The following is a 72,089-nucleotide window of genomic DNA, read 5'->3' on the forward strand; positions in this document are numbered from 1 at the left end:
TGATTAAATTCCTAAAAACATTAACAAATAGTAAGTGTGTAACAAGACTTTCCATACTATTACAGTTTACTTTTTTACCTAAAGAGAGACCCAGAGGGCTTAAACCTCTTAAACTTGTAATAAATTAAGAAATTTAAATGTTACAACATTACTTATATACAATATTTAAGAGTCTATTCTTAATTCACAGTAGTACAGGGATGACTCTTGGTTTGTACGTTCTAAATTGAGTATACCTAATATCTCTTCTAGTTACGTTGTCTTCACCTTTTTTTAACATTAAATGCTATAGTTTTTGCCGTGTTATTGTTATTTTTAAATAGGATTATTAATGTAGAATTATATCTGATGGTGGCTACTTTATCTTCATTGTGTTTGTTGTATTCTCCCATCCTGCTGGAGATTCATCCATTTTGACGCTATCCAGATATTTTTGAGTAAAGTATTAATTTGTAGCTTCCTGCAAACAGTTTTGACAAGAAACATTTCTATATTATAGCTGTCATTAGTTGTTAAAGTGGGTGAACGAAGTCGTTCCCCCCCCCACAAACAGACATAAACACACAATAACACCCAAGCATAAATATTTAAACAACAACGTTTTTAAAGATATTCATAATAATTTAACATTATTTAACATAATAATGACATTAAACATTGTTCTGAGAACAATTTAAATGGAAACTTTTTAAAGTTAGTTTCTACTTTCGATCGTTGGATAGTAAAATTAATTACTTTCTCTGTTACTAATGATAGAAACAGCTCTTATGTAAATGAATTTTAAGGTCATTTAAAATAGAGTAAGATTGAAAAGTTTAAATATAACTTGCCAAGAATTCATTCTAATAAAGTTTTAAACATTTTAAAAACTTCAGAGAGAAAAAGTAATTTTTAAAAATATTTTTAATTGGTAACTCGTCTTAAAAGTAAAAATAAAAGCATTAAGATAACAACAAGAATGACCTCAAGAAATAAAGAAAAAAGAAAGATTAAGTAACATATGAGCACCCTTATACGAAGTTGATACGAGGAAAATTCTCCTCAATAAAAGGTGCAAAATTCAGCTTAATTCCAAAAACAGTATGGAGACATATAAACACGTGTAAACACTAAGTATTGATATAAAATATATAAACGTTCCCTATGATCGTTCAGTAGTTAAAACATTGTAGTGCTGAATCATCACCAAATAAAGCTGCATCATTTGTACAATTACTTTCGACGAAGCTAAGTGTTAGAAAGACCGATTACCTCATGTGGAAGATGAAAACTTCCACTAAATCCACAGCATCATCCATCATGAATTCCTTCGAGTGTATGGAGTATTCATCATCTTCAAGATGATGAATACTCCATACAACTTGATGAATGTATGAATACTCCATACATTCTTGAAGTCCGTATTCCAAGCCAACAATCTTCATTTTTATGTTCAAGTCCACAATCATCCAAGAAAAAATAATCTTCTGCATTGGCGCAGGTTGTTATTTGCTAATTGAACCTTGCAATTTGACAGTATAATCAACGTTGAAAGGATTCTTCTAAGATTATCACACGGATAGGAAGAGGAAGATGAAGAAGAGTGTTAGGATAAGGCACGTGTAATCTGCCAAAGGAAAATACATCTCGGAAGGACATTTAATGGGAAAATGGCACCTATTTGGGTGCTAATTTATAGAGAATTATGACAGCATCAGTTTACAAAAATGAATTATTAATTAATTCTCTTAAAGTGCATTTTTTAATGGGTACGAGAATTAAATACACCTGCTACTTATCGACATCCTTCACTATAATGATCTAAAGTGTCAGAATTATCTAAAATATTACACTGTTTATTGATATAATTAAATATAATTGAATTACAAATTTTAATCATTTCTAATGTAAAAATAAAAACACTTATATCGTATTTAAACTTTTACAATTAACCTCCATATATAGTATTTTTCAGCATATAGGGCGTAGTTTTTTTTTAAAAATTCTTGTGAGAAATAAGGAGGCGCATTATACATGGGAAGTAACATAACTTTTTCTTTTGTGTATTTCACTTCAACTAAATAACTGAAACAATTCAAATTAAAATATTTTATTAAAATTTTATATCTAAATGATAATGGCAACAGTAAAAGAATGATCACTGTGTAATTATTATGCACTGATGTTTCATTTTGCCATAAGCAGTATAATTGGTATAATTTGATAGATTAGTTAATAAAATAAATTTCAGTGTTTTATATATCAACGTTTAACAGTACGATTATACGTTAATTCTATTACAAAAGCTACAATAGAAAATCCATATCCGGCCTCGAGAAGAATTAAACAACTTAAGACGTCGTCAATAGATAAAGGATGAAAATTGTCTTTAGCAATTTCTTTTGTAGACGGTGGAATAATCTCTGTCACCAACTTCTCGATAATACCGGTGTCTCTCATCCATCCAAATCTAAAAATAAGCAAGAAAAATATGTATATGTAACATATTACTTTTCATGTAAGAAATTAGGATCGTTAGAATTATAAGAAGAAGAAGAAGAAGGCATAGCTGATTTTATGGCTGAAATATGTAATGACACGTTGCATGAAAAACATTTGTCATGTATTGAAAGAAATTGTATAGTGTCAGTGTCTATAAGCAAACAACAAAATGTATCGACAAATCAAACTACATTTTGCGTTTCTTACACAATATAATTTTTTATTATTAAATAAACACGAAAAAAATATTCGTATGCTTTGAGCGTCATAACTACTCATAAAATTTCCTTAGAAATCGTAAAAAAAATAATAAAGATTAATAATACTTTTACGTTCCTGGCTGTTATACATAACAGAGGGCAAGTATAGCGATTGGTCAAAAAATGAGTTACAAGACCTTTACATTTTTGGATTTAGGACACCTTAAAACATCAAAAAATGCGAAAAAAGTTTATGTGCTTTTTCTATATCAGTGAACGTTAGTGTATGTGTGTGTGTTTGTGTGTGGGTGTGGGGGAAAAGAATCATTTGATTCACTGTTTCGAAGCCTAATAACTCATGTGCTTTTCGTCGAAAATTTATGAACATTTGTAGGGAGATATAACCATTAAAAAGTGGATGGTGGGGTGATGGATGTAGCCACCCCGCGGATATTATGTTGTTTTTTGTTATTTTCATATTTATGTTTTATAAATTTATTATTGTTTGAATACTCCATAATTTAATTATATCTAGCTTTTTTTATACGTTTTTTTCTACAACTGTAATTACTTAAATTATTAATAAACTAGCAGGTGGGCCCGGCGTTGCTCGGGCAAAAGTAACGATGAACAATGAACAGCTCAAGAAAAAGATTATGAAGAAGTAAAGGAAAAATATATTCAAGCACGATCCAAATTATCATCATTAATCGACGAAAAGGCTCCAATAACAGAGGCATCAACACAGGCATCACCGAGACAGTCGAATGCATCATTTGAAGGGCAGGCAATCTCCGCGTCGATAAAATTACCAAAAATTGAACTACCAACATTTGACGGAGATTATTTAGAATGGATCAAGTTCAAAGACTTATTTTCAGCAATAGTGCATAACAATGCAACTTTAACAAACGCACAAAAACTTCATTACCTTAAATCAGTTTTAAAGGGAGAAGCTGAACAACTCCTACACTCCATTGAAGTCAGTGATGGTAATTATACAGAAGCATGGAAGATACTGCAAGATAGATATGAAAATGAACGACAGATTATTAACAGTCATCTTAAGGCTCTTTTTCAACAGCCACGTGCAAGGACTGATTCGGCGAGTGAAATCAAACGACTGCTAGACACTACTGTAAAACATGTCAGAGCATTAGCAGTGTTAAAATTGCCGACAGATCATTGGGATCACATTTTGGTTTATACATTAAGCAACAAACTCGATGATGAAACAAGAAAACAGTGGGAATTAAAGGCTACAACGACTACATTTCCTACATTCAATGAGTTGAAGCAATTTCTGGAGCAGAGATATCGTGCTCTAGAGATTTCCGTGAGCAATATGTGGAAACAAAGAACACAACAAAACATAGGAAAACTATCAAATACACTCAAAGCTCATAGTGTGACCGTTTTAAGTTGCCCAGTTTGCAAGGAGGCACATCATGTTTTTTACTGTCCAGCGTTCCAGAAACAGAACGTGAAAACTCGTAAGGTCACTATCAAGAATGCTGGACTCTGTTTTAACTGTTTTAAGGGTAATCACTCAGTGAAAGACTGTAAATCTACATCTACATGCAAGCATTGTCGTAAGAAACATAACACCATGCTACATGAAGACGAATCTCCCGCTCAAGTTTCAGCATCAAACGCAGCATCTTCTTGTATAACAGCGAATTGCAACACTGGTAAAGTGATCATTACAAACCACGCATCTGAAACTCAACAAAAAACTGTCTTGTTAGCGACAGCAGTCATGTGATTGACTCGTTTGGAACCAAACATCAAGTTAGATTACTACTAGATAATGGATCGCAGTCATCATTTGTTAGTGAAGCGTTTGTACAAAGAACAAGATTGCCGCGAGAAACTGGAAAATTAAGAGTTATAGGTCTGGGTCAAACAGATTTTGGAGTTACGAAGGATATAGTGAAACTACAACATCAGTCGATATATGACCAGTTCTCTTCGCAAATTAACGCATTCGTATTGCCGAAATTTACAGGTATTCTCCCAGCAGTAAAGGTTAACATTTCAGACTGGAAGCATATTAAGAATATAGATCTAGCAGACTCAGCATTCAACAAGCCTCGTGAAATAGACATTCTATTAGGAGCAGATTATTATCATGATGTCTTAACATACACGCCAATAGTGAAGGAGTCAAACTGTCCTTATTTACAGCTTACAAAGTTTGGATGGGTAGTCTCTTGTCCTGTGGGTCAGCAACTTGAAGACAAGGTGATTTGCAACTTTGTTACGTGTAACACAGATAAAATACTAAAACAATTTTGGGAAATCGAAGAGGTAGAAGCTACACAAAAAATGTCGGCAGAAGAAACAAAATGTGAAGAACATTTTCAAAAAACTCATCGAAGACAAGAAACTGGACGCTATTCAGTCTCATTTCCCTTTAGGGAAGAAAGACCAACGTTAGGAGACTCCAAGCAAATGGCATTCGTCGGCTTCAGGCATTAGAAAGAAGACTAGAAAAAGATCCATATATTCGTACTCAAAACAATGATTTCATGAAGGAGTATGAAGATAAATACCACATGTCTGAAGTCTCAACTACTGAAGAGTGTTACCATATACCTCATCATTGCGTCCTACGAGAAAGCAGCGAAACCACGAAGCTCCGTGTAGTTTTTGACGCCTCAGCCAAGTCATCGAACAATAAATCACTAAATGAACAAATCTGTGTGGGACCTAAAATCCAAGATGATATATTTGAAATCTTGCTTCGTTTCCGTGCGTGGAAGATTGCTATATCGGCAGACATAGAAAAGATGTTCAGACAGATATCTATGAACAATGAAGACAGAAAATGACAACGCATTTTGTGGAGATCATCACCAGAATTGCCAGTGAAAGAATATGAACTGAACACAGTAACGTATGGTACCACATCTGGTCCATATTTAGCTACAAGGACCTTGAAACAACTGTTGATCGATGAAAGAGAACATTTTCCTGAAGCGTCGACCGTGGTTGAACGTGACTTCTACGTGGACGATTTAATGACAGGTAGAGACGAAGGCCAGGAGGCAGTTTATTTGTGTCAACAGCTTACAGAGATGCTAAATAAAGGACGATTTTATCTTCGCAGGTTGATTTCAAATGACAGGACAGTGATATCAGAGTTACAACAATCTGAGAGTACTGACAATCATCAAATTAAGATATCTGACATAACGAAGGCCTTAGGTCTTAATTGGAACACTAAAGAAGATATATTTTACTTCGTGTTGTGTAAATTTTCTAGTCAACCACCTATAAACGTACTGTAATTTCAGACATCGCACGACTATTTGATCCATTGGGTTGGTTAGCACCAGTCACAATCAAGGCCAAAATGATGCTCCAACGCCTTTGGACAATTGGAACAACATGGGATGAATTGCTACCTACAGTCATTGCAGAACAAAAATGAACTTCAAACATTAACAGAAATAAAAATACCACGTTGTGCTAGTGACGGAAAATGCAAATATCTTCAAATATATAAATAGACTGCAGAATGCAAATATCAGTTTTGATGCAAAACATCCACTACTGTTACCAGAGAAACACCACCTCACAAAAATCGTCGTACAATATTTTCACAAGTTGCTACTTCATCCGTGCATTAATCTTTTGATAGCTCAAATTCGACAACTATTCTGGATTCCGCATACTCGAACTTCAGTAAAAAGGTATACTAAAGACTGTATGGCTTGTTTTCGAGATCTAGCTTCGGAAGAAAGTCAACAAATGAGTGTCCTTTCACAATATCGTGTTCAACAACTGCGACCTTTTTCGAAGATTGGAATAGATTACGCAGGACCATTTCCTATTAAGGTGTCACATGGAAGAACAACAAAACACTGGAAATCATATTTAGCGTTATTTATCTGTATGGCTACAAAAGCAGTCCATCTTGAAGTCGTAAGTGANAAATGTGAATTCTTTTTCCTGGAAAAAATAAGACATTCCCTGAAAATAAGACCTAGCGCATTTTTCAGAGCAAAAATTAATATAAGACACTGTCTTATTTTCGGGGAAACACGGTAGGACAGTTAACTCCAACAGAAAGAAAACATTCAGGGATCTGCGTTGTACGATATGTACAGCAGGTTTGCTTTAGAGATGTTTTTGAAGCAATTAAAACAAATAACTCAAAGCACAGATTACGCGCACTCGCACCATTTGTTGATGAGCAGTGCTGTCTTCGAGTTGGAGGTAGACCACAGAATGCAAATATCAGTTTTGATGCAAAACATCCACTACTGTTACCAAAGAAACACCACCTCACAAAAATCATCGTGCACTATTTTCACAAGTTGCTGCTTCATCCGAGCGTTAATAGTTCAAATTTGATAGCTCAAATTTGACAACTGTTCTGGATTCCGCATACTCGAACTTCAGTAAAGAGGTATACTAAAGACTGTATGGCTTGTTTTCGAGATTCGAGAAGAAAATCAACGAATGGGTGTCCTTCCACAATATCGTGTTCAGCAATTGCGACCTTTTTCGAAAATTGGAATAGATTACGCAGGACCATTTCCTATTAAGGTGGCATATGGAAGAACAACAAAACAATGGAAATCATATTTAGCGTTATTTATCTGTATAGCTACAAAAGCAGTCCATCTTGAAGTCGCAACTTCAAGATCGCAACTTCAAGATGCGACTTCATTCGCGCTCATATACACCACTAATATCCAATAGAACTATTTTAAACAGGTCGCTGCACTATCGCGGAATTTCACTGCTTGTTCTGTGACAAAACTGAATTTTGGTCTTTTAAATTGAAATACCTAAATAAGGGGAGGCCGAAATTTTCCTCCGCCCCGGGCGGCTGATACCCACGGTACGCCACTGCATTTGGGGCTTATTATAATTAGAATATCTATGAAAATATCTTTTGACTACGACAGTAGACTATTACAAATCAACCTAGCAGTTTACAAACCAACATTATTAATATGTATGCATAAAAATGCCAGAAACAAGTATCTATTACAGGGTCTAACTGTACCCAGCGTTATACCCCGTTCGCACCGACCATTTCAAGCTAGATTGTGACGAAGGTTAGCGACTATGCCTTGGTGCGACCTCTCTCGATCGTTTCAATCTCGACTGAAACAAAATTCAATCGCGATCGACTCAAGAGAGTTCTCGAAACTAGATCCAGTCATAAGAAATATCCCATAATCCCACGCGCGCGAGAAAATGCGGAGAAACAAGATGGCTGCGGAACACGTGTCGGGCTATCAAAAAAGAAATAAAAAATATATTATATTTGGAGAAACGATAACATCTGTCTATTATTAGATATATGGCAAGAAAAAGTACTGTATTTATTTCTAACCAAAACTTCCATTTTGTTTGTTGGTGTTCTTGACTTGTCGCATAGTTATGTCAGTTTTATCATCGCGTGTAATAGCTGGGTTCTTCTAGGGCGGATGTCTGTGGGAACAGCACGACGTTCGACTGGTGATAGTCATAATCGAGATTGTAGGAAAATCGAGATCGAAGAGATCGAAGTGAGTCGTGAATTGTGTGTGAACGGGGTATTAGGGCCTCAAACATTTGTACAAAAAAGAAAATTGAAGTCAAATTTTGTAATAAACATTTTTTACAAACCAACAAAATATACGTTACTTTTTATTTTGTGTAGTATTTCATTAAAATTTTTTTCTAAGAATTAACATAAGATCTTTTTAAAAAATTGATAAAACCAATTTTAAAAAAGATTTTTAAGAGAACGGATATAAAAATTTAATTACAGTTATAAAACAGAAGACTAGTGAAACCTCGTGTCTTTTTCTTTCAATATCCATATTAAATCAGAGACAGTATGATTTAATTCTTTTCTTTTTATGATTGACTTCTAAAATTGTAAAGAGTTGGTAAGGGATCTTATAGAGTTCAGCTTAGGGCTTCTAAATGCTTAAATCCGACCCTGTGTCCCACTCAAATTTACTGGCATTTTAAACTTAAAATATGTTTTAAATTTGATAGCATAATTTGTTCGTGTAAAGCTGGACAATCGGGAAACTACCAATTCTTAAGTCTAATTCACTCTTTTGGAATTTGGAGAAGCTCATAAATATAACCGACCGATTTCCGAATAATCATCTGTTTTTCGTGTGGGAATAAACGAAAACTTATACAGTAGAGCCTCGAAAACTCGGCACTCGATAACCCGGCACTCCGGATAACTCGGTCACACCCTGGCAGGGCAAAAAAATCCTTAGTTAATTAATTTTCATTATAGACAGCTTTATGCCTCATAAAGTATTTTTCTGGAATCTGTTTTATCAGGTAAATTACTGTACACAGTAATTTACCTGATAATGACTTGTATTCATTGTGTATTCATTAATTTTCATTTTCATGTAGTAAAGGCTCTATGCCTTCATAAAGGTCGTACTTTTCCTTTGTTTAAGGGTATTTGGGCAGTTTATACTCTGTTGTATTCTCAAGTAAACAATACATACAAATACAGTACAGTATTTTCTGAGGAAACACTCATACTTAGTTTTTTAACCCCATTCCCGATAACCCGGCATTTTCACAAACTCGGCCTCCCTTCGGTCCACATTAGGCCGAGTTTTCGAGGCTCTACTGTATCAGACTCCGTAAGGCTTTGATATTGTAATTTGGAACGCAACAGAAAGCTTTACTTTTTCTATTGTTATTCATTTTTACTGTTGATAATAAACAAGAATGAATCAAATGACCCAGATAGAATAGTGTTGTCTTTAAACACCACAGGGCGAGCATCCGGTGAAAAATGCGAATTGCTAAAAATTACCTTCAGGTGTCCAGATTGGTTCAGGAGATTTTAAAGTGGTGAGAGCCATATCTCTCGAACCAATGGTCCAATTTACCGGGAAAATTCTGGAAACATTCATCTCTCATATGTAAACCACTCTGCAAAACCTCAGAAATTTTTGACAAAAAACACAGGAGTTATTAAGCTTAAAATTGAATAAACAAAATAGTGTTCCCATACACTAACATATGAATACAAGAAAAAAACAACTTTTTTGCATTTCTAACTGTTTTAAGGTCCACTGAATTAAAACATGAAAAATTCCTGTAGGTCAGCCTAGTATATTGTGCAACACGAAATTTCTTACCATATTATGATATATGAGATTAGCCTTAGAGAATTAGAAATCACTTTAGTATAAAGTGATTTTCTAAGTCCATTTTGGTGTCTTATGGTGGTTTAATAGGTATAGCAATAAAGAAAGCAATTTAGTGCTCACAAGTAAATACAATGAATAAACAAGAAGAGTGTCATAATAGAAAGTCTTCCAGTGAAGAATCCTCCTTGGCACATCGTCCAACAGTTTCATGGAGTATCCAATCAATCCTAACCAAATCATTAAAAACGACTTCTGTCAAACTTTGAAACTTGAAAGAATTTACTAGGAATTTTTTGAAAACATCTACAAAATTCCATTCAGTAATACAGGTTTAAAAAATTCTATATGAAATTTTACGAGTATTTTGAATTTGAAATCACGTGGCACGTATGCAGCTTATGAAACAACAAGTTATGTCATTGGTCTTGTTAATGTTTATTTCTTTTCCGTAGCGTTTTAATGTAAATTACCAAATATATGGGAAATTTTCTGCTATTTCAATGATAATCGATAAATTTCTTTTTTAACAAACAAAACCAGAGTAGAATGAATGATAAATACTTAAATGCACTTGCAAGGATATTCTAAATTTAGAATTAAAGATCGAGGAGTATTGTGTTCATCGTGCAATTCGATCCGTATTGATTCATGTTGTTATGTAAGGTACTGCGTGTAATAGCATATATAATAGCATTATTACAACAGTATTCATAGCTGTATAGCATCATCTACTTTGATCTTACAGTAGTCGTCGGTTTAATTAACAATTTATACAATTATTAATAAATAATTATGAATAACAAACCGGTGCAAATTTACTGCTTAAAATTCTTCTTGAAGCCATGCTTGGATGCAGCATTCATTTTTGCAGTCGACCCGTTTTCTACTTGTCAATGCGAAAGTCACAAAAACAGAAACACATTCCGTAATTTTATGAAATTTGCTTATTTATGGTTAATTGAAATAGTACTATGGGAGCATTTTATAATTTTGTGGATGAACCTAATTCCATACGTGAAAGATTTTGCTTTATGCACAGGATGGTTTAAATTTCTCAAAACTGGTGCCACGCTGTTTAAATTTGCAGTTGCACTTCTTGCGATTTCTTGCAATTTTCTTATTCGGTATTTTAGAAGTAGAAAGCTGGACCCAGTAATACATTCTGAACAAGTTCTGTGTTTTCAGAAAAGTGAAATTAAAGAAATTCATTCTTTCATTCACAATTTTCACACGAAATTAATCTGTGCTATTTCATTGTTCATCGTTTGCTTTCAGTTACTAAACGTCTTCTACATGTTCCCTAATTTGAGATCAAGAGAATTGTTTTATGGTGAAGCTCTGTTTTGCAGTATAGAAGGCGGATTGCTGACAATCATTTGTTGTGGATTTTTTGCGTATGTACTCTATTTAGGAGGAATGTTCCTGTGGATTACAAAGAGAGGCTTCTTGAGTATCTCAGAAGAATTGTCTTCGATAAAAATGAACGATTATAACTTAAAACCTAAACTGAAAGGCCTGATTAATAAACATGCCGCTCTGTGGGAAATTGTTGAACAACTGAACAGTAAAATAAATTACCCATTTGTAGCATTATACATTACTCTTACATCAGGAACAAGTTTTTGTTATTACACTTTTCTATTCTTGCATATGAATGACGAATTTCGATATATGATGTTAGGAGTTGTCGTTTTAGTTACAGTTGCATGTATATTGTATGGTTTTCTGCTGTGCTCATTTACTTTTTCCGTAAGTTTTAGAATATAAATTTAAACTCTTCATTTAATAAAGTTGGATAAAGTTTGTTTTTAAAGTTTAAATGTGTACCATAAAAATTTAAACAAGATAAATTTTTATGGTACACATTTTTATGTTTGTAAATGCATGTCGACCATGCGTGAATATCATCCCTAATTAAGATAAACGAGCAACGAGTTTCTCAAAATCCTGGCAACATTTATAATTCTGGAGGTATCATCTGTTAAATATTTTATTAAAAACATTTTATATTTTTAAAACGACAAAAAGCTTTCTTTAGGGAATGGATGAGTTTTACAAAAAAAAGGTTCTAAATGCTAATAACAAATAAAATCGTTATCATTAATAAATCCGACCCTACTGGAGATAATCACGACCTTCATTATCTTCCCACTCCCTCGACCTTTAACTACCAAAATTTAACAGCATCAATCCCCTAATCGCCCTGAAAGATTTCTAAAATTTTTCACAAAAAGCACAGGAATTATTAAAATTCAAACAGGATGAACAAAATCCTTACACCCACACACAGAAATTACCCCCAATTTTTTTTCGACGTTTGAAGGTGACCTAAGTTCAAGAATATAAAAATTTTGGGGTTGTCATTTTTTGACTGATCGCCATACTTTCCCTCTGTTATATATAACAGCTGAAAAAAAAAAACAATCATTTAAATGCAAGTAATGGAGTTAATTCATTAGCCTAGTGTCCAGGGGCAAGGAATCGAATCCGGAACTAGCAACTTTCCAGCAATTCTTCATGGGCAGTCTGGCCCGAATATATCAATTCTTCTCTCATTTCATCATGCTATTACATTGGAGGTCCCACCAAATACGCGAAGAGTATGATTTAAAAGTCCCTCTTCGTCCTTGATCGAGTGGATGGATATAACTACTAATATCTGATGATTATTCCGTGTTCGCATCTTACCAAAGGCTTGCTAGGTATGCACATCCTACTTCGAGCCGGGGTAACATCCTCTCAGTAGATGATTATTCATATGTACTTGCCCTATCCAATCAAATCAAACCAAATCCACTTAAAGTCTAAAATGCCAAAATAGTTAAAAATTAAAAAAGAAAATAATGGGGCAAGGAATAGGCAAACGGGAAAGCTGAAAAACTTTATCTAATTTTTAAAATTAAGCAGTAAATTTCCTGGTGCAAATAATTTGTTGAACTTTAACGTATTCTTCACTCAATAGATGCAGAACTCCTTTCAAGACATTCGAAGATTTGCCACTTCAAATCTACAGCTCGAACTTAAGTTAAACGTAAGTAAATCTTTGCTACATTTCATTAAGATAAAACATGAATAATGATTTTTCTATTGTCAAGATACTAGATTTCATGAAACGATTTGGTAAAGTTTCAATAAGAATTTCAGTCGGAGGATTCTTCTTTGTAACAAAAAGATTTCCTCTTAGGGTAATTTTATATAATTAAATTTTTATTGACAGTTTCTTAAAGTGGAAAAGTAAGTAGATCCATTTTCAGATGGCCAGTTCTCTTCACACCGTGTTCTCAGGGCTCCTGAAATTGAGAAGTGTGTCCTACGAAGGCAAAATGTGTAATGAAATGTTAAACGAAAATAGCATACTTTTGTAAGAAAGCATTAAGAGTAATAAAGAAAGTATGTTCTTTAATTGCATATATTCCACTCATATCATTGTATGGTACTCAAATTATGAATGCTCATACTATTTTATTTTAGAAGTTTTCTTAGTTGTTACGGCCTCTTCTACGTGAATGAAGAATCAGCATCAGAAGCTTTGCAAAAATTACATAAAAGGTGAAAAGAAAACTTAAAAGGAGGAAAAAATCTCATCATACGTGCTAAGTTACTAAATCACGTCGATTGATTTTTGAAGAAATTAATAGTTTGGACGAAGTGAATGCTATCATTAATAGAATTCTGTACAAGTGCTTTGGGATTAGGAAAAGGCAATCTGGCATCACAAAAAGCTATTGGGCTCTAGCAGTAATTATGAAAGATACAAGATAGTTTTGTATTCCTTTATCCTATAAACGGCATAACCTTCGTGGTGTCATGATTCTGTATCCATACAAATTGCAATCACCACACCATATTTCACCGGCAGATACTGCTTAGAAATTAACATTAGCAACGCGAGCTTTATTTAAAACTGCACAAGAACCACAGGGTTTTGGACAGATGAATCCCACCTTTCGTTGCATGGAGTAATGAACACACACAGATGCTGTATATTGGCATTTACTAATGACTGTGCGTTTCGGGTAATTTGGTAGGAGGTGCAGTCTCACAGCTTGCTAAATTATATAGCAATTATTTATACTTAATATTAAATACCTTAATGGGATCCATAAAAACCACTCGGAAGACATTTTTCACTTCGCCGATTGTATAATACCATCACTCCAATCTAAATTATGCGTAGTAAATTTTGTTATTCAGTTTTAGTATGATTAATAATTTTCTATAAAAAATAAATATTTTATTTATTTATTTTTTAAGCAAATGCATTTGATTAGAATATTTCCTTTAAATTTTCAGCTGCTTAGCATTTTTCAGGTTGTAAAGGTAAAATTTAGACATTTTGAAAGAAACTTATTGATAATTAAGTGACCAAAGATTAAGTTTACCCTGGCAGGTAATCACTATCAATATTAATCACATCTTGCCAACTTTGCAGCAAACTTTCAATCCCTTCAGCATAGAATGACTTACGGTTTTCTTTGAAAGAAGTTACAAGCTTCAGATATTGTCATTGAAATGTATATTGACAGTGTAGTTGTGCAGTGCGAGAAGTAGACGGCAGTTAGTTGACACCAGGTCTTGGCTGTAAGTTGATGACGCTAAACCTCCTGGCCCAGACTAACAAGCTTTTCTAAGATCAACGTTGCTGTACATGTTTGCGCATTGCATGATGGTATTGGACACACACAATTTTTAAAATGTATTGGAACACTCGAGTATGCTTATTCTCTGATGGTCAACCAAGGGTTAGCGTCTCAGTTGCAGGAGTACGTCGTCATTAATCGCGGAATCGCTGCTGGATCTTGAAGCCAGAAACTTCCATTCTTGAACTTTTGAAATCAATCGAAAGTCTGCTTGTTGACTATGCTTTCTCCAAATGCTTTTCAGATAAGATGTTTAGGCTTCGTTGCATTGTGGCTTCTTTGAAGTGTTGGAGAAATAGCCTGCGAATGGAATTTTTCGAAAGTTTCATATTCTCAAATGTTGCTGATGCATGTATTTTCTAAAATTTGTAATAAAATTCTCTTTAGTTAGTCCGCATTGAACGTTCTGGAATGGAGCATTTTTTCTAGTCACTTTTAGACAAAAACAAAATGTCAAAATTTTACCTTTTTAACCTGATAAATAAGTACAGTTAGTTTCATATATTTAAATACAAACACATCCTGTGACAATAGAGTTCTCTGAAAGATGTTGGCATGCTGCTGTGGCAACTCTTCGCAAATGGCGCACTACGCCAAGGATCATGATTTCCCAGTACAAATGATGGCGGAAGTCAATATCAATCGTGAAACTATCTGCTTCATTGTGACTAAGGGTTTGGGAAAGCGCAAGGTATGTTCTATTCTCGTGTCCCACCACTTGACATCGCAAGAAAATCAGATATGGATGGAGGATTGTGAAGACTTCTTCAACACGGAGATTCAGAGCCCAAACTTCATGAAATGCATCATTGCAGGCAATGAAAGCTCTTTGAAATACGATAAATTATTTGAATTAAAATCAAATACAGTAGACCCCTATAACACGGTTTCCTACAATGCGGATTTCTATAACGCGGCGAAAAAATTGCGACAGTATTCGTATAAAGACGCTGTAAGGGACTCCTAGAACGCGGTAAAAGGTCATCGCCGACTCGTGTCGTGACAGGATTGGTCGAATCTGGACCAATAGTGGACGAGCTGCCGAACTACTTTCCATCGCCAACGCCATTCTACAGAGAGTTTAGGCGAGTAAGTTGAGTTTACTATCGTCTGTACATTATTATATATAAATTATATATAAATTAGGTACTGTATATATAATTATATATTAACTTAATTTATTTTAACTTTACTATAATTATATATATACTCTCCGCCGTCTAGCGCCACGCTACGGAGAGTTTAGGCGGGTAAGTTGAGTTTACTATCGTCTGTACAGTATGTAAATTAGGTACCGTAAGTCTAATACGGCGCTGTAATTTTATACATTTCTTGTAAAAGAAACATTTTTTATTCAATGGCCATAAAAATTATTTCTATTAATAATGTCTCCAAAGTTCAACGAATTTATCGCAGAAAAATAACTTATCAGAAATCGCGGCCGCCGTGTGGTGCGCTGCTCCGCGACGAAAACAAGTTTAAGCACTCGGTAAGTAATCCTACAATTTTTTGTTTGTGACATAGTTTATACCGATTATTTCCAAAAAATTATACGTGTTTTGGAAATATTGAGTCGAATTAGTCTAGAATCGATTAATTTTATGGAAGAAAACCTTTCAAACAGCCGTAGTCCGTAAACTTCACACGTGTCGGACTGCGATTGGCTCATGTATTTAAGGATTCCTACAACGCGAAATTCTTATAAAGCGGAACGTATCTACCGCGTTATAGGGGGTCGACTGTACATACGTAGTTCCAGTTCGGACCGAAAATTCATATGAAGTTGTCGTAGGGGAATCCTGTCCCTAAGTCTTCCATATCTGTCTCGAATTTCATCTACCTAACTCCGTTTTCAAGATTAATTTAAGGAAGGACAGGCAGGCAAATAGCTTGACCAAAATTTTTTCCAAATGAAAGAAAAATTCGAGAAACGCCAGAGCCAAATATCGTATTTACATCTGCAAAAACATTGTCAGCAGAGTTAGATTATTTCCGATAAGTAAGGAATGAAGTTTACATTTAGAATGGAGAACCAGAATAAACTCCAATAAGAAGCTGACGTAAAATTCTCCACTTGTCACCAAGGAGGTTCGTTTAGTTAATAAAGTTGAATTTTCTGATCCATCTCGAGTCAATCATCGTGTAGAGTCCATTGTAGTCATCCTTTGACGAAATCCATTTCAGTTGTTCATCTTTGACGCTCGTCCCGCTTCAACCCATTTATTTCTAGCCTTCGGATACGTCAGTTGTCTTATTTTTGGCATTCAGTTCGTTAGAATACTGTGTTAAAAGTGTAGTCCGTAATCACCATGAATCGTCCCGAGAAGACCACAAGTGACTCCTGCAAGATCATCTCTACCGAACATCTTTTCGCAATGTAAACTGAATGCATATTATGTAAGCCAAACTGTGTAAATTTTGACTGCAGTTGCAAAAACTAAACTCTGTTAAATCTAAAAAGTGCTCCTATTTGATCTTCTGCGCCAGTTTCATTTAATAGTATCTTCCTCTCTCTTACCTCATATGGTTTCTTACCATGGTGTCTATAGGCAGACATCAATAGATCCCGATTTTAAATCCACAGCCACTCGGAAAAGTTGAAATTATGAAGTTCGCTTCATCTGGAGATAGAATTACTAAAGAATAATATCTCCTGCTCTTAGCCAGACACATAAATACCAGACACTTTTATAATATTACTCTAAAAATTTCTTGAAACAGCTGTCTACCCATCGATTTTGATGCGCTTGTTTAGACTGAGACTACAATGAAAACCAGTGAATACTATGAGTGAATTGGGCACAAATCGGAATCTCTTTCCTTATTTTGTGTATCTCTATTCATGTACAATTTAGTACTTGTGCCGCTTTTGCGAAAAACTTATTAAATTTGGCCCCTACACTGACTTTGTTGTATACATTTTTTATATAACCAAACTATAATTCCGCATTTTGGCAAAACCATACTTATCTACGGGGATGGGGAGTCCGCGGAAACAATACAGAGTCGTCTTCCGACTCGCTATTGTTTAAAATCGATTCCGGACTCCCATAAAAAGATTTGACTCCTCTACTCCCAACTCCGATTATGATGTATTCCTGCTTATCTGTCAAATACTTAGTTATAACTAGATATTAAATCACACCTTACCACTGGAGTATTTAAATTTCTTTACTAAACGTTTTTCGGTTCTATTTATAAGCCTTCGTCAGGTAAATTGTGTTCGAATTCCGAACAACATCGAACATTTCTTCAAAAATTCAAGACGGGTATCTTAAATAGACTATTCAGAACTGTAGTAGTGATTATCAGATCTCCATAATGAGGGTGCTAGTGTTCAGATTCATTAAGTAGAATAAACCATAAATTTTAAAAATTGATAGGAATGTTTCTATACATATGGCATAAATTTTGGTGGTTAAAGGTTAAGGTGGTGGGAAGAGGGGAGAATCTTGTGTCATATATCGAATTGTATCGGACTTAACGAACATTTTACTCGTTATTGGCATTTACACTTTGAAAGAAAAAAAACTCATCTCTAGCGTAAAACTTAATCCTTTTGACTTTATATAATAATTAATAATACACACACACACACACAATTTATACATTATTATTTATGAAGAATAGATGAAATTAAAAATAATACACACCTACAACCATTAATGTAAACTCAAATCCTCTTTTGACTGCTTTACGATAGACTTGATTTGGGAGATTGGCAAAACCAACATAACCATCTGATTCCTTTGAATGTGACATGTCTTTTACAATTTCTTTTTCTTTATTGAATATAGATTCTTTTAACGTCACCGAATTCGTTGTGCTTGTAGTTGTTGTAGTTGTATTAGATGTAATACTAGTAGAAACTGGTTGCCCATCCTGACGAAAGAACAACTCTCTCTTTGCAGACAACTGAAATAAAATTTTTGGAACAAAATTCATATAAAATAAAAATTTTTTAAAAAATAATTTACAATATCTAAACAATATAATAATCTTAAACTGAAATTTTGAACACAACAATTTAGACAACTAAACTGCAATGGCAGACTTTCATTGAATGTATGCGAAAATTTTTCAAAGAACAACCTCTGCTGAGATTAATAACATAAGTTTTGTCATATGCAGTCTGTACAGTACAAGTAAATATTTAAAAAAACCTTGTAAACATCCTCACTTTCTTTCTGTTGTTAACATCAGCAACAGTCCAAATCAGAATTCTTATAAAAGGAGATGACCTTTCAACATTAAACACCATCAGCCAAGGTTTCAAATTTTTACCTTTATGTATTTTATTGTGAAATTGGCTAATTTACCAGAGGATACTGTTTCAATTTAAATCATGTTATGTGAGCATAGTCTCATAAAAACATCATCTCCGAATATAAGAATTCTGTTTTGGACTGTCACTGGTGTTAATGAAAAGAAAGTGAAGACGTTATTTAATTTATGTAGTCTGTTTTAATCAGAAGACAAAGACTGATTATTTGATATTTTGAAGTTTATTATTATAAAATTAAAAATCATATCAACTAAATGTCAATATCTATTGAGACAGTTAAAATTGCATAACTTTTTAATTTGATGCCTTGATGAAAACAAAGTAAACACTTTCAAATTGAATGTTTTTTAGAATATTTATTTAGAAATAGTTTTAAAATAAAAGTTAATCTACTGATAGATATCAAAAATGTNAAAAAAAAACTCATCTCTACCGTAAAAGTTAATCCTTTTGACTTTATATAATAATTAATAATACAAAAATATTTTAAATAAAATTCCATAACCAAAAATTTAATTTTTAGGTAATGAGTCTTAGTGTTTTAAATATGTTTTTCTTAGAAATTTTTATAATAATTCATTGAAATTATTCCTTTAAGGCTTTTATTATTCTTTAAATTATACGCGTTCAAACCAAAGCTTTTATCTGCAGGAAATTTCCCATATCGCGAAAAATTCGGCTCCTTTGCCGTTACTGAGGAATTGATGTGTATTTGCACATATGTTATGAGATAAAAGGAAGAAACACATTTTTTAAATAAAAGCAGAGAAACACTGTTAAATTATGAAAAAAAGTTATTTACTTAGGTACTGTACTTAAAAAAATAATTTACGTATTTCAGGATTTACATAAATTTCTGCAATTTTCTATGAAGGTAGAGCATGTCAAGAATTGGAGAAATTTTCAATACTGGAAGAAAATATTGTGGGTGTAGTGGCAGCATTCTTTCCATAGGTGGTCTCTCAGGCACCGCCCCTCACAACCTGACCTGTTCGCCTGGCCGAACTTACAAAGATCTTCATTAATAGGCCCTCTTAGTGCATATAGTTCGACAGCCACATGGACTAAGAAATAAGATGGCAGTCTGCTGCTTTTGGACCTGCAATCGGATCCGGACTGGTCGAAAATTCAGGAATTTTTCAGGAGTGGTCGATCCGAATATGTCGCACTGTCCCTCAACACTCAGCCACTCCACTGTGGGTCTGGTTGAAATCATAATGGTCTTACTATAAGAAATCCTCTTAGTGTTCGCACAGCAGTCATATTTCGTTCTATGGAATATGACATCGCAACACTTGGGAGTCTCTTGGAAAGATTTTCAACAGGAACCTTGTTCCTATTTGGATGTTAGTTACACACATACCGAATACCCAAAAAAAGTCAGGCGACCAGCGAGTTGAGATGCAAACACTCGAGAATTAATGTTCAGTTGTTTTTAGCAACTGCTGGGCATTAGGGCGAAGAGAGAAAAAAACATTAGTAAAATTGTTGAATAAAAATTATTTTATTAAGTCATATTCAAATTTTAATTACATTCGTATTTTATACAGTTTTAATGTCAATTCATCTTTAATAAATACACAGAATGATTTGAATAAAAGTTAAATGTGGTATACGAGGCATACATCTTTTTTAAACAAAGTACCTTAAAATTGCATTTAACAACTTAATTACAAGTCATGCAATCCACAATAAAACAATTTTTGCAACAGATGCAATTTCTATACATTCTTCTATAGTACTTGTGTTTTCAGAAATATTCGGGATGTATTCCACACCGAAAGATAGGTAGCTAGAATAAAACAAAATCGGGATGTTGGGAAATTCTTTACTGAAATTCTCAAGTTCGGGAAAGCCTGATCGATTGTTGCACCAATTCATGAAGGTTTGGTTGAAAAATAACACAATACAATTGTTCCATGCAATGTTGTATTGCTTCAATTCTGTAATTTTCATTTGTTGTAATGTAAGATCTGTAGGCAGATTAAATGATAATGCGTGTACCATCCTCCCCGAAAACACGATGCATCTGTATGTTCGACCTAAACTAATATCTGATATCCCGCTTACTGCGCATTGTGGTATAACCTTCTTGAAGGTGTCGTCAAGTTCATCATCTACAATCCACAGGACGCATTTCGTTTCTTCTTTAGAAATGTCCGTCAATTCTGTAAACCACGTGGGACCAGGTTTCAGCTTTTCTTCGATTTCATTTTTTGAAAACACGAAACGACTTATTTTCAGTCCGGGAAGTTGAGGAAAAACAGCGATCCATATTGGTAACAGATTTCTTGAAGGACTTGAATAAAGTTTAACGAGCCTTTGAGAATATCGCCGTTCCTTTATATGATTATTTTTACCTGCAAAACGTTACGTTTTCATATTAAATTCCATAAACTTCTCTTACATCCTCACCAGTGGCTTAATGATGTTATCCACCTACAGATTTTCTTCCATTGTCATAGAAGTCTACAATATTTTAGGTTGCAGTTCATGCCCGCCCAACGGACTGGCTACGGAAGTTTCGTACTTTACTTCGTGTGTGTAACACGTAAAAAGAAACCAGTTTCCCGTAGAAAGTCCTCCCAGGAGGTATCATCAATTGGCAGATCGCCTCCTAAGTGTTTGTTATTTTATTCCATTAAAGCAATAATGGCATGGGTCCTTGAATTCACAGATTTTTCAAAGTCAACAGAATGATTTGTAGATATTTTGACTATGAATGAAGTGTTTGTTCTCGATTGCAGTGTTACTGATAAGTTAAACGGAACTGAGCCGAGATAGTGACAAGTTACATTTTTGGACAAACTGTACTAATCATGCCAGCTTCACGTAAACACAACAGGCTTGCCGGATATGTCATATAGCTTCGTCTTCCCCTAAGTCAAAACTTTCTGGAATAAGGACTGTGTGAAGCATCTAACATTAGAGTCAGTACCATCATAAACAAGCCCTTATTCAGTTGAATATTCAATCGAGAGGATCGTCTGTCAGCGAGGACAGGCACTGATGTTTTAACCACAGAGAAGCGAGACTAAGGTTAGTTCTGCTTCGCTTTATCCTAAAATTTGACGTATGTTTCTTCAACATACGAGCACTTCTTTCTAACAAATAAAACTAATTATCTATTATAGTTGAATTAATTCTAATTATTTTGCTAAAGTTATAAGTTGATATTCATGTGAGCCCGAGGGTTTTGACGGCGTAAATTTTTGAGTTTAACATATTTTTACATTAGAGAATAAAAAAATAAATTATCGCAAGTTACAACGGAAATAGATTAGATGTCGAATCTTAAACATCGTCAAGGTAGGAAGGAAGAAAATCAAGTCATCCTCCATTTGTTAATTAGTCAACGTGCGCGTGCTAATTAGTCAGCATAACGAGTGAAAGACCTGTTGGCTCAGTGCCAACGACGATCGAATAAAAACGATTGTCACGGGAAGTTCAGGGCGATCGTCCCTTCAGTGTGACCATCGCTCCGAGCGATCATCAGGAAGCCCTGATTACCGTCCAGTCCCGATCCTGTCCCGAGGAGAAGCCGGTAGAAGACATATAAGCCTGTGACAGACAGCCAGCTTCCGTAGTCCAGAATGATCGTCGCATACCGTTCTCTAACATAAGGTATACCTGACCGAAAATATAACTCTAGAGCCTTTGTAAACTCTCTCACGCGAAATAGTGAATAGTTAGATCGCAATTATAGATAGATTTGTGTTATCCACATCTAACCAATAATCAGTAATTTCCTTATGTATACTCCTGTAAATTAACTTTAGTTATAAAATAAACCTGTATTTTGTTATTTGTTAAACCTGTCTCCTGTCTATGCGAGAAAATCTGTCGACTTACCAACGCACTCCCCACTCGTTTCGCCCTCCTAGCCATCCGAACGACCCCGAGATCGGGCTTTTCCAGCCTGTGCATATTAAGTGGTCAGTATGAGATTAACCCCTGACCCACTGCTTATCTCACATTCATATTATTTTGTATATTGTAATAGATGATGCCCATGATTTTGTTTGTTTGTTTTTTATTTAATTGCTGAACGAATAATTTAATATTTTCAAATGAAACTTACGAATAAATGCTGAAAAACACATACATGCAACTTTCCAACATATGATTATAGTTATTCTTTAAGGTAAAAATAGAGCCAAGCCAGAAAATGTTGATACGGTGCCTCTGAAAAGACTTCAATGCAAAGAATAATTTTTCGTAATTATTGCAAGTACCGACCTCATTCAGGAAACCTGAATTAATAACAAAGAAGTTGCAAATACACATGTGTTTACTAAATGTGATTTGGCGATTTGATCCACCTTTCAAAACGTATTCTCTAGAAATAGTGGGAGTGAGGTTTGACAAAATCTTGCCACGATCCTTCTCAATTAATGCAATCTATAAGAATGCAAAAATAATGTTCTATGCGTAATGCGTTCCGGAAAGAACATTTTATAGAAAATTGGCCCCTAATTGGGTATTAGACAGGTGTAAAACCGGAACATTCCACGTATTCAGCCACTGGTGAGAGACAAACCCACGACTCGCATTCAATAAAAACATCAATAATATGCCCACCATTGGACACTGGTGGGCATTTTGCTAATGTTTTGATAAGATACTTACGAAATTGAGCATCCAACCGCAATAAATGTCGTTTTATCTTAGTTTTATCGCTTCTATCCTTTTTTTCGTCCAAATATCCATTATATCCTGTCAAGATGTTCATGTTGCCATTTTGTGTTTTGAAGTAGCGAACAACATATTCTGGATAAAAGTTCGTGATTGCAATTATATCACGTGGTAAGGCCTATATATGAAAAACAAACAAATATTTCACTTAAGAGTTTATACGAATTCAAACACAGTTTAGGGTAACCCAAAAGTCAGTTAACCGTGATTTACTTTGTAAATTCCATGTTTACACGTGAATATACACAATAAATTTAATTTGTAGTTCGTGTATTAAACAATATACATTTTTATTCATTTCAACAATTATTTAAAATTTGTAAACAACAAAAGCATTTATATAAAATAAAAGTTTGGTCTTTGCAATGGTTAATTGACTTTCAGGTCGCCCTGTATTTTCAATAATGAAAACTTTATAAACACTATACTCAGTTAAGTAGTGGCCAGCTCCTTGCTGAGGTGCGAACCCACAACAAAATGCTAATGTTTAGTAGTATTATCACTAAATCAACATTTGCAGAAAAATTTAATAAGTTTTAAAGGCAAAAGCTATATGTATCGTCAACATTTAGAAAAAAAAAATTATGAAAACTTCGACTTTAAATTGAATTAAAATCAACCTTTAGTAAGTAAAGTAAATCAACCTTTAGTAAGTAACCTTTATTAAAATCAACCTTTTGTAGTAATTAAAAATTACTACAAATTCATAGTTTCTCTCTCTCACCAACATTGTCATGAAGTAGAGTAAATGTTTCCCTTTCATTCAAGTGTGAGGGACGAAAGGGGTGAGAAAGTTTATAGATAATATAATAGGTTCAGAAAGAAACTAAAATTTTAGAGAAAATAATATTTCGAACTTCACCAAGATTTTATCTACACAAAAAGAAAGGAATCAGCAGAATTTTGAAAGGAAGTTGATTTCCTTTCCCAGGCGAACTGTTGATGAGTAGATAATTTTTCACACGGTCCGGAGGAGGATATATAAGGGCAGTTTTTGCGTCACTCGAGGCAGTCCATTTAAGGAAGTTAACATATGAAGTTTGACCTACGACCCCACCAGTGGGCGAGTGGTCTCCGTTGCCGCTCATCGTAGTGGTGACCAGACCCTAAAGACTGGGAGGTTCGTCGTGGGTTCGCGCCACGGTCGGACAGGCTGGCTGCTTGGAGTTTTCCGGGTTTTCTCCTTGCCTATAACGACTGAATAGGAGGCCAGTTCCCCATAAAAGTCCTTCCGGAAGGCATTTATTTCCCGCGCGTACGTATAGCTGTTCGATACAGCCGGCTAATCGGTCGCCTAGCGATCATACACATACACAAGTCTACTCGGAGAAAGAGCCTACATTGAGCTAAAATCTCCATATAAACACCATCGAAGCAGAAGAAAGAAAGAAGAAGAAGTTTGACCTACAGAAAGGCAGCAGTCCGTTAGAGGAAGGTCCTGCCATATGTACAATACAATACCTCCGAAGCAGTCCATAAAGAAGAGACAATTGCCATACTAAGGAAATACGTAAGAAGTTTAGACATACGATATAAGGCAGTCCAATAAAAGGGAAAGACCATACAAAGAAACCAACTATTGATAGGAGACGAACTCTTATAAGAATATGATATACAGAATTAAGTAAGGAAGAGATATCCTTGAAGAAGAAAGCATACAAGAGGAAAGATGTTAAGGACCTACAGGTGAAGGTATTATTAAAAATAGATTGATGTAAACTCTCTCTCGAAAACGCTCCCGTAAAATAAGCATAGGTTAGTTTTAGTATTAGAGTATTACATTCTTGTATGAATTTATCTATTTAGTTTTATTAAATATTTGTTCATTTGTTAAGAAATGTCTCTGCCGTCTTTTAGATCAACCATCATTTTGCATGCATCCTACGCGTGTTAATCCGCGTATCCAAATTCGATTAACTGGTGTCAAAAGGAATCCTGACATAGATCTGGACTTTGCAGTCTAGATCGGTTTCGCGTATTTACCGCCCTCCTATAAAAAGTTACGAGAGCCGATCTCGCGATCGGAGCCCGTAAGAGGCAAAGACCAAGATCTACTGTCCTGGTTACTCACACAAGTGTGTAGAAAGAAAATCGGTCAGTGATAACGTTTAATTCGAAGATTTTAATTTCTTATTGCATACTTCGAGATAAATGAATTTACTTCCATCTTCTTTCTAAGGAAATTTTAATCAATTTTCTTCTCGCCCATACACATTGAAAAACCATGTTTGAATCATAAGGATGTCTAATGTGCAAGTGCAATTTGACACAAAATTTTCCGAAAGCAATAAATGAAAAATCCCAGATATCTGCGAGAGTGAGAAATTCTATTTATTGCTTATGCATGGTAACGCCTTGAGAGAGAAGTATCGCTACAAACATCTGAATGTCGATAACAAGTTTTCAGCTGCAGCAGTATTGGAGCGAAGTTCGAAAGTTCTGAACAGAAACTTCAAGATGGCTGCCACAGTTTTTCAGATGGGACAACGCATCATCCGCATCGATATTACAATAATTATAAAATTTCACACAATTTCTAAGTGATTTACATAAAAACATTGTTTACAAACTGCAAAGCAGCTTAGCAGAACTGTTTTCTTTCAAGATATAAATGGCTTAAGGCGATTTCTAGCGGCTTTACAAGTATTGCTCCATCATTTCCGGTTCAGATTCTAGTTCTACTTTCTCTGGAGCTAAATACAGTGAATCTCGCTACGACGAACCTCGTATTAACGAACATTTAGGGGAAATACGGACAAAATGACATACGGTTTTATTTTAGGTTCATAACTCTTTATTGGTAAATCACAACACTGTCATATTCTACACCATTCATCTTTGGTTTTTTACCTAAAAAAATATACTAAACATTTACAATATTAAAATAATAGGAAAAAATATTGTTAGTTTAATCGAGATCATCCACTAAAGACTAAAGAGAGAAAGACATGGCCGAGCAGTGAGCATAGCCTGTGAAAGGGGAGGAAAGAGAGAAGAAGGAGTGGTGAGTGAAGGTGGAGAGGTGGGGGAAGGAGAGGTGGTGAAGGATGAAGTGGGATCCATGAGCGCCTACACGGGTCCGTTGATTTAACATGAAACACATACAGGGAGCAAAAAACGGTGACTACAAAATGATCCAATAATGGTACAGAGATTGAAAGTGACAATATGCACGCAGAGACAGACAGTGCCTATTTACAGTGGAAGCGGCACAAAACATATTATAGGGTTAACACACGGAAATTGGCAGGTATTTGCCAGTACCCCCTAGAAAGTAATTACAGGACAGACCAAGACCAACCCAAGTTGGCGGGTTACCGTGCATGAGTACCGGCAAGAAGACCCGTTACAGCCTTAACTAGATAACTTACAAGGTAACTATTAACAAGCCCAATATACAAAAGAATTAATATCGCGGTATACAGGGTTGAGCCTAACATAGGCTAAACAGTAAACAGGAATAATAAAACTAAAATACATTATTACAAATAAACACAATAAATGAGAAAATACAACTAATATATACATTTACATATANGAAACGTTAAGAGGTTAAGCTAAGTTCCTCGACTAAGCTCTTATGGACTAAATGACAGGTATGTCATTATGTCCGTTGCCTATGTATGTCGTTTTGTCCATATAACGTTATAAATGTTTTATAACAAAATATGGACATATTTTGTTATAAAAAAAACAAAATTATAAAATAAATACAAAGATATTATTTTTAATGGAAAAAGTTATTTAAGTGCAACAACAAATTCTTGAGGGTTGAAATAAATGCTACACAAATAGATAAAATAGCGAAAAACTTACCATTTATACAAAAAACTCGTTGCAAGGAAAAAAACTCGTAACGTATCATTTCTTGTCGTCGGCCATGACACCCGGGCGAATGAGAGGAGTGCGTTCACATTTTGACAGGTTGGTAAAAGCCGCTCGGATAACGTGGTGTCGTGGTCAGTTGTGCGCTTGAGACCGACAAATTCGAATTATGTTGCCTATGTCATCTTGTACGTATGTCATTTTGTCCGTATTTCCCCTACATTTTCTCTGACCCAGCTTCCGTACGAACCGATAAAACGAATTTTCCAATTGTACGAATATATTTATAACTAGCATTACCTGTATTCATTACAACGCGAAAACTTCTTTCCCTCTTCAAGATTACCTTCCAACTTAGTAAACAATTGTACCAAAGAAAGAGGGCGAACTCTGAAGAACCTAACGAGTTGCAGGTTTTACTAAAACGAGGTGTACTAACTTCAACAAGAACCATAATTTGTCACAAACACGGCTATAAGGACGGCTGCTTATGTGTCTTTAAATTTTATTATTTACTATATTTTTCACTTAGAACACTAGAGTAAATGTTCTATTAAAAAAACGCACACACGAAGAACCTTCACAGAAAATTATGTAGGCCTAAATACAGCAATTTTAACGTAAACTGTAAAGATGTATGGGCAAAAGAGGCCAATGTACAGTATAAAGAAGGCTTTAATGCTCTCGAGTCAATATTTGTAAGAAAAAATAAAGGAAATAAAAATGGTTTGTGTCAACGAACTTTATTCGAAAAAAATGGATACTGATATAAACAAAATAAATCGTTACGTTCTAGTTATCTGTATTAATTTATTTAATTTGAATTATATGCTCTTCACCTCAAACAAGTGTCTTGCCCCTATACATATGATACTTTTTCTGCTAGCAATACCGTCATGTTGGTCATATATCTAACATCTTTCATGGAAAATTTTTCAATTGAAACAACGTGATATTCTGTTTTTATTCAAATATAATCGAGCCCTCCTGCCTCTAAACTTTCCAAATATTTTCGACGTTAACCTATCTAACTCCTTTCTCTAGATTAAGGAAGGACAGACAGGCAACGGCGGTAATTTATAGGTCTACAGTTTTTCAAATTGTAGCTCATCTCCATTTCTTCGTTCCAATTTTTTTAAATTGCTGCACAAGGATAATCGCGCAAAAATTTCAACTTCTTATAGTTACTATGTGGGCAATTTCTTGTGGAAGTTTTTCACGAACATTAGAAAAGAAATGATATCAGTAACACGTAGCATCTTTTCTTCATATATATAGACTTTATATTTAACCGTTTAAACATTTAAAATGCGTTCTTCCTTACAGAAAATTCAGTTTGAAAAACATTTTTGAAGGTCCCCACTTCGTTATAATGCGATTCCACTAAGTATTAGCTTAAGAATCAGGAACCAGGTAATGAGCAGCCAGTTAAAAATATTTGCTCAAGAACAAAATAATAATACAGTGAAGCATCGATTATCCGACCCCCGATTAACCGTCACATCGGTTAACTGACCGTTCTAGGCGGCAAATTTCAAATGTCCGCTAGTGATGTGGCGCTACATTATTAGGCTATGGCTTGGCTACTTTAATATTATTTTTGTTAAATTTTTGCGTATTTTAGCTGGCAACACTGGCTCGACCATGAAATGGAGGACAGAATTTAAACGAGACTTAATTTTCTAATTATGAGTGGTTGTTTGTTTTTTGAGCAATAAAATAATTTTTAACGATACAATAGCGACGATTATTATTTTTAAAAAATTTCGTTAGGATTAACATCGATGAAAATACAACGCGAAATAGGTTAATAGCAATATACTAATATACAAATTACATGAGATATACCAATATACTATACTAATAATGTCTTTTTTTCATTCTTTTCGGTTATCCGATTTTTTCAGTTATCCGACCAACCCGAAGTCCCCAATTGAGTCGGATAATCGATGCTCTACTGTAACTTCATTCTAAAAAGAGTAGAACTTGCTTTCTCCTTTACATTCTTAGGGACGGAAATTGTCTTGTTACAGATGTCTTTACCACATCACTCGAAAGTCACTAAAAACTTAACAACAGATTTACTAATACGAAAGTTTAATTCGAACAGAAGGTTAAAAACATGCTATGCCATTATAAAAATTCAAAATTAATTGAACGATTTATCGTCCAATCACGTCTCTTTGGGTTGCTATCGTTCGCGACGAGATGCAAACGAGAAGGAAACGCACACTACTTTCTATACTAAACTAATGTATTTGATTCCATATGAAACTAAAATTATACACATAATCGCAAATGTTGGCAAAGTTAAAATTACTATTGCACGAACACTTTAACTGCATGAGTATATGTTGCTTATTATAAATATCACAATATCGAAAAATACAGTAAAATCTGTGTAAACCGTAATCGCACTGTACGTATTTTTACATGTTTTACACAGGTTTTCTGTTTATTCTTATCTTAAANAGTCACTAAAAACTTAACAACAGATTTACTAATACGAAAGTTTAATTCGAACAGAAGGTTAAAAACATGCTATGCCATTATAAAAATTCAAAATTGATTCAACGATTTATTGTCCAATCACGTCTCTTTGCGTTGCTATCGTTCGTGACGAGATGCAAACGAGAAGGAAACGCACACAACTTTCTATACTAAACTAATGTATTTGATTCCATATGAAACTAAAATTATACACATAATCGGAAATGTTGGCAAAGCTAAAATTACTATTGCACGAACACTTTAACTGCATGAGTATATGTTGCTTATTATAAATATCACAATATCGAAAAATACAGTAAAATCTGTGTAAACCGTAATCGCACTGTACGTATTTTTACATGTTTTACACAGGTTTTCTGTTTATTCTTATCTTAAAGTATAACTCACCTCAACTGCAATCGTTATCCTTCCTCTCAATATGAATTCTCCTATTTCCTTCCAGAATGAACAAACTTTCATGCAATTCTTTATTTCGGAATTATCCAAAGTTTTCAATATACGTATCATTATATCGTATACGTAGGCAACATTCAAATTTTTCTTCGAACGGCTGTTACACACTAATTCACACTTGTTTTCTGGTTTATCCATTATCAAAATTACTATTTTCTAAAATATTTATGCTGTAATGAAGAATATATCTCCGTGAATCAATAGAAGTGAACGAAATCAATGAAAATAACGTGGTGAATGATAAATTTTGCATTACTACACAGGAAAATATTAGTATTGTACCAAGGGTAGATTAAAACGCAGTTTCCAAAGTTTATACACCAGATTTTGGAAAATTAAATAATGAAAGTATTAATATTTTACCATTGGGGTATCCTTCCTAATTTAGAAATCATTCTTAATTAATTATAATTAGTAACAGACCTATGCCCTGATGCTTACAGTTGTTGCAAATTTTTCAAATTACAAATTATAAGAAGATATACTAGCTATAAGCAGATTTGATTTGATAAAGTTCCTTATAATCAGTTAACATGCAGCAATTATTACAAGTCTTGTATATTTGTGGAATAGGCCCATATGTGAGCATAAGTCTAATTTATTTGACAAGTGAGAAGTTCAGCGTATGAAACGCTTCAAATAGGATCTCTTTAACGACTTATACAGGATATTAGTATAAAAAACAGAATGGTTCATAAGTCACTTAACTGACTTGCTTGTGTATTGTACAAAAATGATGTAATATTAAAGAATTTTTGAAGAAGTTAAAAAAAACCGTACACTGGTTAATTGACTTTTAAGCATAAATTTATGCAAATTAACTGAACTGGTGTGTTTGTACAACGTCACTAAGATTATTAAAATTGGAAGAAAAGTAAATTAAATTCATTTTACACGCAACTTACTTTAATAGTCTCCAGTGTCGACTGTTTACAAGTATAGTCCGAATAAATGTAATCGAATTTTTAGTATGATGTATCTTATGTCAAATAATATTTTTTGCGTATTATTTAGCAACTTTGCTAAGTCAAATTTAACAGTTTTTACTAAAAACAGTGACCAAATAAACGCAGAAAGTCTTGTCTGGTACGTTTCATTAGTTTAATTGTTATAAACACCACATAAGCACGAAAAGACAATTCTCTACGTTCGAAAGGTCAATCATTTCAATGTAAAAATGATTAAAAATAAATAAATATATACCTACAAATTCAAAATAAATGCTCTGTAAATGTTTCTTGTTAATTCATAAACTAAAACAATATTTTAAAAATATAAATCAACAACATTTCTTTCGTAATCACAAAAAGAAAATAAAGCGAATTTATATAAATTTATACAAATTTCACAAATAATATTTTTAATGATTTTTAATTTATAAAATATTTTTTATACAGGTTGTGACAAATTGAAAGAGGAATATTTGCAGTTCCTTACTGACCTTAAATGCATTAAATGTGCTCTTCACGTGTGGCACCACAGAAGATGTTCAGGCAATACTGCCATTCTGGCCAATCCCTCTCATGCGCCTAGATTAAGGCCCAGGTAGCTACAGCCAACTAACTACACAACAGGTCCACCAACGAAATTTTAACTATTTGCTCCGGGCCGACTTAGCAGAAGTGTGTCTACACGGTGGTAGCACCGTGGCCTAACGGACCGTCCATAAATTACGTAAGGTACTTTGGGGGTTTAAGGATTTCTTACAATTTATTATTCGGGTAGGGAATAATAGATCTCGTCTTACGTAATATTCTTATTTTTATTTTTTGATCTTGTTGATTGGTGGAGTTTTGAATTTGGCTTCAATTTGGCGGTTTCAATTAAGAACGCTCTTTGTACTAAATCCATCTCCTGTGATGTGATAAAATAATAACGCTAGCAGTCTTACGCTCTACGTATATATATATATTTTATCATGGGAGAAAGGCCGTTTGGTGATTTCTCTCTTTTCTCTCTGGTTTTGTTTTGTATGACGTTTCTGTTTACATGTGTGCTAGTTAGTCGATCAGTCAACGTTTTTGCATGATTTCCTAGTAGTAAACAGTCTTTTGAATCGTTAAACGTAAAAATGCAAATGATAAAAAAAATAAACGAATAGAACCATGATTGGTATATTAATTAATCACGTACATGAATCTTAATATCCTCTACAAGTAAATTGAATTTACGTTCAAAATATTAACAGATTTTAGAGTTTTAAAATAATGTCTTCTTTCATTTCTAAAGATAACTAAGTGCGATGATGTTGAGTGTAGTGGCTTGATTAGAAGTAATATTCGTGCGATTTTGCCTACTGGATTTCTTCCTCCTCCTTGCCAAATTACTCATGATGAAATAACAGAACTTCTTTATTAAAGCTACTTGATTTGTTATCTAATTGTCAGTGTGTGGCTTGTTGAGCCTTGTTTTTTTTTCTTATTTTTCCACCATTTTCCCTTCATAAATTTGACTTTCGGCCTTTGTTCTGTTGCAGCGTTGCCAGATGTTTCTTGCCCTTGTAGCCAAATAATTTTTAAAACGTATCCCAAAAGTAGCCTGCTGCTCGAGCAGTTGGCTACTTTTGATTTACCTTTGAACTAGGTTTTTTTCCACCTAGTACTTTTGTACTAATCTAGTATTTTTTTACTTGTCCCAGTACCAATTGACCAACACCATTTTCCTAGTATCATTCATGAAATCCTAATACCTTTCTTTTCAATTTAGTACCTTTCAAAACATTCATTTTTATTCTATATTTCTATATTTTTTTACTTTACTTTGACATTTAGGAGATTTTTATATTGCTTCCTCATTCAAGTGCAGCAATTAAACGTATTTTTTGCAATTAAATTTAATGAAAAATAAACTACAAAATCGAGCTCTTACGGATTCCTTGAAGCACTGTTATTAGCAAACGAGCTACTGCACTTAAAAGCAAAAGTGATAAATTTTCATGACATAAAACGACTATAACCAAAATTTTACCTGTATCGGAAAAACTTGCAGGAATTGTAAGGAATTCACACACAGACGATGGTTTTTATATTAGTAATTATTATAATAATGTAGTAAGTTTCTGTACATCAGTGTTTTTCAACCTGTGGGTCGCGACCCCCAGGGGGTCGCAAAGCCTTACACAGAGGGTCACGGGTAAAAGAAAAAGACAAGTGTTTGTAGGTCCTACACTACAATAAATAAAACTACAATTTCAGTGAGAAGGCTTTGCGTTTTTATTTTAAAGTACAATTGGTTTTTCGATCGATATTTAGGTCTTAACAGAAAGAAAATTAAATACGTAGTTTTTAAAATCACTTATATAGTTTTAATATGGCCCTGGGGGGTCCCCAGAATGTTTTTAACTTGTAAAGGGGTCGCGTATTCAAGAAGGTTGAAAAACACTGCTGTACATTAAAAAAGTCAATATAAAGAAACTTCAAAATAAACCATCAACTGAAAAATATGGATGTTCCATTGTAATTTAGTGAAAACAAAAAAATCCGATTACCTTTAAGAATTTTATCTTGAAGCAATTCTTTCCGAAAGGATCGAGAATACTTTGTCCATTTACCCATTTTAATGTCAATAATAAATAAATTATAAAACTTATATAAATTTTACTATGCATAAAAACAAAACGAGAAGACACAACAAAGGTATTTCTGTTCTAGGCGCAAAACAAAGGATGAAATAATATGTGTAACCAGCCCAAAATGTAGCCAAGTCAAATTTTTGTAGCCCAAAAAGTCGCCAATGCTCCAAATGCTTTTTTTAACGTCAAACTGAAAAAAGTAGCCCAATTTGGCGTAAAGTAACCAGATTTGGCAATGCTGTTCTGTTGACCTCATCGTAATTGGTTAACTCGGGTCGGCAACCTTTTGAGTCGGAAGAGCCAAAATTACAATTTACAAAATTTCAAAGTTTTTAAAGAGCCATAAAATTTTCTCTTGCCAACAATAAATAGTACTCGCATAAATAAAGTTTTTTGATAAAAAAAACTAACCTATTTATTCATATATAAGTTGTGTTTTTCACAACAAATTAGATCAGTGTTTTTAAACCTGTGGTTCGCGACCCCCAGGGGGTCGCGAAGTATTACACGGGGGGTCTCGGGTAGAAGTAAAAGACAAGTGTTTGTAGGTCTTACACTACATTAAAAACCTACAATTTCAGCGACAATTACGGCTCACCCCAGAAAACGATAGCGGAAAAAGTGTTGAGCTGATTTGCAAAAGAAAATAAAAAGTAGAAAAGTATAAGCTGAAATTCAGATACTAAAATAAAAAGGTCAACAGTTCCCTGTGCGTAATGTTATAATTAAAGAAAGTTTCATACTTTATGTGTGTTAAATTATTGTCGATTCTCCTGAAATTTCTATTTTAATCAACAATAATTTNCATTAAAAACCTACAATTTCAGCGACAATTACGGCTCACCCCAGAAAACGATAGCGGAAAAAGTGTTGAGCTGATTTGCAAAAGAAAATAAAAAGTAGAAAAGTATAAGCTGAAATTCAGATACTAAAATAAAAAGGTCAACAGTTCCCTGTGCGTAATGTTATAATTAAAGAAAGTTTCATACTTTATGTGTGTTAAATTATTGTCGATTCTCCTGAAATTTCTATTTTAATCAACAATAATTTGTCTTAACACAAAGAAAATTAAATACATAGTTTTTAAAATTACTGATATAGTTTAAATATGGCCCTAGGGGGTCGCCAGAATTTTTTAACTTGTAAAGGGGTCGCGTATTCAATAAGGTTGAAAAACGCTGAATTAGATAATAGAAACATCCGACGACGGCGTCATTCAAGAGCTTCCGACGGACTGACGACAGTGACGACGCGTGTCACGGGAGAGGGGTGCGGTGAAAAGCGAGTACAAGTGGCTGAGATAGAATCAGTTCCTAATCCTTATTAATCGATTCAGAACGATTTTTAAATGTTTTTTTTTTTTGATAAAATAAATAATATTTGCGTATAGAACTAAAGAGCCGCATGTGGCTCGCGAACCGCAGGTTCCCGACCCCTGGGTTAACTCAATGGTCCGATGGGTCACTACAGAATAGGGGGTGACACCGTATCGATCAAAAGGAACTGGCGCGAGAGGAAAGGCTAAAAATCGTCATTCGAGGAGAAGAGCTGGGAAGAAGACAGAGATATCAAGGAATACGAAAAAAAGACAAACTATCGTAGCGAGGGGAACAAGGGGGCCACTCGCAGAGGGGCGCCAAATGGTCTCCAACATAAACAAGAATTGTTTCTGGAGGGGAGGGGCGCCAATATAGTGTCGTGTCCCAGGCGCCAGTTACGTTCGCTATGCCATTGACTTAAGGTGCCTCAGACAATCAATCATGCCAACGATGATGCAAAATTCATGCATTTATTCCAAAGATTAAACATTGAATCGTTTCTGTATCTGGACTGCTGTATGTTACTATGTATATAATTCGTCTCTGTAATCCAAAAGGTTTTTTGGTAGACGAACTCACAGCAAAACTTTTAGTTAGGAACTCACTTTTATTCTTTAAAAAATGACATGCATTTCGGGTTGGTATACTCATCCAACCCCTCTTCAGTGCTAATTTTTCAAAAAACATAAAAAGTTACAATAACCAATACATGACATAAATACATTACAAAATATCATTCCTTACTTACTCTTAAAGTAAAAGTTGTGTATGGGCTACCACTATACATCTAAACACCAACCATTTGTTTTCAATTTAACTTCATAGTGGTTGGTGTACTTTCTTCACGTAAGAAACATCTGAGGTAGTTCATGTCATGTTCCAGTATCTCTGCTCTTTTTGTAAGTTCGGCTNAACTTCATAGTGGTTGGTGTACTTTCTTCACGTAAGAAACATCTGAGGTAGTTCATGTCATGTTCCAGTATCTCTGCTCTTTTTGTAAGTTCGGCTAACTTTGTATCCATTTCTATTTTACTTGATTATTCAATTCTGTATCTGGACTGCTGTATGTTACTATGTATATAATTCGTCTCTGTAATCCAAAAGGATTTTTGGTAGACGGACTCACAGCAAAACTTTTAGTTACCAACTCACTTTTATTCTTTAAAAAATTGGTTGGTGTTTAGATGTATGATGGTAGCCCATACACAACTTTTACTTTAAGAGTAAGTAAAGAATGATATTTTGTAATGTATTTATGTCATGTATTGGTTATTGTAACTTTTTATGTTTTTTTTGAAAACTTAGCACTGAAGAGGGGTTGGATGAGTATACCAACCCGAAATGCATATGTCATTTTTTAAAGAATAAAAGTGAGTTCCTAACTAAAAGTTTCGCTGTGAGTCCGTCTACCAAAAAACCTTTTGGATTACAGAGACGAATTATATACATTGAATCGTTTGTTTTATCACAAACCGGAAATCAGAATACGATAATTTCCAATATGATTACTTTTGCCTAATAATATACAGTCACAAATTAAAGGCCCACCAGTGGCCAAGCGGTCTTTATACCCTGAACACTGGGAGTTTGGTCGTGGGTTCGAGCCTCGCTCGGACTGGCTGGCCAGGTGGAGTTTACCGGGTTTTCTCCATGACTGTAACGTTTAAATAGGGGCCAGTTTTCCTTAAAAAGACCTCCCGGAAAGCATCTCCTAGGAAGATCGCCCAAGTGTTGCGTTGCCATAATTCAAACAAACCAAACCACAAATAAAAAGAAAAACTTGCTCTACATGTCACATGTATTTTGCTTCAAAGTAAAAATTAACGAGCATAAGAAACTGACTAATCATAAAGTATGTTTTTCCAAAATGAAACCTGTTCGTATTGAAGCACGTCGAAAAAAAGATCTACTTTGTGTAATAACAGACAATGATTCATTAGCGGAAGATGCTGAATAGATGTCTGAAAAAGATTTTGAAAGTACAGAATCTCTTGAATAAAAAAAACTATGAAGTTTCTGAATCAGACTCTTTGCCTGTGATTGAATCTGAGTTGTCCAACTGACCAGTACAGACGTGTTTGTTTCGTGTCTGACTTTCGATCAAAGTTTCGACCAGTTAATCTGGGATTACATAATCAAATAATACATCGCCGGACTCAGCTAAGTGTCCGCCTCGTGTGGGTAGCAGTTTCATTATCTTCCGCATTTTTTTCCGGATGTTATCCTTCCCGGGAAGGCCAAAGATTTTTCAGGTTTTTCCGAGTAATCGGTTCATCAAGTTTCTATTTAATTAATTTTTTTTATTAATTATTTTTCGGTCGATATAATCCCTGTCATGTCGTTCTCGTATTCTATGTAAATATCGCGTCATTGGGATAATTGCCTTTTATATTACTGCGTTTTATTTTCGGTCAATACAAAGGCCATTGTTTCGTTTCACGTGGCAGTTAGCCACTTGGCGCGTCATGCGCCGCTCAGCGCCCGGCGTCTAGGCTTCGGAAGGTTTCTCCTGCTGGTTTTATTTGTATTTACACTTAAATTGGCACTGGGTCAAGCGCTTGTATTTCGCAACGCAGTATTTACTTGCCATTGTGTGTATCGTACGACATTTTATTATTCCGCCGATCAGCGTGTGGCGGCGCCGGTACGACGTTTGGTGTTGCGTGCTGGACTTCAGTCAAGTTACACTTCATTGTCGTCGATCCTAGGGTACTTGGCAAAGCTCCAAGCACCAGAAGTCTCCATTTGGAACCCGCGTTTCTCAGTTAAGCATTGACAGTCTATTCGTCTTAAGCGGAACAGCTTGGCTTCAAATGCATCATACAACCTGCCCAGCTATTCACTATCAGCCTTCTGTTCCCTCGCTCTCTGTCACGGTATACAAAAACGGCAACTAGGGGTGACATCCCTAGCTAATATATAAATTAACAATATAAATTATTATATATATATTTTTTATATTGTTACAGTATAATTCAGTATATTATTATTTTTATTTGAAATAGGAATTCATTATTATTTTTTTATCTGTCTACTATATAAAACTGAAAACATGGCCAGTTTCTGTGGCGTATCGAGCGCCAGCAAAGCATAGCGGCAAACCTAGGAATTGCAGAGTTCGTGCTCGACTCTTTTTGATGGTATTCGGCATGCATGCTGGTTGATGTGTTATTTAAAGTTAATACACTTGCCGGACAGGCTGGCTTTATATATTTCCAAAGCCTCCAGGCTACGAATATGGTCCGTTTGATAGGCTTACCTAATTAACTTGGTCTTTTAGAGGTCCGCATGCACATCCGGGTAGGTGGCGTATGTGGACAAGGCAGTGGTATGCCTGTTGTACGTAAGGTCGTATTGATGTTTGCTTACACTTTTTCCTGTTGATCGTTTGGTTGAGTCAATACTGTATACACTAATTCCCTTCGGAAACTATCATCCCTTAAAGAAATGGGCCTCCAGAACTCCAAGCCCCTTAGGATGTTTATATTTTTTGCAATAAATATAGGCACTACTATATGATAGTAAAGTTTATTATTATTACTAATTCCAGTTAGCATCCATACTATCTTAATAAAACATAAATTTTCTTCTTTATTTAGTAAATTTATTCCCGTAAATTGTCTAAGAATAAATCTGCTAAATTCAGAGTACTCAAATTTTTAATACATGAAATATTTCGGCTAGAAATTCGTATTAGAACTAAACGAAAGCATTTTAAAATAGATGGTTTATATTCGTATTGAGATCTGTTATAAATTCAAATAAAATATTTAAATAATAGTATATATGTTACCGCTAAAGCTCGAAAGTCGTTAATGTGTACATTACCTAGCTAATCTGCAGATTAACTAGGGTGGTCCGTTAAAGTTGTGAAAATTGTTCCACTTCTCAAATTACGTAGATAATGTACAGATTATCTAGGTAATCCGCACATTACCTACTAGGCACAAATATATGTACCACAAATAGGTGTGCTTGTCGAAAAAACCAATTGCTATGAAATTCAGTGTCACCAATCTTTAGACTGCACTAATAAGTAAGCACAATTGGATTATGTTACCTATGGTGAGTAAAATGGCGGCTCCTCTCTGATTCCAGCAAACAGAAGAAAGGAAACAGTGGGGACGCACGTTCTAATCTAACCTAACCTATTCTAATAAATTACTATAATTATTACCAACCAAATTATTATAATAGGTTAGGTTAGATTAGAACGTGCGTCCCCACTGTTTCCTTTCTTCTGTTTGCTGGAATCAGAGACGAGCCGCCATTTTACTCACCATAGGTAGCATTAACTGCACAATTATTTCATGCAATCATCAGAAAAAGTATGATAACTTTATTATTTTTCGTCTCCGGTTCGAATGTAGGGTATCATTGAAGTCGTCTCGGTCCCCTCAGTTCAGATAGATACTCAAAGTCCCGAAATTCCATAGGTGGTTAACTATATAATAAATTCCCTAATTGTATTAATATTTTAAATCGTTTGATTTTTTTGTATGTTTTTTAATTGGTTGATGATTGATTCTATCAACTAATTTGTCAATTGTTTGATTGTAATAACTTTATTCTTTAGATGTCGAAAATTAAATAAAGAACATTATGTTAATTTAAGCGTACAGAAACGTTGCTTGTTATTCCAGCAAAGATCTTATTTTCACTTCACGTAGTATCACTATTTTTACTTTTACTGAGTGCCTAGTAGGTAATTTGCAGATTACCTAGATAATCTGCACATTACCTAGATAATCTGCACATTACCTAGATAATCTGCACATTACCTAGGTAATTTGAGAAATGGAACAATTTTCACAACTTTAACGGATCACCCTAGTTAATCTGCAGATTAACTAGGTAATGTACATATTAACGACTTTCGAGCTTTAGCGGTAACATATATATCAACATCCCGAAGTCCGACGTATTAATACTAAGTCAAACGATCGCCATTAATAATCGGGCTATTATTGTGCATTAATTAATAATTCGAAACTAAGTAAATTGATACTAGAGGAAGACGTTATGCGCTTTTCGTATATAAATTAATAATTGTAATAATTTAATGAATATATGAAATATATATGTACTAGCAGGTAGGCCCGGCGTTGCTCGGGCAAAAGTAACGGTAGCAAAGATTAAGATTATTACGTTATATTCAACCTTATCCGTTTTCACAGAATGCATCGTTTACTCCTGTTTCTAGACTAATTACAGAATTTTTAGATGGGTCTAAAATTATGATCGATTTCCCGCAAAATGAAAAAAAAAACTGCATCTGCGTCTTGCACGTCGCTTTCTCTTAACAATTCCATTGTTACTTAACACTTCCATTATCGAAACCTTAATCCTGTCTCTCTCTCCCCCGGAAGGGGAATCTCTTCTTGGTGTGCGTTTTCGTGACGTACCCTACACTGTGTACCAAATTTCAACTTTCAACTCCAACCGTTTGGGCTCTGCGCTAATTATTATTATTATTATCATTATTAACTCGTCTCGATTACTGTATATCCAATGAGCCAAGGTAAGTAATTTAAAAGAATGATACATTTAAATACTACAATACAATCAAATTTGATTTTTATTAAAATATAATATATAAATATGATTAACTTTTTCTACTTGTAAGTACAAATTCATCATATTTTGTATACTGTTCACTATGGAAAATAAATAGAAATTTCTTTGAATATAATATAGATTTTAGCAATTAATATACAATTTAAGTTAATATTAATTTGTGTGAAAGTAATTGTGTAATTTAATAATCAGTTTCAGTATAATTTGATTTTAGTACTTCAGTACAGTTGGTTTTAATTCTAGTAACACGTTTCAACTTCACTAATCCTGAGAAAACAGAATGAAGTGTACTTGCCATCTGCAAAAAAAATAATATTAATACAATACGTGACCAAAAAATACACGTTAATAAACTAAAAACTAAACTAACCCTCAGAATGATCTTCTTGTCAATGTGATAAAAACCAGCCAAGGACAGTCTCAATGGAAACTTTCCAAATCTCTTCATAAAGTCAATTATCTGTAAAATAATTAATTTTTGATAAAGGCTTTTAAGAAATTAATAACCATCAGCAACTCGTCATCCCTACTTTTAGCTTCTGTTCAAGTTGTAAACTGCAATCTGCAAGTTGCCGAATGTCTTGGAAGGCATTTTGCATCTACAAATTATACAAATATGTTCAAATGAAACAAAATATTGTAACAATTATATTAAATAATAAAAGTTTTTTTACCGTAAATGCAAGAGAGCATAAGAGACAACCACAGATTACACAAATGAATGTGCAGATGATTAATAATACGAATAACAAATATTTAATATTTTCGAATATTTCTAAGAAAAGAAAAGCATAATATACAAAACTCGTTGCCCAAAGGATACCAAAGTAAATAATCACAAATAAATAATTGTGTTTTGTGTTAAACTGTTCTATGAAAACCCAAAGATCTTCGTGTTGCATCATGAAATTTTTCAGTTTCAGTTCTAAATTTATGTCGTCTCTTCTAATTGCGTACATTTCATTTAAAAGTTCTTCGTATTCTTTAGCTGCAACGAAAAAACACAATGCACCAAGAAGTAAGCCATAAAAGATTCCACCAGCAAGATAACACAAGGATAGATTAATTTCCACGGTACATAATAGAGCTTCACCTTCAAATTTCTGTTTGCTTACCAGAGCTGGATAAGAAATGACTATAGTTAAATACTGATACGCGATAAAGAAGAAATTTACAAAACATGAAACAAACAATGCTACATTGTTGATTAATGCATTCTTTTCCGTTACCATTTTTTCAAGAAAATACTTGTTTCTTAATTTCAACAATAGTTTAACTTTGTTTCTATTAACGAAAGAAAGACCGAATGATGAAAAGAAATACATTAGGAAAAAGAAAATTTTTATCATGGTTTTTCCTTTCTTCACTATGTTAAAAATTCCAGAACAAGGCGCTGTTTCATCCAAACCAGGAATTGTTTGCCATAATAACAGAAGGACATGTCTCCAAAGATTAATTTCTACAAACCGAATGTATCTCTTTCTAATTTTGCTGATAAATGGTGGATTTGTGTCGTCACACTTACAGGTTTCGCAAGGATCTAAACCATAGATAAGGGCTAAAAGCCAGCATGGTTTTAGGAAGCAACTCATACAGATTGTTTCTTCCAATCCAGAATACATGCTTCTTCTTTAGATCTAAAGTGTAGAATTGCCAAGATGCAGAATTTTCAGTAAGCAATTACACTGGTTTCATTTAAATGATTTCGATTGAATTTAACAATTTAATCAATATTTAATCAGTGAAAATCAACAAATAAATTAATTTTATTCTTTTTCGCTATTGACATTTATTACAATTCATTCGAACATCTGCAAAATGAAATTGAAATTCGTATCATATTTTCGATCGGAAGTGATTGATTTAGTAGGAATATTTCATTTAACATGGAGTTGTTTGTATTTTTAAATCTAATCTTACGAATGTAATTGGATATTGATTACATTTGTATTTTTTAAATTGGATATGGTGGATCAATAAATAGATTTTACTTAACAGCAATCATGTTAGAAAAGTTTTACTTCTTTCGTAAACAGTAAATGAGAAATATCGAAAATAAACAAATATTTTCTGAGAAGTAATTTTCGGTAATGTTTCTTACTATTATTTATAATCTTAATACAAATATCGTTTAGTTATTGTTTGATTAAATATGACAACATATTCTATTAACAACAATCAAGCAATTATTCTGAATTAAATCCATTCATTTAAATCTTATTAATGTATAATGAAATGCATATTCGTTCTATTAATACAATATTTCGTAAAATAATATTTCCAAATAAACTAATTTACATCCTGATAAGGTCACTAAGCGAAAGAATAAAATTAATTTATTTGTTGACTTTCATTAATTAAATTGTTAAAATTAATCGAAATCAGTTAAATGAAATCAGTGTAGTTGCTTATTGAAAATTCTCCATCTTGGTAATTCTACACTTCAGATCTAAAGAAGAAGCATGTATTCTGGATTGGAAGAAACAATTTGTATGAGTTGCTTCCTAAAACCATGCTGGCTTTCAGCACTTATCTATGGTTTAGATCATTGTGAAACCTGTAATCCCTTTTTCAGAATTGTCGAGAAGGGTGATTTTCAAACTGTACTGGGGTATTTCTCTTTTGGATCATTGTGGTCTCTGTGCGATCTGCGGGGAAGAGAATGGTGCTGAACACTATCTCTGCAAATATATAGGTCTTGAAACTGAAAGGTTGCAATCGAAATGACTGCGACCAGACTGAATATTCGTTGGCCGTGCCAACATCCAGCCCTGTTAAGAAACAAAGACATGTAAACAGTGTTTTACAACTTCGTTAAAATGCACGAGGTTATCGCCTGTTTTGCCACCAGTAACTGAGACTTGTGTCAACCACTGCAAGACAAAACAATGTTACATGTGTGAATCAGAGGGAAATTAGAAATCGCCCGCCTCTGTCACTATTCAGGATGATACGTCAGGCGAGTGAATGGAGAGTTGCTAGGGCTCGACGATAAGGTAAAGTGCGTAACGAGTAAAGGAGTCTACCATATTTATAATAAATAAAATAACAATTTATTAAACCAAGCGAATTAATCAAAGACTACAGAAATTGCGGTAAACCGTCTAATATGCTCGAGAGAGAGTTTCCCGCTTTTCATACCTCTTTACGGAGTTCCTTGATCGGTTTAATTCGGGGAGGCGCTTAAATGTTCAAATCTATTATCCACAGGAGCACAAATTTAAACACTTCGCGACTTTTGCGAAGATTCAATTCGAGGTTCATCGGAGATCGGAATTCGGCGGGTTCGGAAAGTCGGCGCGATGTCATTAGTCCTGCGTTCGTTCGTAGACTCCCCCGACAGAGGGTAAGAACGGTCTTTTATAGGTTTTGTGGGGAATTTCCACCAAGTGATCGGATGTTCAGGAGTTAATTAAAGGTTGTAGGTGTTCCAGGGATCTAAAACAAATGACGACATTTAGATGCTAACTGTAAACTTTCTTGCAAGACGAGATGCAAGTTCTGCGGAGAACAATGGATGTTGCTAGTTATGACCGGAAAGTTTACACAAGCCCAGCTAAAAATCGGTTTTGCTTCTAGGGCGTTACATAAACGAAAGTTTAATTAATTAACATTTTAGTTAATAAAAGAGCGGGAATTTCGTCACAAAAATTCCGGATCTCACACATGTTTCAATATCAAGTGCTCTCTGCAGTTCCGAACAATAATCCTCTGCCACAATTACTTACCTGTTGTGTAAACTGGGCAATAGAGTTAAATATTCTGTAAAATTGTACTGTATTTTATATCTTTCACCACATCACGTTGTCAACCAAATATAACAGGACCACTTGGTAAACCTACTTTACTGTAAGAAAGCGAGCTACTGTCTGTAACTGTACTTTGTAAATATGTTAACTATTTATTGTTCACTCTCATTTCATTTTAATTTGTACTATCTTTGTAAATGATTAATTTTGTACCTATTACTATTACCTATACTAGTGTGAGATTTTAAAGGGATTTTATTATTATACTAATTGTAAAAAGAAATCATATTATATTTTACAAATTCAAAGGAATTTTCGCCACAGCAATTAAAACAAAAAAGAGATAAATAAAAAAAGTTTACTTTTTTTCTCACAAATTTACTTCCTTCAAAAGTTGTTAGTCATTCGATGGACTACAGATTTAGTAAGCATTAGATCATTGTCAGATGATCTTAATCCTTAATCTCTATTGGAGGAGAAAAATAGTATAAATAGAGGATACTGCTAAAATTCGTGAACAACACATTATTCAATATTCTATAGTCTAACTTAGTGCCATTTTTTATAGATTGAACTTCGACCCAAAAAGACAGGAACGTTACAAGTCAAGAATAATATGGAGGTATTATAATAGTACTTTTGTAAACTCTGTCTCTCGTATCCAGAAGGTAGAATACCTTAAGATTAAGGTCAATCTAGAATTGAAGACTTTTATAGTCATTTTTCTTGAATATTGTTATGTTATAGTATGTAACCATTTTTATATCGTTTTATTAAATTATAGTTTTGTTTTTGTTTAGAAATGAGTTTGTCGATTTCTCTCGATTGCCCCTTCTATGATTCATGCAGACGTCCCCTCTTGATTTTGTTTACGCGAGTTACGGCGCATATTCTAATTACTTTAGCTGGTGTACGGAATCCTGACAGGAAACCAAATTATATCATCGTATGTCTCCACCTTTTTAATAAACACGATTATCGCCATCCTTTGACTTTGAGGCTAATCTAGCCGATTAAGTGATACAAGAGTGCAATCCAAACCCTGTATTCCCGGCCGCTCTCACACTAATTTACTCTCAGCTATACAATGCGGAACCAGAAATGTACGCTAATTGTACGTTAATAAAAATTAACTGAACTGAAAAAACTATTTGTGCTGTAGCCACAAATCCTCACTAGTGACGATTGACCGCAAAAAGTTTTCCACCATCGGTGAAGTGACACACGAGTGTGCACGTTTTAACTCGCATGACATTATTCTCAGGTGTCAATGGACGTGGCTTCCATCGAGCACCGACACGTGACATGCGCATGTGATTTTTCCAAGTCTTTAGTGAATTATCTTACTGTAATTTGTCGTTTTTCACGGAAGATGATGGCAGCTGTATTGATGTTTGTTTCTGTAACTGCAAGGCTCCCGTTTCGCCTTTTTAGACACTTGGCTCTCTGTCTTCTCGAAACTCTTTAAACCATGCACTATCATTATGTGCTTGTTGCAGCATTGCGTAGGTCTCTTGGGCCGTTTTAAGAAGGCCCAAGAGACCTACAGGCAGATTGTCTCAGGCTTTTCTGTCCTACGCTTGTAACACCACTTTGCTTTGAAATTTGATTAATATATGTAAAATGACATTGTCCTTATTGTGGTTTTAGCTGAAAACATGACGGATATGATTAAAACACCTTCTTAGTGCCCACACAGAGGGGGGCGATCTGTTGTAGCTAACATAAACTTCGCTTTTTGTCAAATTCTTGAATATCCGAAGAATGATGACTTTTCTTCAAGAATAAATAGCGATAATTTTATTTGATTCTTTTCGAAATAAATTTAAATTAATGCCATCATTTTTGTATTTTTACGTTCTATGGGCAGTTTATCCGTACTCATTATGCAATAAGCGGAGTGTTTTTCCCTACCCATCGTGGGATCGGCCAGGCCCACAATAGCAATGTCTATAAACAGAAGGTGAAGACACCAATGTTCCCTATGGAGCCACTATATTGGATCCTTAGTTCCAACGTTACGGTCTAGATTTCATGCTATGTACTGTACGTGCAGGAAACTGCACGTTCCTTCGAGTTCGAACCACAGAATTCCTTTTAAAAATTCAAATAGTGTATATTTTCATTTAGAGGTTACTCTGACATATAATTAATTAAACGTTTTAACTATATAAGTTTTAAAATAAAAAGCTATGTCAATGGTTCGTATAATACAGTTCGAGGATAAATTTGTTTAGTTTTGAAATGCAAAATTAGAGAAGAACTTTGAACATATTTCTTAAAATGAGAATATATTTAGTTTTCTATATTTACACGAATGTTTAAATTACACAAACTGCAAACAAAAGCTCATTTTTCTAAATTAAAATTAGATCAACAGAAAAGAAAGGTTTTCTCTGATATTTTATATATTATTTGAAGTAAAACTTCAAAAGTGTTTGCAAAAGATAACAAGGTTCCTAAATGAGGGAAGTTGTGCATATAAACTAAATTTAATTATTTTTATAGATAATCAAATAAGTATATTTATGAAAATTTATTAAACAGTAGACAATACCAACAAGTATAAACATCAACTTTATTTATTGTTTATTTTATAATGAAATGATCATGAAGTTGCAAATGCAATATGCAATATTGTTATATTACTTTCAATTACCATGAAATATAATTTAAATGAATGAAAGTTTAAATTTCAATTACTGTATTTTATTTTAAATTTTAAAGTATGTTTTAAGTCCACAAACATTATAACATTTAACTTTATAACATCCATATTATAACATTTATTCCGTTTAATAAGTTACACAACATGTTATACAACCTGTCAGAAAACTACAACTTTATTAAAGACATTTTATTGACTAGTACTTATCTGAGAATTATATTTTAATGTTGTAATTTAAACATGATTAATTAAATTCACTAATGATTCATACTACAAACATCTTAGAATAAGTATTACATATTTAGAGCAGTTTATATACTAGATTTTAGTTTCGATCTAATAACATAAAATATTTAAAAAAAATTTCTATTAGTAACCTGACACTGTATTTTCCAATCTCACTTAAACTGCTACTTCAGAAAATGTAACATATTCACAGTTAAAAGATATTATATGCAGGATATAAGATTATTTCTATAAAAATATAAAGTTATTGAAGGAATAATAATTATAAAATATACATTAAATTTTACTTGAATTTTTCTTATTGATTATATTCAAGTAAACTTGTATGGCTGTTGTTCCTGCTAACTGCAAATATTAACTAAAAGAGGATATTCTGTAGTCCTCTAAGCATGCAATCACTATTTATTAAAATATTTCTTATTATATTACAAATCTGACATAGCAGGATTCTTTACAATAATTAGTATATAATAATAATAATAATAATTTAATTAATATAAATAAAATGTTTTTTAAAAATAATTAATTAGTGAATATTTCTTATGATAATATTATGTAAATCCTGCGATAAATATTTTTTCAAATCTGAAAAAGTACTGTTTAATGCCTTAAAAACATTGTTAAAATAAGCATCTAAAATGTAAGCAGACCATGTTTTTTGTAGTTAATGTACTATTGTGGAATAAGAAATTATATAATTGTAATCAGTAATAAACTATTACTTATATTAACTTTTAAGTCATCAATCTCAAGGATCTATTAGCTGGAAAACAGGACAAACAGAGCACTTTTGAGTAACGAATTTTTACAATTCGGTGCTGAATACGAAATCATTAAAAACTAGATGTCAAGAAATTCAACTAATTCAGATGGAAAAACAAATAAACAAATTCGCTCTAGAAACACTCTACAAACCTTTGAGGTTGTGTGTACAGTGTTTCTAGCTTTGTATAGTACATGCGTCACGATACTGTGTCCAGACCTTGTGTTTATAGTCCTTGAGAATAAGACAAGACAGTGATATGCACTAAGCTCGAGATATCTGGGATAAGGTTAGATTTATTTGTATTGATGGAATAAATTAACGTAACCTTTTGGCAATCTGCCAAAAAGAAATGTTCCTGAGAAGATTTTCCATATAAACTGGCCTTTGTTTAAGTGTTAGACACGTATAAATATGAGAATTCCACGTGATCAACCGTTCTCAGGAGCGTGTTAACTGGTTTGACATTCTTTCACTGGTAAATTTATCAGACAGATCTCCCATTTGAAATTCTTGAAATGTTGCTCGCCTGGATTTGATTCCGAATGCTCCTATCGGTAGACTGTCGCATTAATTGATATTTACCGAGAATGGAGATGAACAAAGCATCCAATTAAAATACAAACGAAATAAGAAATTTCCAATTACCAATGTCAACAAAAGATATCGTGTCTTTAATTTACGATTGGAAAAATAGTGCATAACAGACGAAAATCAAAGTTGAAAGGTTACTGAAATAAGCAAGTTAACACGAAATTAAATTTGGTGTTGAACTGTAGAAAAAATGTCCACATTTCTTCATAATATTTCATGAGTTCTTTCAATTTAAATGCCAAATTTTTATCGTTTCTTTTAATTACATACAGTTTTTTTATGAAATTTGTCGAATTCCTTTTGGTTAGGTTTATTTGGTTATAGCAACACGACATTTGGACAATCTGCTGAGAGGGAATGCTTCCCGACAGGATTTTGATGCAAAATTGACCCTATTTTAGTGTTACAAACGTGAAAAATCTCAGAAGACTTTACGTGGTCAGCTCGTTGACAAGCCACGAATAGAATTCTTTCTGGGTAACGATGAATACCAAAGATTTCAAAAAAAAAAATCAAAAGGCACAGATAAACTTGCTCATGAATAATGCGATGTGTTTAATACACAGTAAGGATTCGCCTGGAAATAGTTCATTTCTTAATAATGATAGATAATAAGAATAAACATTTACGATCTCAATCAAAATGGTCAGAAATCAAAATAACCATCGATACCTTGTATACAAGTTAACCACACTCGTTTATAGTTAGAGGAGAAGGTGGTATTATGGAACACTGCGGGTATTATGGAACCACCTCATTTCGAACTGATAATAAAGGCGAACTGTTGCGGAATGTGGCTGAACTGAACTAGGCAGACATCCATAGCGAGAGGAAAACCCGTTTTACTTCAGTTAAACGATTGTCCGTATTTAATCAGCAAATTTGCTTTTTTCAAAATTCGCAAGTTTTGAATGCTAAGTGAATTTAATTATTTTTAAAATATAAATCGTGTAGTTGTAGGTTCACTGGTGCATGTATTCCGTTCCAGAGACTTAGGGGTACATATTAATCTGTGTGATGTTCACGTTTTTTAAATTTTGGTCTTGACAGACATAAGTTAATTCGAGATGGCGATGCGTGAAATACGGACCCCATTGGTGCTTTTACAGTAATATGGAACTCAACTCCTCCGAACTTTCTATTTGCAAGCAGACATTCCTCCAGAGCAATTTGTGAAAAAGACACTAGGTAGAAAGCCAATTCTTCCTGAGAATATCGAAAAAGAGCTGCTGGAATATATATTGTTGATGGAGGTCATATTTTTCTATTATAAAAGCATTTTTGCGATAAAATACATTGGAGTAAATAATTTGGTAATTATTTAACATTATTTGTCCTTTCCTATTTGTTTTTGGCTACATTAAAGCATTTTTTTTTTGAAAATATACAGTAAGGTTCCATATTACCACCGGATTTTCTCTAAGCCTACTTTCGGACTTTTTGTACAAAAGCCTTCAAAAACCATACTTATAATTACACTACCGAAAAATCCAATTAGGAACATTTAGTTTACTAGTTACCGGTACTTTTCGCACAAAAAATGTGGGTGTAGTTATGATACCTTGTTTACAATTCACTAAAATGTAATTGGGGTTCCATAATACCACCTTCTCCTCTACTGGTATAATATACAATAAACTCCCAACAACCTTTAAATGACTAGTAAAATATTTAAATGTACTATAATCGTTTCGACCGTTATTTCCGGTTTTCTTCAAGTTAAGTGGGGTCTTGGCAATTCCATCAACTCCGAAAATGCGATTAATATTTCTAATGCTTGGAAGCTCTATTATGAACGCGAAGACCCTCATTTGACTTGAAGAAAACCGGGAGTAACGGTGGAAAACGTTTGTAGTACATTTAAATATTTTACTGGTCATTTAAAGGTTGTTGGGAGTTTATTATAACCATCGATGCTTATCACTTAATGTACAATGCATTACTACTGAATTTTGGAATCGTTTGCCATATCAAAACAATAAAAAATAAATTCTGTAAATCGAATATTTTTAGGAATTTGTTATTTTCAAATGTGTTGAGACTTTAATCGCGCTTACGAATCATAACTGGATCCAAATTGCACAGAAACGTATTTATGAAACAAGGTCTTAAGTGACAATACATTCAAGACTCTTTTCTTAGCAGTAATCGCATACAATAAATATACAATATACAATATAATAATACAATATAATACAATATACAAATATACAATAAAAATATAATAAATAAAACATTTTGTAAATTTTTACATCCAAAGAACATCAAAATTTTCTGAAAAGCTCCTTAGACTTCCTTTATTTAATATCTGTTCTTTATTAATTAATTTAGCAATTACATGTTTTACTTTGACACTTTATATTTCATGGAACTAAAATTCAGTTTCTAAATTTTCAGTTTTAGAAACTGAATAGGCTCAAAAATTTCTGAAATTCATTTCCTTTTCTAAACGCCTCTTAGATTTTCATAAATCTCTTATACACTTATACTTCCATTATTGAAGTAAACACGAAGCACTTACATATTTCACATGCATACTTTAAATATTAAGGCTATCCATTTTCGAGTAATGTGTTTACAAATTGAAATCTACTCAATTTGTTAGATAGTTAAACACATTAGAGACATTCTTTCCTACAGAAGTTATTAGTAAATGGGATGTATAAATTATTCTGCATCAAAATTTAGTATATGTCTACTAATCTCCAAACATAAGTTACCCAGTTATATTGCTCAAAGTAGTTTGCGTATTCAGAAAATACAGCTTTATGAATATCAAATTAATGCCACGTCTTAAATGTGAATACTAAGAAATTATTTTCATTAAAATTAAAAAAGACCACTAGGATCTCCAGGGAGGTCTTTTATGATGCACGTATTTAGGTGTTACCAGCAGTGTTTAGAGCTAATCGATTGTGAATATCGGAACAATACTCTTCAGCAATATCATCTTTTAGTAACTATGATTTTAAATTATAATATCTATAATTATTAAATGAACACACACGCAATCATTAGCATTTAATTCATTACATAAATGACCGTAACAAACATGTTAAGTGTATGATAGTAAAATGCAGCACGAAATCCATTAACATTAACTTCGATTTTAAGAAACTTACGTAAACATGAAGATGATATCTTCTGGCAGATATTAAACATGACGTTTAATACAAGCTATTATAAGAATTTCCAATAAATATCGTGAAATTTGTAGCTAAATTAATATATGTAGAATTTTAAGGCAAGTTTACATTGTCATAGAAATATTGGAGTAATATGGAATTTTTTCAATTCTATATGAGACATAATGCTACAGAAGATCGAAGTGGTAGAAACAGGACTGACCTATTTCCTTGTGATTAAAGTAAAAATATTATGTGACTTTGGTTATATTATTAATTATAAATTGTTGCATATATTAATAAGATTCATAGGTCATTGAAAAAGTGAAAATTGAGTTTGTCATTAAAAATCGATCACTTAATTAACTTATGTTAGTGAAAGACATATTGAGGATTTGTTATGTAACTACTAAGGGTTAATTAACTAAATGTCCAAAATGGCTTCAGATTTACGAAGAGAGATTTGTTTAAATTGTTTCCTAAAACCAATTCTAAATTTGGCATTGATCTTTGGATTGGAACTTCAAATTCCATGCAATTGTCAGGTCGAAAGATCACTTTCAACTGTTCAAAAGTTAGCAAAGAAATGGTATTTTAGCATTGTTGAGTTTTCTGCTTGGGCACAGTTTTTTATTGTAATGTGCCAAAATATTTTAATCGGACTTTGCGCTGGTTCTTATTCAATGGCCAGAACATCATTCACTGTGATGAATATTGTTGGTATAATTTTAGCACTTGTTAGTGCTTCGACATTCACTTTCATAAAAAATAACAAACTTTCTCTACAAATTTCATTGAAGCATAATATTTTTCAAAGTCAGAGAGCATACAATGCAATCAATTATGTTTCTATAATAGTGTCATTCATTGTCGTAATGTTAATCTTTTGCTTGGCATTACTAAATATTTTTGTTTCATATCCACTATGGCATAAAACAAGGCACTTTGAATACGAAGCATTATTCTGTAGCATAAAGTTTACTTTATGGACAAGTTATACCATTGGAGGAATTGCTTTTGTTCTATTATTAATTGGACTACTTATATTAGTGTTCGTAGCCGAATTTCAACAACTGTCAAACGAATTGGTGTCATTACGAAAAAACGAATGGAAACTAAAAGATTTCATGAATCATCACGAAGAATTATGGAAATTTGTTTCGCAATTCAACAGTAAAATGAATTTCCTAATTATTATTATCTACGGTAGTGTAGTATGGGGAACTAGCTTCAGCTATTACTTATATCTGTTTATAAAATTAAATAAAGCATTGAAATACATTATTTTTGGATTGGTTATTATTTTAACATTCGTATGTTTCATTGGTTCTTTTCTTGTAAGCTGTTTGGCATTTACGGTAAGAAAAATGTTAAAATAAATTTTTTCAAAACTTTGATATTCAATGTTGCATTTGTTCTTTTATTCTGTTTTCAGATGGAGAACACATTTCAAGATCTTTGTCAATTTGCGGCTTGCAATATGTCGGTGGAATCGAAGTTAAAAGTATGTCCATTGATAACTAACAAAAGATCAGGATGATCAGAAAAACCAGGTTTTCAGATCACACAATAGAAAAAAACTGTTGGACAAATCTCAAAAAAGTTTCAAACTTTATTGTTTTGAGTATGTAGTTTCAAATTTTGTCAATGAAATTTCACTTCTTAACTCAACCGCAAGTGCGAAATTTACAATCCAGTAGCAGAATTGTAATGAAAATTTTTAATCGAAAATCAAAACCGCGTAACGGATAAAGTATGTGTTCAAGTTTGGTTAAAATTTTGTCAACAGTTATTTGAATAGAGCTTTCTGAGAACCTACTCGTTATGATCACACTGTGCTAAACTATTAAAAAACAATAATATATTTAATATGTCTTCATTTAGATTGTAAATTTCATAAAAAGATACGGGAAAGTGGCATTGAGACTTTCTATTGAGGGATTATTTTACGTTAATAAGAGATTTCCAATCAGAGTAAGTATTTCTTTCACTAACTGTTAGCTACAATATCGTTAGAATCAGAAAAAGTATTTTTGAATGCTTTAATAACAATGCCATTGTCTTTTTCTGATGGTGAAGTTATTACGTTCTGTATTCTCTGGATTACTAGAATTAAGAAATGTCTCACACAGATCTCAAAAGTGTGATGATATATTAATTGAAAATACCACAAATAACAACGTTATCTTGTCATTCGCAATATAGAGCGCAGATTGAACTGCATAGACAACATTATTTGAGCATTAACAAGTTGAATGTTAATGCTCTAATAATATCGTTGAATACCTTGGTGAAGATTTTACTTTGGATACAGGATATATAGAGTATCTCGGTTACTGGAACGGGATATATATAATACATTTCTGACAATGCGATTGCATTTTGAGGGCTATAGTATGTAATAGAGTAAGATACAATCAAAATTTTTGAGATAACTATAACATGAATTTGTATCTTTACCACTATTGAAATTTAGCATAATCTGACAGTATAATTGAGCTTTCAATGTTTATTTCAGTTGGATTGGATTGAAAAAATAAGGGGAAAACACATGGGCTAATTTCCAAGTGGAAATTTCACCCGATAAAATTTTCTACGAAAAATTAGCTGTTATTTATTACATATGTGGATAAACTTGAAAAACTTTTCGTTATGAGTTAATGAGGCAGGAAGGGACGTTCTGTGGTTTTGGACTCTAAGTCACTGGCATGCTGAGGTAGGCGAAGGGTAGAATAGAGCAAATTGTCTTTAGACACTATAAAATGTTTTTTCGTTTTATTACTTTATATAAAGGAGACCGGGGCAACTTCGGCATGCGGGGCAAGTTTGTCAAGCGCTTTTTTTTAAAAACAAATTAAAAGGAGACTTTGGTTATAGGTTAGGCAGTTGAGTTTTATTGGTGGCTTGTTGAGTGTAGTGTTTTTATTGTTCTCCAACAAGCGTAGTTGAATTATCAAGCAAATTTTCATTTTCGTTCAATTCCATATAATATTTTTTTTCCATTTATATTGAATTGGCAGGTTTTGTTATAATTCCATGATAACGAAAGTTACTTTTCCTGTTAGAAGGATGTAACTTCAACTTATTCACGTGGCCAGATCGTGGCTTGGCATTCTGTTCTCAGGGTTGTACTTAATGTTTCGAAATCATGACTAGCGGGGTAAGATCGGCAACATAAAGCCACATTAGAAGCAAAGGATAAAAATCAAACAGATGATAAATGAAAACATGTTTGCATTTGTTATTCATGTATATATGTCTTTGAACTTGCATTTCGTTGTAATAATATTAAATGGGTGTTGGATTTGTATTTCTTTGTTTTAATAGTGAATTCCAACTTATACATTGTTAATAACATAATTTTATATACGTGCCTATCTTGCCCCATTACTGTTGCCCCTATACCAGGGGCAACTTTAATAAAAATAATTAAAATAATTACAACTTTACAAAAAGAGAGAAGTTGCCGATCTTGCCCCTATACCCGGGGCAACTTCGTCAATTTCTCTCTTCTTGTAAAGTTGTAATTATTTTAATTATTTTTATTTCCAAACTAATTTTAACCAGTTCTATAGTAAGGTAACATTCCAGTAGACAATATGCAAAGCTTTTTTTTCAGTTTACAGCAGTATTTATTACACAAAATTTAAGTAAAGCTCAACATGCCGATCTTGCCCCGATCTCCCCTACTACTGTAACTCAATTTTTCAATGCGTATTTTTCCCGATGTTACTATTACTCACTGCGCGGCACCGGGCTTTAGTCTATTGAGTTTTAAAACACAATAGAAAACAAAACTATAATCACAGAAATTAAAACATTTTTTTAAATCTTAATTATTGTATCAACATATATTATTAATACGTGACAATTTTTTCTTAGTAAGGAATAATCTCAAAATGTGATGCATTAGTTGTGCTATTTGACAGCAATACCGTATATAAAATACTGAGGTACAAACATAAAGAAATACGGTCTAGAATTGTTTTGTACCACTTGACTGAAACCTGCTTTTTTGATGGAATTTCCGATACGTCGAGTAAGATGACATTTGTGATTTAGAAGACTCCAGCAAGGTTCGATCAATTTTTGAGAGAACCGAATCAAATGATTGGGGTCTCTATCGTGTTCTAAATAATAGTATTTCCCGCTCTAAAAAAACAATAAAAACAAATTGTAGTTTAAAATCTTACACTTGTAATTTATGAAATTAAGAAAAAATAAACTTACTTTCACCAAAACTCTTTTGATCTCTTTTAAGGACTTTTCCATGTCTTGCACCGAGCAAAGTACAAGTGTACTTACTACAATATCCACACTTTCGTCTTTTATTTCATTCATATCTTCTGCTCCAGTACAGTAGAAATTCTCCAAATGAAGACTTCCGAATTGACCTTTCTTTCGATTGAAAAACGTTCGAAAAGATTCATTTGGATCCACAAATGTTAACAAACTGTTATCGGGATAAAATGCAAAGTTTCTTCCACCCGCCGGTCCTATTTCTAAAATTCTTAGTCGACCTTCACGAGAACGTGTTGGGTCGTTAGAAATTTCTAATTTTATATTTTGTAAGCAACGTTTTCTTAGATTTCCGATAAAAAACTCTATAATATAATACAGAACGATTTCGTAAAAATTTGCAAACCATATTTTACTGCACCTTTCTGACGTTTTCAACAGAATCAAGAACAAAATAAATGTAAATATTATACCAAACACCAACGACATTCTCTGTTAAAAGTGTATAACTATTTACTTACTACGCCAATGGGGAACAAGTTATTTTAAGCAAAATCTTATCGAGTATTATCACAAATATTTGAACTTTATATCGGATAATAAAATATAACAGTTTATATAAGAATAAAGTCCACAACAATTTCAATTGTTGTATAAGTTTAAACTGTTAAAAAAAAAGGAAAAAATACTGAAAACAAGTTGCAAAATTCAGGTACACGATTTTCTCCTGATGGTGTTCTTGTTTGTTGCCTGTACGAAGTAATTTATAATATTAATCAAATGTTTAATGTATTTAATAAGTAAAACCTGTATATGTTAGTGTACACCTGAAATATTATGAATTGGATTATTGAAATTATTTGAAATGTAATTTACTTTTGTTATTATCAAAAGTATGCAAATACAACTGAAAATAAAGTATAAATTATTTAAAATATGTAGTAATAATATATATGATTATATATTTGTAAATTTTCTATTATATATTTCTGTTTGTATCATACATATTTTCTTTGATATGCACTTGTAGGTTTCGTAATGGAAAATTATAACAAAGGCATGACGAAGCTACTTATTTAGATAATTAATTATAGTCAATCGTGAATAAAATGATAAAGATAATATACTAGTGACTGAGTGAATAATACTACTGAACACTGGCTAGTTAGTTGGTCGTAGGTTTCTGTCAAGTGAAGTTTTATTTACGTTTGTAACAGCAAAATAGGGGCCAATTCCCAAAAATGACCTCCCGGAAGGTGTCCCCTTCGATGTTCCGTTGCTGTAACCAAATAAACTAGCAAATAATTTTTATTTCATTAACATACTTGTCTGTATTTTCAGTTTTTATAAAATAACGATTAATCATCCATTCTCTTTATTTTATATTGGCTATAACACGATAAACTAATCAACTCCCATCTGTGTGGCAGCACTACTCATATAACAACATGGAATTAAAGCTCAGTTTCCTTTGCACGCATTACTACACAGAAACAATCGATTGTTAATGAAATTAACAACCATATTAATTGTTTCCTATTCAGAAAATGATGTTTGCATTTTACACAGTCAGTTGTTTAGTTACATTTTATCAATAGAATAATAATTTATGTTTTTAATTATCTGTTTGATGTAATAAAACATTATTTAATTTAATCTATTTGTATCTACGATGGATTTGGAAGGTCATTATTATCGATGTAATTCTGATACTCTTATCAAGTACATACTCGAAGTAGTGATTTACGTAATATAGACTTCAGTTATCAAAAATATAAACGAGCTTTACTCTTTATTGATAAAAATATAAACATGAAATACAGATTTGTATAAACAGTATTTTTTCAATGCTTCTATATCAAAGTTTATGTGAGATCCGAAAGGCTCTGGGTCTAAGTTAATAATTTTATTAATATGTTTAAATTTTCGACAAAATATTCTTTCATTTNTAGTCGAACCTGTTGGAAGATCAACTGAACAAGCTTCAAGCTCAACACAGACAAAGAAGCATTTTGTTCGAACATATCGACTTTAATTCACATTTGCTTTTTGAGATGATCATTTCATTCTTGATTGAAAATTTTTGATTATATAATGATCGATTTTAGTTACATATATCATTAGTTGTAAGTACCTTTCCTAATAATAACAAAAAGCTTATTTAAAGGAATGTACACCCCACTCAAATTGATAACTTAAAGTGATTGATTAGAATAGACATAATATTATATAGAATAGTCTAGATATAAGACTTAGAGTAGTATTAAGAGAGAGAGAGACATTAATAGAGATATATATTTGTTAAACATACTACCTTTAAAAGGAACAATACTTTGGTGAAAAGGAACTTTGCCTCAAATTTGGATTTCAATGACCCTAGAGTCATACAACCTTTAATGAACTCAACCACCTGAACTTTTGTGGTTATGTTAAATGAAATTTTAGCAGAAAAGAAGTGTGTCAACATACAGGAAGAAGACACATTATATCATTTTGAACTGCACAGTGAACTTTGAACTTTTAGCAGGTGCTTTTTGAAACAAGAAGACATCACCTGATCTTTTAATATACCTGAATTATTGCAACTATAAGAAGTCAGCCAATAGAGGTGCTGCCATAGAGACTCTCAACAACAGAGAGGTGCATTCGAAACCAGTGACAGAACTATGTCCACTTTTACCATCAATTCCAGACGAAGACACTTGTGTTCATTATGTTTATTTTAGTAATAATATTAATCAAATGAATTGTTTATTATATTATTTCCATGTATTTCAATTTTGAATTTAATTTGAATTATTGTATACTTTTATGAATTCATTAATATGTATAACGCAATTTTGAGAAAGAGAGAGAGCAATTCAAACTTGTGTATTGCAGTGAAAAATCACGCCTTCTTTAAATGTAGTGTGATTTTTGAAGATAAGGGAGTAATGTGAGATCCGAAAGGCCCTGGGTCTAATTTGTGAATTTTTATTAAATATGTTTAAATATAGACACGAAATATTACTTCGTTTTTGTGAAAAAAATATTGTTTTAGACGTGGGAAAAACCAGATAACAAATGTTATTTCCTTTCATCGAAGAGAACATCCTCTGTTTTTCCGTATCTGGTTAAAAATCTCGCTCAGATGGGAAATGGTTACCCCTCATTCATCCCCCTTTCGTCCGTTCTCACGAAAGAGTTACTGGACGATGATTGGACGAAATTTTGAAATAAAAGGGGAGATTAGTCAGAATTCGGGGAGTTCTTCGACAGATCCGAAGCATCCAAACTCCACGCAGTTTTCCTCCTGATGGCCAACGCCCATAACGGAGTCCGATAGACTAAGTCCCGAGTCTACACTTAGAAGAAGTGATATTTTTATATTTTGTGCACGAATTGATCTCCCATACGAAAGTAATATGAACTCTATCTACAAGGTGTCCTATATCTACAGAAACGAAGACGACAACTAACAGGTCGTATGTTTAGAATCATTTGTGAGCTCTCTCTCTCGAACGCGCATTAGCTTAGATTAAGCCGTAGTCTCTAGCTTGTCGTATAATCGTTGTATTTGGTTATTTGTATTCGTTTGTTTGAGACTTATTAAATTATACTTATGTTTATTATATAAAAATGTCTCTTAATTGGGTGTCCGAATCAGATCGTAAACGCGTGTTAATCCGCGTGTCATAAGATCGATTAACTGGTGTCAAGGAATCCTGACGTAGATCCGAATCTCACGATTTGGATCATTATTAAAAGCCCTCCTATAGGAACATTTAGGATCGGATCTCTCGATCTGAAACCTGGAGAACTAGTTTTACCAACTGGGTGTCGAATAAGCGGTACGAACAATCCTCCTCGGATTAGTACCCCCGGCTGATCTCACATTTATATGAATATCTAACACATTATTGTGAGAATAGGGATGAGGGTCAAGGCCCTCTAATCGTCAGATCTGAAGGGTCTGCTCACTTTGTCACTGGATGGCTTAATTTAACAGAACCCGTGTGGTGAGACAAGTTGCCGAATGTCTTGGAAGGCATTTTGCATCTACAAATTATACAAGTATATTCAAATGAGACAAAATATTGTAACAATTATATTAAATAATAAAAGTTTTTTTTACCGTAAATGCAAGAGAGCATAAGAGACAACCACAGATTACACAAATGAATGTGCAGATGATTAATAATACGAATAACAAATATCTAATATTTTTGAATATTTCTAAGAAAAGAAAAGCATAATATACAAAACTCGTTGCACAAAGGANGATCATTATTAAAAGCCCTCCTATAGGAACATTTAGGATCGGATCTCTCGATCTGAAACCTGGAGAACTAGTTTTACCAACTGGGTGTCGAATAAGTGGTACGAACAATCCTCCTCGGATTAGTACCCCCGGCTGATCTCACATTGTGGTGTAGCAGGAGTGGGGTTTTTCGAACTAAAACATCCGTAATACAATCTCACAACTGTGTAGCAAGAGTGTGGTTCGAAATTACAAAAAACCCCCTAATAAAATCTCACAAGTGGTGTCTTAAACTAAAATTAAAAATCCATAGAAAATCTCACATCTGGTGTCGCAGGAGTGGTTCTGATTCGGATTGAGAGACAACTAGTTGATAAGTCCAAATAAAAATAATTTTTAAGTTACCTATAAGTTAAAATGGATAGAGATAGAGAAGGACCTCCGCGAGCTACGTTAGCTGGCAATCCAATAGCATTAGGCGGATTGGGTGGAATGATTCCCCTTTTACCGGTCTTCTCAGGGGACGCAAAAGGTCCAAAAGTATCAGAATTTTTCGATACGTTAGCGGATGTGACTAGAGTAGCAGCATGGTCGAAGGCACAAACGCTAGCTGTAACTAAATTAAAATTGACTGGCATTGCTCGGGAATTCGTACGTAAGGATCGGCGAGTAAAAGACGTAGAGGATTATGAGGAATTTAAGAAAATAATGATAGAGCGTTTTGAGAAGGTCCCATACACATATCGAATCCAGAAATTCTACGCGTGCGTCCAGTCCAGAGATGAGGACGTACAGACATACGCCGTACGACTCCAGGCTTTAGCAGAGGAGGTTTAGATTGAACACGAAGGCGTGAACGAAGCCGAAATTGAAATAATTAAAAAGATCAAAGCTAGAGAACTGGACGAAAGGTTAAGGGTTCAGTTTATGAACGGAATAGATCTCAAAATTCGTCAGAGGGTTATGTCTAGAGAGCCAGAATCTTTTGATCAAGCGCTAGAGATTGCCATAAAGGAAGAAGAAATAGAGTCCCTTACTGCAGGGAGAAGTAACTATATCAGAGTCCTTAGAGACGCTAATGAAGAGAAGGCAGAAATTAATGAAATACAAGAAATTCAAAGGCAAATAGATAACTTAGTGGAACAGTTAAAAATTTTAAAAGGAAAGGATAGATATAATCAATCTGAAAGAGAAGCGCACTTCCGTAAAGACGCGGACATGAAAAAGCGAGATCGAAATAGAGATAAGCATTTCCGTTCGCAACCGCGCAGTTATAGAGAAACAGATATGTGGGAAGGTACATTGTCTAATGTTAGGACAGATGATAGACCGATAGTAATGGTTTATGTAAATAACTTACCCACTAAATTTAGAGTCGATGAAGAAGCAGACACTTCATTAATATCTAAGCGCGTTATAGATAGAATAAAGCTAATAAAGCCTTTTTACAATAAACTGCCGGTAATGATAGATAATTCACCCCGAGAAACAGTCGTAGGTATAGGAAATGCAACCCCTGAGTTTAAGCTAAGAGGAAATAAATTTAGCGCTACATGTAGAATAGTGAGAGATACATATCCATGTGACGGAACCATAGGAAGGGATATACTAGAGAGAGAAAATATCAAAATAGACCATAAAGGAAATAGATTAATTATGCCTGATGGCAAAAGCATTCATTTTTGTACAGCAATACCTGTGACATACTATNAAAGTAATATGAACTCTATTTACAAGGTGTCCTATATCTACAGAAACGAAGACGACAACTAACAGGTCGTATGTTTAGAATCATTTGTGAGCTCTCTCTCTCGAACGCGCATTAGCTTAGATTAAGCCGTAGTCTCTAGCTTGTCGTATAATCGTTGTATTTGGTTATTTGTATTCGTTTGTTTGAGACTTATTAAATTATACTTATGTTTATTATATAAAAATGTCTCTTAATTGGGTGTCCGAATCAGATCGTAAACGCGTGTTAATCCGCGTGTCATAAGATCGATTAACTGGTGTCAAGGAATCCTGACGTAGATCCGAATCTCACGATTTGGATCATTATTAAAAGCCCTCCTATAGGAACATTTAGGATCGGATCTCTCGATCTGAAACCTGGAGAACTAGTTTTACCAACTGGGTGTCGAATAAGCGGTACGAACAATCCTCCTCGGATTAGTACCCCCGGCTGATCTCACATTTATATGAATATCTAACACATTATTGTGAGAATAGGGATGAGGGTCAAGGCCCTCTAATCGTCAGATCTGAAGGGTCTGCTCACTTTGTCACTGGATGGCTTAATTTAACAGAACCCGTGTGGTGAGACAAGTTGCCGAATGTCTTGGAAGGCATTTTGCATCTACAAATTATACAAGTATATTCAAATGAGACAAAATATTGTAACAATTATATTAAATAATAAAAGTTTTTTTTACCGTAAATGCAAGAGAGCATAAGAGACAACCACAGATTACACAAATGAATGTGCAGATGATTAATAATACGAATAACAAATATCTAATATTTTTGAATATTTCTAAGAAAAGAAAAGCATAATATACAAAACTCGTTGCACAAAGGATACCAAAGTAAATAATCACAAATAAATAATTGTGTTTTGTGTTAAACTGTTCTATGAAAACCCAAAGATCTTCGTGTTGCATCATGAAATTTTTCAGTTTCAGTTCTAAATTTATTTCGTCTTTTCTAATTGCGTACATTTCATTTAAAAGTTCTTCGTATTCTTTAGCTGCAACGAAAAAACACAATGCACCAAGAAGTAAGCCATAAAAGATTCCACCAGCAAGATAACACAAGGATAGATTAATTTCCACGGTACATAATAGAGTTTCACCTTCAAATTTCTGTTTGCTTACGAGAGCTGGATAAGAAATGACTATAGTTAAGTACTGATACGCGATAAAGAAGAAATTTACAAAACATGAAACAAACAATGCTACATTGTTGATTAATGCCTTCTTTTCCGTTACCATTTTTTCAAGAAAATACTTGTTTCTTAATTTCAACAATAGTTTAACTTTGTTTTTATATATTTTATCATATATAAGTTTAATTAAATCGGAAGGGTCGGTAATCGCAATAAAAATTTTAATTTTTTAAAAATATTTAAAAATATACGGCCAGCTGGTATTCACCCTACTTTAAATTTTTGTCTTCCCGAGACTTCTATGAGAATGCCCCGGGAAATCTGACATTAGATGCTCTCAAGGTCATCCAGCTGTGTAAAAAATGACTCATCAGTGTCAAATTTTACAGAAAGGCGTGACAAAAGAAGTTAAACTATGAAGCTTTTTCTTCAAAATTAACGCATTTCTTTCGATTTTGTATCAGTTTTAAGTATTTTTTATGTTTAATTAAAAAGTCCTAAAAAACATTCGTACGTCAAGTGGTTAAGAAACAAAGACATGTAAACAGTGTTTTATAACTTCGTTAAAAAGCACGATGTTATCGTCCCTCTTGCCACCAGTAACTGAGACTTGTGTCAACCACTGCAAGACAAAACAATGTTACATGTTTCAATATCAAGCGCTATCTGCAGTTCCTGACAATAATCCTCTGCCACCTAAACTTACCTGTTGTGTAAATTGGGCCATAGAGTCCAATATTTCGTAAAATTGTACTGTATTTTATACCTTTCACCACATCACGTTGTCAACCACCACTTGGTAAACCTACTTTACTGTAAGAAAGCGAGCTACTGCCTGTAACTGTACTTTGTAAATATGTTAACTATTTATTGTTCACTCTCATTTCATTTCAATTTGTCCTATCTTCGTAAATGAATAATTTTGTACCTATTACTATTACCTATACTAGTGTGAGATTTTAAAGGGATTTTATTATTATACTAATTGTAAAAAGAAATCATATTACATTTTACAAATTCAAAGGAATTTTAGCCACAGCAATTAAAAGGAAAAAGAGATAATAAAGGAAGTTTACTTCCTTTCTCACAAGTTTACTTCCTTCAAAAGTTGTTAGTCATTCGATGGACTACAGTTTTAGTAAGAATTAGATTATTGTCAGATGATCTTAATCCTTAATCTCTATTGGAGGAGAAAAATAGTATAAATAGAGGATACTGCTAAAATCCGTGCACAACACGTCATTCAATATTCTATAGTCTAACTTACATGTTAGTGCCATACTTTATCGATTGAACTTCGGCCCAAAAGACAGGAAGGTTACAAGTCAAGAATAATATGGAGGTATTATAATAGTACTTTTGTAAACTCTGTCTCTTGTATCCAGAAGGTAGAATACCTTAAGATTAAGGTCAATCTAGAATTGAAGACTTTTATAGTCANTAATTTGCATTCATCACCTTCTAATATAAGTAAATTGAATAATGTTGGAATCATAAGATTGCCAAATACATGTATAGGATACTTACCTGGAATTATTTTCACTTCACATTTTCACATGAGAGCAACTGTTCACACAAGAAGCAGTCCTAAATTTATTATACCTCCAATTGAAACAATATTTTCCAAGATGGAATTAGAGGAATTGCAAGAAAATTCAAATACTACAGAGAATCCTGAGAGGAATAAGGAGAATCCTAAGAAGCAAACCGATGATGATATTAAGGTAGCAGAAAAATCATACGAGCAAATGAAGAAAGATTTGGACAGATTATTGAAAGAAAATGAAGATCTTTTTATATCAAACACTCCAACAATTCCAATCACATACATATGGATTATCCTTGGAAGTATAGGAATATTAATTCTACTTATCTGCATATATTATATAGTCAAGCATATTTGTTGGAAACGAAGATTTGAGAAGAGGATCAAGAAANTTAAGGTCAATCTAGAATTGAAGACTTTTATAGTCATTTTCCTTGAATATTGTTATATTATAGTCTGTAACCATTTTTATATAGTTTTATTTGTGGCAGCATTTATGGTCGGCGCTTTTGGGCGTTTTTTTTAAATAATTGTTTACTCTTTTGCAGATGCTTACCACCAGGAAGTGTAAATTAACTATTTAAGTGAACGATTTAGCGTTTGAGAGTTGGCAGCATTTATGGTAGGCGCTTTTGGGCGTTTTTTTTTAAATAATTGTTTACTCTTTTGCAGGTAAGCTCACTGGTTTGTTTCGTCATGTCTAAAAGGAAGACTTATTCACCTGTAAGTCAGTCGGATAGTAGATCTAAGATTTTTCATTCTGACCCATTGGAGGAGACGAGTATCTTGGAGTTACTTCAAGGAGAATTTGATATTAAGGATGGGATATCGTTACTTATTCAGCTAAATTTAAAGCAGAATAAGAAATTGGAAGGAATGATTGCTAGGATTGATAGAATCTACTCCTGGGTAGAAAATTTGGACGAAGCTATTGTTAATATAGAAACTAGATTAGAAGATTTAGAGAAAAAATTTACATACGATACCGGTAAGATTCTATCGGACGATAGAATAGATTTGGAAAACAAATTGGCCGAGTTTACATTAAGTCAGGAGCGGTTTGAGTGTTTTTTAAGGCGTAATAACTTAATAATTTTTGGTTTGCCTGAGTCGGAAGATAATAACTTACAAGTTAAAGATGTAGTATTGGAATTTTTTCAAAATAAATTAAGTGTTGATAATGTTCGTTTAGAGCGGTGCTATAGATTGGGTCAACAACGGAAAGATAGTATTAGGTTGATTTACTGTAGTTTTTTTGACTATGGTGATAAATGTAAGATTAAAAGAGCGGCATTTAAATTAAAAGGAACGAGGATATTTATAATGGATGACCTTCCTCCTTTAACTAGAGACATAAGGAAAATAATGAATGATTTCGCAAGAGAAAAAAAGAGATTGGGTGCTTCAATTACTTATTTAAATAATAGAAATGCGGTTAAAGTTGATAATAAAATTTATAAATATAATATAGTTTCTAAGAAAATGGAAGAACAAATGTCAACTTGACTGGGAATAGGTACGTCGGTACTTTCATGGAATTGTGAAGGTATTGTAAATAAGCCTATCTCTTTTTGGAATTTTTTGTATACTTTTGATATAATTTTTTTAATGGAAACGTGGTGGGATGGCAGGTCTGCTATTCCCAATTTGCAAAATATGGATAAATTTTCTGTTTTTTCGGAGGCAGGTTATCGAGAGGCTGATAGAGGGCGCTGTATTGGTGGCTGGTTGTTGTTATTGTCTAACTCTTGGAAAGTAAATATCTTGGAAAAAGATAGGCATTGGATTGTTGTGGAATTGTCTATAGGGCCTATAGTAATTTCTTTCTGTTTTATGTATATAAGACCTGCATTATGGAATTCTATTTGGACAGAGGTAGCTAGGTTGGTTAATTGTTATAAGATAGACTTTTTAATTGGTGATTTTAATGCTCGCATTGGAGTAGAACTGCAGGAATGGATTTATGAAAGTAATGAGAATATTGATCAGGATTGGATGTTGAGGTCATCAAAAGATACAGTATTAAATAATCGTGGAAAATTGGTGTTAGATTTTTGTGAAGAGGCGGGATATATTGTTTTAAATGGTAGAGGTTCATCTATATCTAAAGGTTATTATACATATGTGAGTGATATAGGCTCCTCTGTAATTGATTTGGCTTTGGTTAAGTTAAATAGATTATCTATTGTAACAAGTTTTTCTGTATTAGATAAAGTGTATAGTAATCATTTTCCGATAAGTGTAGTCTTAGATTGTAAATCTAAGAAGGAAATTCGAAAATCATTTAAGAAGTATAAGAGTAAGAGTGAGAGAATTTTTTGGAGGGAAGAAGGTAGTGAGAAGATAAATTATAAGTATAGGGAACTATTAGGTGCGATTCAGAGTCAGTCAGTATTAACGTTGGAAGGTTTAACTCATTTAATTAAATCTTCGTTTTCAGATTGGTGTCAAAGGCCAATTGGATTTTCCAATTTTGTGTGGTTTGATATGGATTGTAAGTTGAGTATTGCAAGAAGAAATCAGGCGTTGAATAGGATGAGACGGTCAAAGTGTGGAAATAGTGTTGCAGTTAAAAATTTTGTTAAAGAACGTAATGTGACTTGCAATTTATGTAGAGCTAAGAAAAAGCTTTTTTTGCAGAAGATCAATAAGAATTTGGCGTCTGGTGATAGTAAGCAGTTCTGGCGATTTATTAATTTCTTTGTTAAGAGTAAATACAGGGAGCTTCCAGATCTTGATTGGGTAGCTTTTTTTTCAAAGAAATTTCATTCTAGTAAATATTTACCTGATATGTCTATATATAATTGGTGTATGAATTGGCAGGACGAGCTGTTGGATACGGAGATAACAGAACAGGAAGTCAAAAAGATTCTAGCTTCTATGAAAAATGGTACTGCTCCAGGTATTGATGGGATACCGGTGGAACTATATAAGAATTTCCCAGATCTGATTGGATATATGGTAGGTCTGTTTAACAATGTTTATCAATCAGGGATGATTCCTTTAGACTGGCGCATATGTAAGATTATTCCTATATTTAAAAAGGGTCTTAGAGATTTACCTGATAATTATAGAGCAATTTCGTTACTACCGACAATATCTAAAGTTTTCTGTAAAATTTTATGTATGCGTTTGATATCTTGGCTGAATAAGTTTGAGATGTTTTCTGATTTCCAGGCTGGGTTCCGGGCTGGTTTTTCGACATTGCATAATATTTTTGTTTTACATGCTTTAATACAGAAGTCTTTAAGGAAGAAACGAGGTAAATTTTACGCTTTCTTCGTTGATTTGACGGCGGCATATGATTCGTTGGATAGAGATCTTTTATGGAGTCAACTTCTGAAAATTGGGTTGAGCTATAAGTTTGTAAACTTTTTGATTCAGTTGTATACTAATACAGAGGCGTGCGTGTCTACTAAGGAGGGTACGACTGATCTATTTTTCACGTTAAAAGGTGTGAAACAGGGTTGTGTATTGAGCCCAATATTGTTCAATTTATATTTGTATCCACTTGTAAGTAAATTGAATGACTCTAATTTGGTGGGCATTGACCTTTTAGGAACGGAAGTGAAAATTTTGACATATACAGATGATTTGGTTGTTATGGCAGATTCGCCTATAGGTCTACAAAGAATGATTGACTTTTTAGGACACACACTACAGGAGTTAAAACTGTCTGTTAACATTGACAAATCTAAAATAATGGTATTCCGAAATGGAGGAAAACATTCTAAGAATGAGAATTGGTTTTTACAAAATCGCAAAATAGACGTTGTTGATGAGTACAAGTATCTGGGTGTAGTTTTCCAGTCTAATGGGCGTTTTTTAAAACATTTAAAGTATATTCACAGTAAAGTGACCTTTGGAATTGATAAGATTATGAAAGCTTGTGTATCTGGTAGATTGGTACGTTGGAAAGATAAATTAAAATTATTTGAGTCATTTATTCAATCAGTAGTGTTATATGGATCCGAAATTTGGGGCTTTGATTGGAGAGATAAAGATGATAATATACAAATTAATTTTATTAAGCGTTTATATTCTCTAAAGAGATGGATTCCATCGTATATTATATATTTGGAGTTTCAAAGAGTCCCCCTTTATTTTAATATAATAAAAAATAATTTAAAATGGTTACGTAAGCAGTCTGCTAGTAAACTTACAGAGTCTGCTAAAATATTTTTAATTTCCCAAAGAGTATCGTGGGGAGATCGAATTGTGTCTCTGTTGCAGAAATCTGGTTATCGAAAGGATCCGATAATGTTAAATGAAATTGAGACTTCAGATTTTTTAATGAGTTTGGCGAATAATTATGTAACTGAGTTTAAAAACAAGGCGATTAATTACAAATATAATAAATGGTATATGGATGTTTTTAATGAATGGGGGTCGATGACCTATCTGAATTTAGAAAGACCTTTTTGTATTACACAAGCAGTATTATATGTGAGATGTAATATGATTAGAAGAATGTTAAGTCCATGTATGGACTACTGTGAATTTTGTAATACTACTGTTAATTTTGACGCTTTTCATGTAATAACGGAATGTAAGGCGTTGACTGCACTCAGACAAAAGTGTTATGGTGAAGATTGTTTTTCGGTTCAAGCATATAAACGGTTGCTGCAGGACTGGGATAATTATTATTGTATTTATAGTTTTGTAACTAAGTTAAATGATTGACTATTTATTTGTTAAGATTAAGAAACTTTTCCTTTTCAGATGCTTACCACCAGGAGGTGTAAATTAACTATTTAAGTGAACGATTTAGTGTTTGAGAGTTGGCAGCATTTATGGTCGGCGCTTTTGGGCGTATTTTAAATAATTGTTTACTCTTTTGCAGGTAATGGCTTGCTTTTTTCTTTTCTTTTATTTATTATATTTTGTTTATGCCGACCATTTGCTGCCATTTTTTCATTTGTCTTATTTATGTATTTTATTTATAAGAATATAAATGCTATTATTGTTTCGGATGATATTAACCTGGTGCTGTTCTGTAGTTTTTCTTTTCAGTCTAATTGTCACGCGTTATATTGTTGTATTAATTTGTTTTTTTTTTGTAGTGTTATTTACTACAGTTGTAATTTCAGTTGTAAGAGCCCGTACATACAGGGCTTTCCCTTGTACTAAATAAATAAATAAAATAAATAAATAAATAGTTTTATTAAATAAATTTTGTTTTTGTGCGGGAAATAAATTTGTCGATTACTCTCGATTGTCCCTCCTATGATTTATGGAAACGTCGTCATTCGGACGTCACGTCTTGATTCTGCTTACGCGATTTAGGGCGTGTATTCTAATTACTTTAGCTGATGTCCGGAATCCTGACAGGAAACCGGATTATATCATCGTACGTCTCCACCTTTTTAGGAAACACGATTATCGCCATTCTTTGACTTTGAGGCAAATCTAGCCGATTAAGTGATACAAGAGTGCAATCCAAACCCTGTATTCCCGGCCGCTCTCACACTAATTTACTCTAGGCTATACAACGCGGAACCGGAAATGTACGCTAATTGTACGTTAATAAAAATTAACTGAACTGAAAAAACTATTTGTGCTGTAGCCACGAATTCTCACTAGTGACGATTTACTGTAAAAAGTTTTCCACCATCGGTGAACTGACACACGAGTGTGCACGTTTTAACTCGCACGGCCTTATTCTCAGGTGTCAATGAACGTTGCTCCCATCGAGCACCGACACGTGACATGCGCATGTGATTTTTCCAAGTCTTTAGTGAATTATCTTACTGTAATTTGTTGTTCTTTACGGAAGATGATGGCAGCTGTATTGATGTTTGTTTCTGTAACTGCAAATCTCCCGTTTCGCCTTTTTTAGACACTTGTCCCTCTGTCTTCTCGAAACTCTTTAAACCATGCACTATCATTATGTGCTTGTTGCAGCATTGCGTAGGTTTCTTGGGCCGTTTTCTGAAGGCGGATTGTCTCAGACTTTTTTGTCCTACGCTTTTAACACCACTCTCTCTGCTTTGAAATTTGATTGATATATGTAAAATGACACTGTTCCGAAATATATTATTTTCCCGTTGATGTCATTTGTATTTGACTTATAAGAAAATCGTCTCATTCTTTCTTGAACAGATTTAGCAATTATTAAATTTTAACTCATACTAGATGTATTACAGTTATTATATATTAATACTCAATTGGACTAAGGAATCTTATAAAAACTAACAGATATACAAGTAACTCTTACTTTCTGTTTTTGCTCTAATTGTAAATATCAAATTGAAAACTGTCAAACCTCTTCAAATACATTCTTCGTTAGAAAAATAAACTTTCGCTATTAGAATTATTACTAATTGAATTATGTAATTCAGCATAATTTTCGAATAATATTGTAAATCAAAAATAAACTCGATTCGTTATATTATAGCCGATGTCTGTAAATGCCTCAGCCTAATGCTCTGGGAGAGTAAAAATCTATTCTGTGCAAACATCACCAGGAATTATAGAAAAGATATCTATCCAAGATATATCGGAATGTATCCTTCACAGTCCGTATCGTGGCTTTAGCTGAAAACATGACGGATATGATTAAAACACCTTTTTAGTGCCCACACAGAGAGGGAAGCGATCTGTTAGAGCTAACATAAACTTCGCTTTTTGTGAAATTCTCGAATATCCGAAGAATGATGACTTTTTGTCAAGAATAAATAGTGATAACATTATTCAATTCTTTTCGAAAAAATTTAAATTAATGCCATCATTTTTGTATTTTTACGTTCTATGGGCATTTTATCCGTACTCATTATGCAATAAGCGGAATGTTTTCCCATACCCATCGTATACCCCATCGTGGGTTCGGCCAGGCCCACAATAGCAATGTCTTTAAACACAAGGTGAAGACACCAATGTTCCCTATGGAGCCGCCATACTGGTTCTTTAGTTCCAACGTTACGGTCTAGATTTCATGCTATGTACTGTACGTGCAGGAAACTGCACGTTCGTTCGAGTTCGAACCACGGAATTCCTTTTAAAAATTCAATTAGAGTATATTTTCATTTACAGGTTACTCTGATATATAATTAATTAAACGTTTTAACTATATAAGTTTTAAAATAAATGTCAATGGTTCGTATAATACAGTTCGAAAATAAATTTATTTAGTTTTGAAATGCAAAATTAGAGAAGAACTTTGAATATATTTAGTTTTCTATATTTACACGAATGTTTACATTACACAAACTGCAAACAAAAGCTCATTTTTCTAAATTAAAATTAGATCAACAGAAAAGAAAGGTTTTCTCTGAAACTTTATATATTATGTGAAGTAAAACTTCAAAAGTGTTTGCAAAAAAATATGAAGGTTCCT

General features: G+C 33.4%; 4 protein-coding genes, 1 long non-coding RNA gene and 1 pseudogene across 6 annotated transcripts; 4 read left to right on the forward strand and 2 right to left on the reverse strand.

Annotated features, from left to right (window-relative positions):
- The first annotated feature begins 2,556 nt into the window (after window positions 1-2,556).
- Window positions 2,557-4,446, forward strand: LOC111639761. Its single transcript, XM_023385700.1, has 2 exons — window positions 2,557-2,569; window positions 3,323-4,446. The coding sequence occupies exons 1-2, from the start codon at window positions 2,557-2,559 to the stop codon at window positions 4,444-4,446; spliced, it is 1,137 nt and encodes a 378-aa protein (XP_023241468.1).
- A 45-nt stretch (window positions 4,447-4,491) lies between these two features.
- On the forward strand, window positions 4,492-5,974 carry LOC111639762 (annotated as a pseudogene).
- A 6,831-nt stretch (window positions 5,975-12,805) lies between these two features.
- LOC111639759 lies at window positions 12,806-13,176 on the forward strand. The gene is made up of 3 exons (XR_002759133.1): window positions 12,806-12,857; window positions 12,922-13,011; window positions 13,081-13,176. It is a non-coding gene; the product is annotated as an uncharacterized LOC111639759 (long non-coding RNA).
- Window positions 13,177-20,338: 7,162 nt separating this feature from the next.
- On the reverse strand, window positions 20,339-31,695 carry LOC111639769. Of its 2 annotated transcripts, none has more exons than XM_023385708.1 (4): window positions 31,677-31,695; window positions 30,170-30,405; window positions 23,381-23,564; window positions 20,339-21,111 (listed from the first exon to the last, which is right to left on the reverse strand). In XM_023385708.1, the coding sequence occupies exons 2-4, from the start codon at window positions 30,371-30,373 to the stop codon at window positions 20,429-20,431; spliced, it is 1,071 nt and encodes a 356-aa protein (XP_023241476.1). In that variant the 5' UTR covers window positions 30,374-30,405; window positions 31,677-31,695; the 3' UTR covers window positions 20,339-20,428. The 2 variants fall into 2 exon arrangements, with proteins under 2 accessions (XP_023241476.1, XP_023241475.1); XM_023385707.1 differs by lacking the exon at window positions 31,677-31,695 and adding an exon at window positions 31,141-31,311.
- Window positions 31,696-40,895: 9,200 nt separating this feature from the next.
- Window positions 40,896-56,595, reverse strand: LOC111639763 (methyltransferase-like protein 7A; the record flags this gene model as incomplete). Its single annotated transcript, XM_023385701.1, has 4 exons — window positions 56,078-56,595; window positions 41,233-41,301; window positions 41,073-41,162; window positions 40,896-41,000 (listed from the first exon to the last, which is right to left on the reverse strand). Coding segments are annotated over exons 1-4 (762 nt in total), but the record flags the coding sequence as incomplete, so codon positions are not given.
- Window positions 56,596-65,403: 8,808 nt separating this feature from the next.
- On the forward strand, window positions 65,404-66,419 carry LOC111639760. Its single transcript, XM_023385699.1, has one exon. The coding sequence runs from the start codon at window positions 65,450-65,452 to the stop codon at window positions 66,257-66,259; it is 810 nt and encodes a 269-aa protein (XP_023241467.1). The 5' UTR covers window positions 65,404-65,449; the 3' UTR covers window positions 66,260-66,419.
- Window positions 66,420-72,089: the final 5,670 nt, after the last annotated feature.

This window comes from Centruroides sculpturatus, unplaced genomic scaffold (assembly GCF_000671375.1).
Source record: "Centruroides sculpturatus isolate CEXI.00-Female unplaced genomic scaffold, Cexi_2.0 scaffold1247, whole genome shotgun sequence".
Classification (NCBI taxonomy): Eukaryota; Metazoa; Arthropoda; class Arachnida; order Scorpiones; family Buthidae; genus Centruroides; species Centruroides sculpturatus.

Excerpts from the sequence above, each read along its gene's own strand:
- LOC111639769 (XM_023385708.1), bottom strand. The coding sequence starts at position 30,373 with ATGGATAAACCAGAAAACAAGTGTGAATTAGTGTGTAACAGCCGTTCG. Across the intron at positions 23,565-30,169 it reads GGATAACGATTGCAGTTGAG|GCCTTACCACGTGATATAAT; the intron begins GTGAGTTATACT and ends TTTCATATATAG. Across the intron at positions 21,112-23,380 it reads GCGGTTGGATGCTCAATTTC|GTAAAAATAATCATATAAAG; the intron begins GTAAGTATCTTA and ends AACGTTTTGCAG.
- LOC111639760 (XM_023385699.1), top strand. The coding sequence starts at position 65,450 with ATGTCTAAAAGGAAGACTTATTCACCTGTAAGTCAGTCGGATAGTAGA.